Source organism: Myxocyprinus asiaticus, chromosome 8, assembly GCF_019703515.2.
Source record: "Myxocyprinus asiaticus isolate MX2 ecotype Aquarium Trade chromosome 8, UBuf_Myxa_2, whole genome shotgun sequence".
NCBI classification, from domain to species: Eukaryota; Metazoa; Chordata; class Actinopteri; order Cypriniformes; family Catostomidae; genus Myxocyprinus; species Myxocyprinus asiaticus.
The window spans coordinates 24314037-24386125 of record NC_059351.1 but is presented as its reverse complement, the minus strand read 5'-3'; positions in this window follow the sequence as shown (position 1 = coordinate 24386125).

Sequence of the window (72089 nt, the reverse complement as noted above, 5' to 3'; positions counted from 1 at the left end):
TCTGATAGTAACACTGATCTAAACAACCAGTAAAGCCCTACATTGGTCTACCTGACCTTGGCTTGGTATCAAGAAATCCCTGAATTTTCCACTTCTTAATAAGTTATTGAACAGTACTGACTGGCATTTTCACGGCTTTGGATATCTTTTTATACCCTTTTCCATCTATACAAAGTTCCATTACCTTGTTACGCAGGTCTATTGACAGTTCTTTTCTGCTCCCCATGGCTCAGTATCTAGCCTGCTCAGTGCATCCACACGAGAGCTAACAAACTCATTGACTATTTATACACAGACACTAATTGCAATTTTAAAAGCCACAGGTGTGGGAAATTAACCTTTAATTGCCATTTAAACCTGTGTGTGTCACCTTGTGTGTCTGCAACAAGGCCAAACATTCAAGGGTATGCAAACTTTTTATCAGGGTCATTTGGGTGATTTCTGTTATCATTATGATTTAAAAAGGAGCCAAACAACTATGTGATGATAAATGGCTTCATGTGATCACTACCCTTAAATAAAGACAGTTTTTTTGCATGATCAGTCATATTTTCAAAATCAATGCCAAAAGTTCACAATTTCTGCCAGGGTATGCAATCTTAAAATATATATGTGTGTGTGTGTGTGTGTGTGTGTGTGTGTGTGTGTGTGAGTGATAGACAGACAGACAGACAGACATAGTAAATAGATAGATAGATAGATAGATAGATAGATGATATAGTATATAACATTTTGTTGTGCACTTAGCTCTAAAGCCAAGCAAAATGATGCAATAATCAAATGTCTTGTCTTAAATTGTGAAGTCAAATGAAATGTTTCCAGAATAGACACACTGACTGATTTGAATCAGTATTTTTTGAAGCAGTATTTATTTATTTTTTTAACAGCATGAGTTTGCATTTACAAACATTCTGTTAGCTCATTTAAACATTCAGTATAAGTTTATGGTATTTTTTGTGATTTTTGATTCCCTATCTGTCACTCACTCAAAGTTGTGTCGATGTAGTGACACTAGGGGTCACTCTTGGGAGCCCCAAACACCTCTGATCTTTGAGAAAAGGCCAATGGGAATTGGCGAGTGGAATTTGCATGCCACTCCCCCGGAGAGACGGGTATAAAAGGAGCTGGCTCGCAGCCACTCATTCAGATTTTCTCTTCGGAGCCGAGCGATTGTATTTCAGTGAGCTGAATTCCTCCACTGATCCATTCACCTCTACAAAAGCTATTGGATTTACAGCGCATTACAGCGGCTTCTCTCCCTCTTGCACCGGTGGAGTGCAGAGAACGCCCCTGGGTGCTTCAGCAGACTAAAAGAGTATATTCTTCCTCTAAAAGAGTATATTTCCCTTCTAAATGAGTGGCACTCATGGAGAGCATCTTATTAAAGATGACTTTCTGTTTGTGTATAATTCCTGGTTGCAGTCATTACCTCTCCGCTTCTGACGGCCACGATCACTGTCTTACGTGCTTGGGCACTGCCCATGCGGAGACAGCGTTCGTGGACGGGTCATGTCCTCACTGCGAGAACATGACCATGGCAACGATGCGGTCGCGGCTTTCTTTCGTCTGTGGGAAAGCCTCCCCAGCGGCTCCCCACCTCGGTCCTTCTACCTACGAGAATGAGGCCGTGTCGGTTAGCACTGGGGGCGATTTGGGGACCCCAATGGGAGCCGCTCCGTGGGGGGTTACCTCCCATTCCTCAGTATGCTCGTTCACCCCAGTCGAGTTCTGGGATAGGACCTCCGGCTCGTCTCAGGGTGAGTTCGTGGTCTCATTCAGGGCTCGTGAAGAGGATGAGCTGTCAATTGCAGCATTGGAGAGCGGGCTCGTCCAGTCTGATGCTGAGGACTTGGCTGGGCTCCCACCTCCGGGTGTGGTCGCCCAGTCGCAGGCCGACGCGGAGTGGAACCCTCCACTCCCCCGAACCCTCGCGGCTTGATGATTGGTTCCTGGGCCCAGAGCGCCGCTCACAGCCGCGCCCTGCCCTGGTCCCTTTCTTCCCGGAGGTGCATGAGGAACTTACGAGGTCATGGCAGGCAACTCTCGCTGCCTGGACCCGGTCTCTCAGCTCCTCCACTCTCACTACCCTCGATGGTGGGGCTGCCATGGGGTACTCGGTGATTACCCAGGTGGATAAGGCAGTTGCAGTGCACCTGCACAGAATGATGACACCTGGCGGAACCGCCCGAGACTCCCGTCCAGGGCCTGTAGGTTTACGTAATCTCTGGCGGCTAAGGCCTATGGTGCCATTGGACAGGCGGCCTCCACCCTGCACGCCATAGCTCTCCTGCAACTGCACCAAGCCAAGGCACTAAAAGAACTGCACGAGGGTAGTTCTGACCCGGGATTGATGCAGGAGCTGTATTCGGGGACCAATCTCGCTCTCTGGGTGACGAAGGTCACGGCGCGGGCTCTCAGGCAGGCAATGTCCACCTTCGTGGTCCAGGAACGCCACCTTTGCCTCAGCCTGGTCGAGGTGAGTGAGGCTGACAAGGCACGGTTCTTTGACGTCCCCGTCTCCCAGCTTGGCCTATTCGGCGACACTGTCAAGGACTTTGCCCAGCAGTTCTCGGTGGTTAAGAAGCAGATGGAGGCTATTCAGCACATCATGCCCTGGCACAGATCAAGAGCCCACACCCTGTCTGCTCGTTGCCAAGGGCGTCCCCCTGCGGCAACAACACCGGCTCCGCCACAGCCCGCCCCGGCCCCGGCGTGGAGCCACCCATAGGAAGCAGATGCCCCCCATCTCACGACCCACCACCAAGAACCCGAGGAAGTCTTCGAAGCGCCCCTGAGATGAGTGATCCATGGACGTGGAGACCCGCTGCATTGGAGGTGGTAAACAGACCACTCCATCTCCTGGTGGAGGGCCGGGAGGAGAAATTTTTGTTTCCTTTTCTGTTGATTTTGCCACATGCCCAGAGGGCTGCAGTACCCACATTGTCAATAAAAGAGCGGTTACCTCATTCCCTGGGTCACACACCCGGTGCTCATGGCCATCGTTATCATGACCGCCGGACACTGCACATTTACGGCAGGCATGGTGCCCTGAAGGCGGGCCCCCTGCCCCGGTGCGCGCAGCTGTGGCACAAACACAGCTACACCAGGATGGTTCTGATGAACTACGGGGATGATTTCCTTCCTCCCCCCTCCCTGATCGGTCCTATGGTGGGTATCCAGAGCCAGGTAAGTACTTCACTTGTTCAGCCCTTGGACAGAGCTGGCATTTCTACAGGCAGGGGTTCCCCTAGAGCAGATTTCCAGTCGAGTCTTCATCATGACAGACACCTCCAAGTCAGGGTGGGGCGATGTGTGCAATGGGCACGCAGCCACCGGCTCCTGGACAGGGCCGCGACTGCGTTGGCACATCAACTGCCTTGAGTTGCTGGCAGTGTTGCTCACCCAGCGGAGGCTTCGGCCGATGATCCAGGGCAAGTACGTGTTGGTCTGGATGGATTGCATGGCGACGGTAGCATATATCAACTACCAAGGCGGCTTGTGCTCCAGTCGCAACTCACCAACCGTCTCCTCCTCTGGAGTCAGCAGTGACTCAAGTCGTTGCGAGCCACTCACATCCCGGGCGACCTCAACAGCACGGCGGATGCACTGTCATGGCAGGTCATGCTCAGGGGAGAGTGGAGACTCCACCCCCAGGTGGTCCAGCTGATTTGGAGTCGATTCGGTCAAGCGCAAGTAGACCTGTTCTCTTCCCGAGAATCCTCCCACTGCCCGCTCTGGTATGCCCTGACCGAGGCTCCTTTCGGCACAGATGTGCTGGCACACAGCTGGCCCCGGGGGCTATGCAAGTATGCATTCCCCCCAGTGAGCCTACTTGCACAGACCCTGTGCAAGGTCAGGGAGGACGAGGAGCAGGTTGTCCTAGTAGCACCCTACTGGCCCACCCAGACTTGGTTCTTGGACCTTGCACTCCTTGTGACAGCCCCCCTCCCACCCCACGGTGAATTCCCCTGAGGAAGGACCTTCTTTCTCAGGGACGGGGCACCATCTGGCACCAGCAACCTACCTCTGGAACCTCCACATCTGGCCCTTGGACGGGTCGTGGAAGACCTAAGTCACCTACCTGTATGCCTTGAAGTGGTGTATGTTCGCTAAGTGGTGTACTTCCCGATGCGAAGACCCCCAGAGATGCACAGTCGGGTCGGTGCTTTCCTTCCTGCAGGAGAGGCTGGAGGGGCAGCTGTCCCCCTCCACCTTGAAGGTGTACATGTGCACCATGACGCAGTTGACGGTAAGTCTCTCAGGAAGCATGACCTGACCATCAGGTTCCCTAGAGGCGTGAGAAGGCTGAACCCTCCCAGACCACGCCTCATTCCCTTATGGGATCTCTTCATGGTCCTATGTGGCCTGTGGGGAGCCCCGTTTGAGCCCCTGGAGTCGGTTGAGCTATACTGTCTCTTTGAAGACAGTGCCTTTAGCTCATATATTGGAGAGAGCTGGTATTTCTACAGGCAGGGGTTCCCCTAGAGCAGGTCTCCAGGTGAGTCTTCATCACAACAGACACCACCAAGTCAGGCTGGGGCGACGTGCGCAATGGGCACGCAGCCATCGGCTCCTGGACGGGGCCGCCCTTTGTGCATCTATTTGCACTCTCATCCATCAAGAGGGTAGGGGACCTGCAGGCATTCTCTGTCAGCGACACGTGCCTGGAGTTCAGTCCAGGATACTCTCAATTTGTCCTGAGACCCTGACCGGGTGATGTGCCCAAGGTTCCCACAACCCCTTTTCGCGATCAGGTGATGAACCTGCAAGTGCTGCCCCAGGAGGAGGCAGACCCGACCTTGTCATTGCTGTGTCCAGTGCTCGTTTTGTGCATCTATTTGGACCACAAACAGAGCTTTAGATGCTCTGAGCAGCTCTTTGTCTGCTTTGGAGGACAGCAGAAAGGGAGTGTTGTCTCCAAACAGAGGATCACCCACTGGGTCAATGACTCCATTGCCTTGGTATATCACACCCAGGTTGTTCCGCCCCCCCTTGGGGCCACGAGCACACTCTTCCAGGAGTGTGGCAGCCTCCTGGGCCCTTACCAATCTCAGAGGTTCTACAATCTCTGGGTTGAGCCAGTTTCGTCCCGTGTATTGTCAGGTACAAACAGGTAAGTGTACGGGACAACTGGCCGGGTGTACCGCTTGCGAATAGCGCCTTCCCCCTCCTGGAGGTCGTTGTCCCTGGATGTACTTTCTCCTTATCCCTGTGGCAGGCGAGTTGGCGGAGAAACTCAATGCCGGCCCAGCACATGTGCTAATAGGCCCTGTGCTGGGGTAGGTGCTCCACATGCACTGGTTGCCTGTATGTAACCCCGTGTGATGTATCTTCCACAAGACGGTTTCCCCGTTGGTAAACCCGCGTCTTCCTTGGGCAGAGTTCCCTCTGCCACCGGTCACCGTGTTGTAGAGCTCATCCCCTCTGGGTCGGACCTACTACAGGGACTTCTCCACATGCCACACTGCCGACGTCTTGGTAAGACCATGTGACATATTTCCACACAATTACCTCCCCTTTGGGTAGGGTGTTGTCTCCACGGTGTCTTCCCCTTGGGAAGGGACACCTCCCCGACGCGGACACTTAATGGCCCCCAGCTGAACAAGATTTCCATTCTTTTTTGGGGAGAAAAAGAAAAGAGGCCATGGCTGGGGTAGCCTGTCCCCATTCTTTGGCAATTGACTTGTCCCCGAGGTGCAGGGGTACACCTCGGTACACTCGTAGGAGCGTTGAGGGAGGTTATGTGATGGCCAGGTGCGCTGGCTACGAGGCACGCAATGGCCTGCCCATCTTGTACTGCCAGTCCACGTAACACAGTTCAGCTAGTTGTGCCGTTTTGTATAGGGACATCTAGTGTCACTACATCGACACAACGTCGAGTGTGTGACAGATAGGGAACGTCTTGGTTACTTTCGTAACCTCCGTTCCCTGATGGAGGGAACGAGACGTTGCTGAAATGGCCGGGACCTTGCCAAATAACTGAATACTCTTCAGCTGGCGCGGCCTGCTCCCATACTGGATATGTCTCTGGATACGTCTCTTATCCAAGTCATAGTAACCTGTGTCAACAGTCTGAAGATCTGTACCAAATTTGGTGGATGTATCTTAAAAGCTCTGGGTGGAGTTGCGGTCAGAAATGTTGGTCTTGGTTTAGGGATTTTGAAAAAAACCTAAACCTAGTCTGTAGAATGACAGTATGCTGGCTTTGTCAAACCAACCAGGGTAAGAAATTAAGGGGGGCTTGAGGAAAAAATGCCCTCGTAATGGATTCTTCTGGTTTTTATTTTTTTATTTTATTATTATTATTTTATGTTATATCTGATATACAGTAGTTCATAATATTCAAATACGGTCTTAACTATGCATATCATGGCATAAATTGATGTTGCTTTAAATCTTAACATTCTCAAACTTCAGTATTTGCATTAAATTAACTTCTTTCACGTAAATGGATGAAAGGAAAAAAAAAGCCCTAATTAAGGTAAAAATGCCACTAAAAATCTAATCAAGGCACAAATATTGCTCCTTAATGTAAAATTTAAATGCGGACAATGAAGCCAACATAATAACTACATTATACTGTATGAGCCTATGTACAGTATAACCCCCGAATATGTTTTTTGTTAGCTTATTTTTATCAGTGACTTGCAGTGTAGCTTACTAATCTTGAAGTGATTAGAAACAACTAATAGTAAAACCTGGTAATTAAACACACAAGCGCTGACCTAAGTAAAATCATTCACAAGATTGTTCTTGAGTTTTTTTTTACAAACCAAAGGGTAATTAGGGTCAATATTTCACAGTACAGTTCATTTCTGTGTTTATACAGATGACTAAAATTACTTCAGAGTCCGTGTGAAGAGTCCGTGTTGACTTGACCCAATGGCTTTCCATTTATTTAAGCCCATGAATCACAGGATGTGATGTCCCATGCATTTAAATATACAGAACGCGTTCTTTTTGCAGGGCTTCTCAATAGGTCTTACAGTGAAACAAGCAATCAAGGTCCCAGCAGATATAATACAGTGCAAACTCATATTGACCTTTTTAGATTAGCATTTAATGACATAATTAACCCATTAATCTCCAAGATCTTTATTTCAATGCTCAATTATACTCCAATATTAATTTCCATTTTGGGTTACATATGTTGGCTAATTACAGAATAAAGAAATCTTTAGACTGATTTCATTCAAATTAAAAAACATTTGGCGGAATGGATATATGTATTGTGGAGACCAGAAGTATGAGACAAAATAAAAATGCTTCTATTTTTATATATGAGTGTGTATATACATATACATATACATATATATATATATATATATATATATATATATATATATATATATATATATATATATATATATATATATATATATATATATATATATATATATATATATATATATATATATATATATATATATATATATATATATATATATATATATTGGGGATACAGCAGACTTTTGCAATCTGGCATAAATTATACTGTACATGTTTGCACAGAAAATGACAATTTAATTCTCCATCATGCAGTGCTATTCCAGCAAAAATAGCATCAAGTTAAACTGGCTTGGGTTTGGTAAGTGAATAAGATATTTGCGCAAGTTTTTACAGCAAAATAATGTATGCAAATATGGTGCAGCTGTTTCATAAATTCATCTCACTGTTTCTCATATCTATATATCCTTTTATGGTTTTAGTTGCATACTATCTGTATTCTGTACTGTGTATTTCAAACATGTACAATTTTATATCAAGAATTGAGATTTTTTTTTCAGGGTTTACAGTGTTATGCAACAAAATTGTAAAATTGAATATAACTTTACACAGAAAAGGTTAGTAAGTGATTTGTTCACACTAAATTCATGTTAACACACATATTGTTTATGGCTATACTTTTGAAACAGTGAGTATTTTAACGTTTATGTATTGGTCCCATTCACTTCCATTGTAAGTGCCTCACTGTTACCCAGATTTTTGTTTCAAGTTGAAATAAGTTTTTGTTGTAATCAGTATTATGCCACATATGTCATCGATTGAGATTAACTTGTTCTGAGCCTGGAATTTTCCTTTAACATAATAAATAAATAAATAAATTTGCCTTTAAAATGGCTTCCATTTGATTGGTGACTTTTCTTTTTTCAAAACCCTAAAGCTTTCTGTTGATTATAATCCCAGAGTTTCAATATGATCACACAATTATGGAACCCACTGTGTATAAGTTAATAATACTTTTTTTAAAAAGCATCAGCAAAGTGTTCATTGAACTTCAAATGATTCTTGATTATCTTTCGGAAACCACACATGGAAACTACATTAGAATCGGCTTGCGTTCAAAAGAAACTTTGTTTACTGAAAAAAAGCCTCTGCAGCTCCATGATATCAAGCAAACTCTGTTTGCCTCTTTACACTTTACGCTAAGCCTATTTGCACATGTTTCCTTCCATTACATGGCACAATGATGATAGAATTTGTGTTACAGATGCATCGCATAGATTTCACCAACAAAGCAGTTGTCGAGTTAAGAGAGAGTGAGTTGTGACGGATGAACCCCACTTACCCTATAAAACCTCTCTTAATTCCTGAGAATAAAAAAGGGATTTACAAATCACTGTTTAGACAAAGGATGCTTGAGTGCAGTATTGAAAAGAAAGACAAATTAGCCGGTTAGTTCCACACATTTTGCTTCATGTATTCTGGAACCCCTGTCAAGACCCCCTGCTGGATTTTCCATTACAAATTCAAAACTGGTTTGTGCATTGTTGACTTCCTTTGCACGCTGTAAGCTGTGCATGCAAATCCAAATTTGAGGGTTTTCTGATCAAATGTCATGTTGACCCATTTGAAGGCCCTAAGACTCAAATTAAATGTTTTGTGTGTGTGTGTGTGTGTGTGTGTGTGTGTGTGCGTGTGGAGGTTTTCAATTGTCTTTGCTGTAACTGGAATACAGTGGCAGTAGTGGTGGGTGATGACTCAAAATAGTCTCATGACAACAGCAAAATATCAAATTTAAAATCAATATAATACAGGCATTATCTTTTATCTTGCCTCCTATCTAACACTTTATTTTAAGAAAGGAAGCTTCAGAGAACAGATTGTTAGGTTTACGTATGGGGTTTGGGTTAGGGTTCAAAATTAGAACAAAATATCACAAATGCGCATTAGAAACGTGGATGTTTATCTTTCTGCCTCAACATACATTTAGTTTAAAATACAAGAAAAATAAACATCAGGTTTTACAAAGACACGTAGGAATCGTATGTGACTGCTGGTGAAAGTTGTACATTTTCGTATTAACAAAGTCGAATTATTTCTTACAGATTTGCTATTTCGTACTATTCTTATGAATTCTCATGATATCGGGTTGGACTTTCAGATTTTTTATCATCTGCTGTGCGAAAAACTTGATTCCAATCAGTAAGAAAATATGTAGCAATGATCGGTCGCATAGTACAATACTTGCCTGATAAATAATGTTCCTTATAAAGAAAAGAATAAACCTTTAAATATTGTATTTAATTCAAAAATCTTATTTCTGTGTCAGGATGATAACTTTTAGTTTAAAAAACAATGAATGCATGTGTGTGGGGGCCTGGGTAGCTCAGTGAGTAAAGACGCTGACTACCACCCTTGGAGTCATGAGTTCAAATCCAGGGTGGGCTAAGTGACTCCAGCCAGGTCTCCTAAGCAACCAAATTGGCCCGGTTGCTAGGGAGGGTGCAAGACTGCATGTGCTTAATCCTTAAGAAGCCTGAGCTGACCTTGATAATATGGGAATTTTACAGAATTGTTATACAGAGAATAATACAAGAGTAAAATATTTATAAACATTTGGCTTCATGCTCGGACAACCTATACAGTTCGCTCTTGAATTTTAGCTAATGGGTTTTTCAGCGACTGAATTGCACCAGCTGATACATTGTGTGCACTGTCTGTTGTTTTAGTGCAAAATTCACAGAGGAAGTATGTAAATCATGTCTTTTTTTGTTTTGTTTTTTGCCAATGTGGTAAGAAAATAAACGTGATTTCCCTTTGTATAATTTTTTTTTTTAAGCATTAACTTTACTAAATTTTGTTAGATTTCTAAACAAAATATATTGTAATTTTTCTTCTCATGTAAATGTACACTATCTTGTTTTAATAATGTTTAGATATTTTTACTGTGAACCACACAAAATGACAGTCTCAATCAAGGGCATAGATTTGGCTTGAACATTGGGGGGGTTGCAGCGTGAAGCATTTACATGTTTCCATTGATCATGGTAGAAATATTGGGGGGTTGTACTTAATTGTTTGATTATGTGTGTGTGTATAAATAAATAAATAGAACAGCGGCACCTATAAAAGGTTTTTTTTTTTTTTTTTTTTTTTGTATGTCTGAAACAATTTTTATATATTAAATAATTTTATTATTAGAATATTTTCTTTGAGTAACCTTGGGGTCCTTAAAATTATTATTTTTGTTAAGGAACCTACTTTTGTCAAGATTTTTCTCGTCGTCATGATTTAATATTTCAGTATTGAAAAGCCAATAAGGGATGTTGCGGCTCAATAACCATGGTTACAGACTGACATGGCATGATTAAAGTATTGATTCATAGAAAATTAATGCAGCTTTCTGTAATGCATGCCTAAGGTTGCACCCAGAGGTTGTAGAACCTTGCACAGGTGTTGGGTGTTGCCCAGCCCGCTGCGCTGCAAATGTCTGTTAGAGAGGCACCCCTGGCCAGGACCCAGGGAGCCACTACACCCCTGGTAGAATGGGCTTGTAGCCCTACCGGGGGTGGCATGTCCTGGGCGACATATGCCGTAGTTATGGCATCAATGAGCCAGTGGGTGATCCTCTACTTTGAGACAGCGCTTCCTTTCCGCTGTGCACCAAAGCAGACAAAGAGCTGCTCAGAGATTCTAAAGCTCTGTGTGCGATCCAAATAGATGCATAAAGCACGCACCGGACACAGCGATAACAGGGCTGGGTCTGCCTACTCCTGGGGCAGCGCTTGCAGGTTCACCACCTGCTCCCTAAAGGGGTGGTGGGAACCTTGGGCACATAGCCCAGTCAGGGTCTCAGGATCACGTGAGAGTAACCCGGACCGAACTCCAGGCACGTTTCGCTGACAGAGAACACTTGCAGGTCACCTACCCTCTTGATGGAAGTGAGCGCAGTCAGGAGGGCAGTCTTCAAGAAGAGTGCCTTAAGCTCGGCTGACTGCAAAGGCTCAAAGGGCGCTCTCTGTAGACCCTGAAGAACTACAGAGAGGTCCGATGAGGGAATAAGGTGCGGTCTGGAGGGATTCAGCCTCCTGGTGCCTCTTAGGAACCTGATGTTCAGGTCGTGCTTTCCTAAGGACTTACCTCGTGACCCGTGGAGACTGTCACATCGGGGGCGGATTTGTGCCACAGCTGGGCGCTCAGGGGCGGGAGACCGCTGCTGGAGTGCCAAATAGTATAGTGGACGGTGGTTGTGATGACGGCTGTGCACACCGTGACCCAGGGAACAAGGAAACCGCTCTTGCTGAGCTCTTGAGTACTGCAGCCACTTGGGCATGCAGCGCAATTAAATGCAAAAGGTAACAAAAAGATGGAGAGATCTGCTTACCAGCTCAAGAGCAGCGGGTTTGGTTGTCCCTGGGTCGCCCGTCTCAAGGGCGCTTTAAGCTTTTCACGGGTTCTGGGCGGCCACGAGACGGGTGGTGTCTGCTGCGGCGGAGCCGGTGTAGTCACCGCAGGGGGATGCCCTTGGCGATGAGTAACCGCGAGCGCCATTATCCACTGGGAGATTGCCGAATAGCCCTTGGCCGCCCCACCATCGAGGGAAGTGAGGGCAGGGAAGCTGAAAAGATCGGGACCGGGCAGTAAAAATTGCCTCCCGCAACCTTGTCAGCTCTTCATGCACTTCTGGGAAGAAAGGAATGGGGGTGGGGCGTGGCTTTGAGTGGCGCTGCGAGCTCAGGAACCAATCACCGAGCCGCGAGGGTTCAGGGAAGAGCAGAGGGTTCCACTCTAGCCGACACTCGCGGCTGCCCGGGAAAGCATGTTGTCATCTCCGCGTCAGCCTGTGACTGGGCAATCGTCCCCGAAGGGAGAAGTCCAGCTGAGGCTTCTGACTGGATGAGCCCGCTCTCCGATGCTGCGCTCAAGAGCTCATCACTTTCGCGGGCTCCGAATAAGAGGTCGAACTCGCCGTGAGACGAGCCGGCGGACTCATCCGGAAGCCCAATCGGGTCAGACGAGCGTGCTGGGGAATGGGAGGTCTGTGGGGGGATACCCGGCGGAGGCGGTCCCATTGGGGTCCCCAAATCGCCCCCAGTGCTAGCCGCGCTGGCCTCATACCCATGGGTAAAAGGACCGAGAAGGGGAGCCTCTGGGGTGGCTTGCTTTCTTACATAGGCGAGCCACGTCCGCAACGTTGCCATGGACATGTCCTAGCAATGAGAACATGACCATCCATGAACGGTGTCTCCACGTGAGCAGTGCCCAGACACAAAAGACAGTGATCGTGACCGTCAGAAGGTGAGAGATAACGAGCGCAACCAGGAATAACGCACAATCAGAAAAGCATCTTTAGAAAGACACGTCTCTAAAAAGACGTTACGTGTGTGCCGCTCTTTTAGAGAAATATACTCTTTTAGAGAAATATACTTTTTTTATTTCTGCCGAAGCGCCCAGGGGCATTCTCTGCAGTGCACCAGTGCAGAGGGGGGAGAAGCCGCTGAAATGAGCTGTCAGATCCAGCAGAGGTGAATGAACAGTCATGGGAATTCAGCTCAGTGAGCATGACCGTTCGGCTCCGAAGAGAAAATGGTTGCATACCAGCTCCTTTTATACCCGTATGTCCGGGGGAGTGGCATGCAAATACCACTTGCCAATTTTCAAAGACCAGAGGTGTCTCGGGCTCCCAAGAGTGACCCCTAGTATCACTACATCGACACAACGTCGAGTGAGTGACAGATAGGGAACATTGTTTAAACCCTTTACAATAAAGATCTGTAAAGTTATTAGGATTTTTTAAAAATTACCTTTAAAATGCAGTGTCCTGAAAAAGGGATGTTTCTTTTTTTGCTGAGTTTATATTGCTTTTTTGGCAACTAAACAGACATTTGGCCCTTAAATTTTTCAGTCTAGAAGCTAATGTCTACATAGTAATTATTATTATTATTATTATTTTAATCCAGAGCCCTGTTGTTGTTTCTGCATTTTAAACTTGAAGAGGAGAAAGTATTTTAACATCAAACAAATTACACACTTCACCTTTCACAAAAGCCATGAGTTACTCTACTATATACTGTATATAAACTATAATCCATCTAATTGCAAATGCAAATATTACATATATTTCAGCCCAACGGTTATAAATTTAGACCTGATATTTTAAATGTTTTGTGTCAAAGACATGAGAGATGAGAAAATCGGTCCTTGTTAAGCCCAAGGCTGTCATATTTGAATTTTAATGATAATGATTCTCTCAGTGACAGTCAGGGACAAAAAATAGGTGCCGAACTGTGAAGACATGTGGTTTAGTGACAAGATAAGTGTGACAGCAATAAGTACTTCGTATTTTGATTTTGATGGTTATAAAATACTGTGACCACTTTCTGAGTTTGTAGTGCCGAGGCATATTCGGTTACACATTTAGACAAAGGAACATAATTCATAATGCATGTTTGTGGTATTATATTATCTATATTACTATAAATGTGTGTTTACTTTTATGATTCATCACTATTTTACAACTTTAACTCTTATGATTGCTGATTCATCCAGGGATATTTGTAGAAGAAGCTCAGTATGCCAAAGCAAAAGTGGAAATAACATTCTCCCAAGCTATGACTCATGCTTATAAATAAAATAGAAATGTTGTTACAGTTTATAACTTTTAGTCCATCTTTAGAGATGTGAGATGCGGTGAGATGTACTATCATCACTTGGATGGGATTGGTTTCATCGTAATATTTCGACCAACAATATTTTATATTTTTTATCAAATTTACCAATGGAAACCCTGGTTGGCACCTACTTGATCGTTGACTGGATTGATTGAGCTCTCTCAAGGGACATTTGAGTATTGGCATAAAATCTGATTCACCTTGCAGGTTACTGTGGCCAAGAGGTGTCATGAATTAAAAAGAGGCTGGCTGACCGACATATTAAGGGATCAAGCACAGTTTTTGTTTTATGCAATACTTAGGTGCAGATAAATTTGACAACACAATAATAAAGTATTTAGGTTGCATAGTTTTGTTTATGTATTGTACATTCCAGGTACACAAGGGTAAATAATGCTAGTCTACCTACTTTTACACAAATTTAAGAAAACTTGTCATACCTTCTGGATATTAGCCTCAAAATTAAAATACTATAATGCCCATGAGAATTTGTTCTGAATTATCTTAAAAAATAAATAAATACATAAATAAAAGTGATGCTATATTTTCCCCTTGTTGCTTAATACTCCTAATTTCTGCTGAGTTTTCTGTATGTTTCCCCAATGGGCTGTTTATAACCTAAAATACCCTGCTGTATAGAGCTATTAAAGTACAGTCAAGAGCCTAGATGCTTTTCATATACTTTCATATACTTAATATAACTTTAAAAGGAAAAGAAAGAAAAAATGAGACAGGGAAAATCTCTAAGCTTCATCATGATCTTCATTCACGTCAACTTACAGGCAGACAATGAGGCTAGATTACACAATTCTATGAGCAAGCGAAATATGGAAGGCTCTCATTCCTGCCCTGCATAATGTTTCTATTAATCTTTAAAAAGAGCTCTTTTATGTTATTATCTGGCCAAGATCCAGACCTCTACTGCATTTTTAAAAAATACCAAACCCATTTTGTACTGCCCTGGCATAACCTATGGGGAGTTACAGTACGAGGTCTATTCTTAAGTGGTTATTTTAAACATGTATGACATTTTTTATTGTTCGTTATCTATCCATATTTGTCACAAAACAGAAGTGTAGCAACTGTTTTTTAAACAGCAGTGATGGTTGTTGACCTTGTTCCTCTATAGAGCTTTGGAACAGATTTCCTCACTACATCCAATGCAATGTTATTAGTGTTTGTGGGTATTCGTACGCATTAAGAGCAGATGTAGCACAAGTAAATTTAGTACATTTGGATAGTCTCTGAAACCTGCAATATCAACATATTGACAGCTTCAACAATGTAAACTCTTTTAAGTATGAATAACTTTAAAGACTATGCCGATAATTATTTATTTTTTTATTCCTCCATGTGGCCGTCACTGGATGATTCTTCAGTTAGAACAACTTGGTTCTACAGTTTAACAGTGAAATAAAAACAATCACTGACTAAAAATACTCATCTATATTTTTATCCTCACTTCAATGCAAATTTGGTTATCTTGATTAGATAATTGAAGTGTTCTAAATAAAGTGGGCATGAAAATAAAAATACAACCATATTGAAACGTGTCTCATTAGCACATACATTGTTTCTCCAACTTGATAACTTGTGAATAATAATAAAAAACTCATTTGGGAAAATATACATACAGTATTAATGTTTAATTTGCTAAAGCTTAATTTGGTAAATACTTATATATAGCATTGTAACAGAGCCATGTCTCCATTTCAAAATAAGAGTGCTGAAGTACTGTAAGTAATTGTATTTTGGGCTTGTTCAATCTTTTTTTTTTAATTATTATTATTTATTTATTTTTTATTGGGTTTTTGATTGTGCAATAAACTGCATATTTATTAATTTTGGACTTTTGAGGCCTCCATGTCTGTGCCCATCATAGTAAAGAAAGGTAAGAACGTTTTGTAAAATTCATTGAAAACTATTGGCCGAATAATCGGTTATTGGCCTTTTCCACCACCTTAGTTATCATATCGGCAAAATCCACTATTGGTCGATTTCTAGTATTGACAGCATCTAAAACATAAATGTTTTTACATATATTCAGCTTTAGAAATTTAAAAATATTTAAAAATCCTTTATTAACATATTTGTATAATTATATGTTTACTATATGATAGACATTTTAGATCCCCTAACCCCACCTTACCCCTAAAGCTAACCATTTTCAACAATATAAAAAATGAAGCAAAATAATACAGTATAATACATCATTACAGTATATAAATAATTATATATTTTTGAGCCACTAATCTCAACCCCCTACCCCTAACCATTTTGTAACAATGTAAAAATCTTCATAACTCATTTAAAAAGAAACATCAAAATGTTAACATTATATCTGCGTCTATGTAAACATAAGCAAATGTGTGTGCTAGAATCACACTTTAAATAGGAATACCGATGAATACTCATGAGATCACATTGGTACAAGGGTTAATGCTTTAGATGCTTTCAATACATTAATATTGTACGTTTTAGTGTCTACTCAAATGTGCACAAATTTATGTGTACACTTAAATTACGAATACAAATAAGATCGCCCTGACACATCACACACTTGTTAGTGAGGCACATTAGCAAACAACGTGAGACTCGCTGATTTATCGCAAATGGGGGGTGGGGTGAGAAAAGAGCACATTATTATGGCATTTGAAAGGAAGTGTGAATTGGAAATGAGGTGATAAAGGTGTGAGGATTTACAGCATTTAAATGTTGGCTCTGAGAGTGCTCCAACAAATCACTGGAAGCTTTTTGAGAGTGAACTGTAACACAGTTTGAATCTCTCTCATGCGGCCTCTTTTTGACATCTCTGGGTTTAAGTTGTTTTAGAGTGAATCTATTGAGGTTCATTTCACATATACTGTGTGCATTCGCCCTCAGCTTGTGTGTGTGTATGTAATGTTGGATTACAAATGCATTACTGCTGACCTTGCTTTACACTACCAGTCAAAAGTTTGGACACACCTACTCATTCTTTATTATCATTTGCAGTAATTTAGAATAACAGCTAAATCATCAAAACTATGAAACAACACAAATGGAAGTTTGGGGATTACGTAGAGACCAAAAATTTTAAACAAATCAAAACTTTATTTAATTATTGTAAAGATCATAATTACAATTTTAGTTTGTAAAACCATTCACATGAAACATAATTGGGTCATTGACAAATATGGTTGTCCGATGTGATACAATTTAGGAATCTTTTAAAAATATAGTTTGTATCAAGTTCGTAGAAATGTAATATGTGTAAAATTTGTTGTTTTCATAATAATAATAATAATAATAATAATAATAATAAAAATAATAATTATAATAATAAACCTTTACATTATTTTCTACAGAAAAATGTATTTAATGACTTAAAAAATGTCATATGGTGTAACCATCAAGTAAAAAGGTATTAAAATACTTTCCTCGCATCATAAATACATGAGTACAGAAATTATTTGCAAGCAAACAAACACAAATATTTTTCAAGTTAATGAATGAATGCATGAATGAATGAATGAATTTAAAAAATATAAATGTTTTTCAGTCAAGACTTTCAAGAAGTTTTCTCTGTTTTCCTGAACAAAATGTGTATTTTCATAAATAAAAAATAATAATATCTGTTTGGTTGTTGTTGTTGTTTGGGTTCCCTATCTGTCACTCACTCGACGTTGTGTCGATGTAGTGACACTTGGGGTCACTCTTGGGAGCCCGAGACACCTCTGGTCTTTGATAAAAGGCCAATGAAAATTGGTGAGTGGTATTTGCATGCCACTCCCCCGGACATACGGGTATAAAAGGAGCTGGTATGCAACCACTCATGCAACCACAACCACAACCACAACCATGCTCACTGAGCTGAATTCTACTGTTCATTCACCTCTGCTGGATCTGACGGCGCATTTCAGCGGCTTCTCCCACCTCTGCACTGGTGCACTGCAGAGAATGCCCCTGGGCGCTTCGGCAGAAATAAAAGAGTATATTTCTCTAAAAGAGTATATTTCTCTAAAAAAACGGCACACACGACACGTCTTTTGAAAGATGCTTTTCCAATTGTGTGTTATTCCTGGTTGCGCTCGTTATCTCTCGCCTTCTGACGGTCACGATCACTGTCTTTCGTGTCTGGGCACTGCTCACGCGGAGACAGCGTTCGTGGATGGTCATGTTCTCATTGCGAGAATATGTCCATGGCAACGTTGCGGTCACGGCTCGCCTTTGTAAGAAAGTAAGCCGCCCCAGAGGCTCCCCGCCTCGGTTCTTTTACCCACGGGTATGAGGCCAGCGCAGCTAGCACTGGGGGCGATTTGGGGACCCCAATGGGACCGCCTCCGCCGGGTATCACCCCCGCGGACCTCCCATTCCCCAGCACGCTCGTCTGACCCGATCGGGCTTCCGGATGAGTCCGCCGGCTCGTCTCATGGCGAGTTCGACCTCTTATTTGGAGCCCACGAAAGTGATGAGCTCTCAAGCGCAGCATCGGAGAGCGGGCTTGTCCAGTTGGAAGCCTCAGCTGGGCTCCTCCCTTCGGGGTCGATTGCCCAGTCACAGGCTGATGCGGAGATGATGACATGCTTTCCCAGGCAGCCGCGAGCATCGGCTAGAGTGGAACTCACTGCTCTTCCCTGAACTCTCGCGGCTCGGTGATTGGTTCCTGGGCTCGCGGCATCGCTCAAAGCACCGCTCAAAGCCACGCCCCGCCCCCGTTCCTTTCTTTCTGGAAGTGCATGAAGAGCTGACAAGGTCGTGGGAGGCAATTGTTACTGCCCGGTCCCGATCTTTTCAGCTTCCCTGCCCTCACTACCCTCGATGGTGGGGCGGCCAAGGGCTATTCGGCAATCACCCGGTGAATAAAGGCGCTCGCGGTGCACCTATGCCCGCAGAGCGCCGCCACCTGGTGCGGGTGCCCAAAGCACCCGTCCAAGGCCTGTAGGTTTACGTCGTCTCTGACGGCCAAGGCCTACGGTGCCACTGGAAAAGCCGCCTCCACACCTGCACGCTATGACTCTCCTGCAAGTCCGCCAAGTCGATAAAGGAACTGCACGAGGGTAGTTCAACCCCGGGATTGATGCAGGAACTGCGCTTGGCGACCGACCTCGCTCTCCGAGCGACAGAGGTCACAGCGTTGTCTCTCGGGTGGACGATGGCCACACTAGTGGTCCAGGAGCGCCACATTTGGTTCAACCTGGTCGAGATGGGTGAGGCCGACAAGACACGATTCCTTGCTGCACCCATTTCCCAGGCGGGCCTATTCGGCGACACAGTCGAGGACTTTGCACAGCAGTTTTCGATGGTAGAGCAGTAGATGGATGCTAGCCAGCATATCCTGCCCCGGCACAGCTCAAGATCCCACACCCCATCTACTCATCGCCAAGGGCGTCCCCCTGTGGTGACTGCACCGGCTCCTCCGCAGCCCGCCCCTTTGGCCCGGCCCCGGCGTGGAGCCCACCGCAGGAAGCAGACACCACCCGTCTCACGGCCGGCCAGAACCCGTGAAAGGCTTCAAAGCGCCCTTGAGACGGGTGACCCAGGGACAACGAAACCCACTGCTCTGGAGCTGGTAAGCAGATCTCCATCTTTTTGTTACCTTTTGCATTTAATCGCGCTGCATGCCCAAGTGGCTGCAGTACTCAAGAGCTCAGCAAGAGCGGTTTCCTTGTTCCCTGGGTCATGTATCCGGTGTGCACGGCCGTCATCACGACCACCGTCCACCACAATATTTGGCAGGTTTGGCGCTCCAGCAGTGGTCTCCCACCCCTGAGCGCCCAGCTGTGGCACAAATCCACCCCCGATGTGACAGTCTCCATGGGTCACGAGGACAGGCCTCTTCCTCCCCCGTCCCAGGCTGTTCCGGGGGAGGTCACAAGGAGCCAGGTAAGTGCTTCAATGTCCTTAGACTCAGCACAGCCACGACATGGTGTGGCACCTCGAGCTCCGCCCTGCTGCGAGGCCCCACCTGCCGGTACATTCGATGACGTTGTCCCTTTGGTCCCCCTTGCACCGAGCTTGGATGCATGCCTTGCGCTTTCCAGTCCGACTCGGCTGCGCGATTCACTTTGCCGGGCGTCCGCCCAGGTTCAGCGGTGTCCACTTCACCTTGGTGAAGGACGAAAACGCTGCTACCTTGCGTGGAGATCGCTACCCTCCTACGGAAGGGCGCTATAGAACCTGTCCCTCCAGCCGAGATGAAGAAGGGGTTTTTCAACCCCTACTTCGTCGTACCGAAAAAAGGCGGTGGATTTTGGCCAATCTTGGACCTGTGAGTTCTGAACCAGGCTTTACACAGACTCCCGTTCAAGATGCTGATGCAAAAACACATTCTGGTGAGCGTCTGGCATCAAGATTGGTTCGCGGTGGTAGACCTGAAGGATGTGTACTTCCATGTCTCGATCTTTCCTTGACACAGACCCTTTCTGCGGTTTGTGTCCGAGAGTCGTGCATATCAGTACAAAGTCCTCCCTTTCGGCCTGTCCCTGTCTCCTCGCATCTTTAAGAAGGTCGCAGAGGCTGACCTTGCCCCATTAAGGGAGGTGGGCATTCGCGTTCTCAATTATCTTGACGACTGGCTAATCCTAGCTCATTCTTGAGACATGTTGTGCGCACACAGGGACCTGGTGCTCTCACACCTCAGCCGACTAGGGCTTCGGGTCAACTAGGAAAAGAACAAGCTCCTCCCGGTTCAGAGCATCTCTTTTCTCGGTTTGGAGTTGGACTCAGTCTCCTTGACGGCGCACCTTACGGACTAGCATGCCCAGTCAGTGCTGGCCTGTTTGAAGGCATTCAAACAGAAAACAGCGTTCCCACTGAAACTTTTTCAGAGGCTCCTGGGGCATATGGCATCCTCAGCGGTGGCCACCCCGCTCGGGTTGATGCACATGAGGCCACTTCAGCACTGGCTCCAGATTCGAGTCCCAAGATGGGCATGGCGCCACGGGACACGTCACGTGGTCATCACGCCAGTCTGTCACCGTCTTTTCAGCCCTTGGACTGACCTCTCATTACTACGGGCAGGTGTTCCTCTAGAACTCGTCTCCAGGCACGTCGTGGTCACGACAGACGCCTCCAAAACGGGCTGGGATGCTGTTTGCAATGGACACGCAGCCGCCAGCCTCTGGACGGGTCCGCGACTGCATTGGCACATCAACTGCCTTGAGTTGTTGGCAATTCTGCTTGCCCTGCGGAGGTTTTCGGCCGTTGATCCAGGGCCAGCATGTGTTAGTTCAGACAGACAACATGACAACGGTAGCATATGTCAACCACCAAGGTGGTTTGCGCTCTCGTTGTATGTCACAACTCGCCCGCCATCTCCTCCTCTGGAGTCAGCAGCATTTCAAGTCGCTGCAGGCCACTCACATACCGGGCAACCTCAACACTACAGTGGACGTGCTGTCACAACAGGTTATCCTCAGGGGAGAGTGGAGACTCCACCCTCAGGTGGTCCAGCTGATTTGGAGTCGATTCGACAGGCAGAGGTGCACCTGTTCGCCTCCCAAGAATCCTCCCCACTGCCTGCTCTGGTACGCCCTGACCAAGGCCCCCCTCAGCAGAGATGCACTGGCACACAGGCATGCGCAAATATACGTTTCCCCCAGTGAGCCTGCTTGCACAGACCCTGTGCAAGATCAGGGAGGACGAGGAGCAGGTCATCCTGGTAGCACCCTACTGGCCCGCCCAGACGTGGTGCTCGGACCTCACGCTCCTCGCGACAGCTCCCCCCTGGCGAATTCCCCTGAGGAAGGACCTTCTTTCTCAGGGACGGGGCACCATCTGGCACCTGCAACCAGACTTCTGGAATCTCCATGTCTGGCCCCTGGACGGCACCTGTGGTGGTAGACATGATCACTCAGGCTAGGGCCCCCTCTACGAGGCGCCTGTATGCCTTTAAATGGCGTCTGTTCGCTAAGTGGTGATCTTCCTGTCGGGAAGACCCCCAGAGATGTGCAGTCGGATCAATGCTTTCTTTCGTGCAAGAGAGGTTGGAAGGGAGGCTGTCCCCTTCCACCTTGAAGGTGTACGTTGCTGCCATAGCAGCACACCACGACGCAGTCGACGGTAAGTCCTTAGGGAAGCACGACCTGATCATCAGGTTCCTAAGAGGTGCCAGGAGGCTGAATCCCTCCAGACCATGCCTCGTTCCCTCATCGGACCTCTGTAGTTCTTCAGGGTATACAGAGAGCCCCCTTTGAGCCTTTGCAGTCAGCCGAGCTTTAGGCACTCTCCTCGAAGACTGCCCTCCTGACTGCGCTCACTTCCATCAAGAGGGTAGGTGACCTGCAAGCATTCTCTGTCAGCAAAACGTGCCTGGAGTTCGGTCCAGGTTACTCTCACGTGATCCTGAGACCCTGACCGGGCTGTGTGCTCAAGGTTCCCACCACCCCTTTAGGGACCAGGTGGTGAACCTGCAAGCGCTGCCCCAGGAGGAGGCAGACCCAGCCCTGTCCTCGCTGTGTTTGGTGTGCACTTTACGCATCTATTTGGATCGCACGCAGAGCTTTAGAATCTCTGAGCAGCTCTTTGTCTGCTTTGGTGCACAGCGGAAAGGAAGCGCTGTCTCCAAGCAGAGGATCACCCACTGGCTCACTGATGCCATAACTATGGCATATGTTGCCTAGGACATGCCGCCCCTGGTAGGGCTACCAGCCCATTCTACCAGGGGTGTAGCAGCTCCCTGGGCCCTGGCCAGGGGTGCCTCTCTAACAGACATTTGCAGAGCAGTGGGCTGGGCAATACCCAACACCTGTGCAAGGTTCTACAACCTCCGGGTGGAACCGGTTTCGTCCCAGGTAGTGGCACGCAACACAAACGGATAAGTCCGGGATAGCTGGCCGTGTGTATCGCATGCACATAGCGCCTTCCACCTCCCTTTGAGCTGAAGACGTTCGCCATTAATTCCCAATAGTGTTCACAAACTTTGTTCCCTGGTTGACTTCCTCCGAGCCCTGTGGCAGCCGAGTTTTCGGAGAGACTTGCTGCTGGCCCAGTACACGTGCTAACTAAGAGCCCTGTTCTAGGGTAGGTGCTCCACATGTGGCGGTTCCCTGTAAGGCTAACCCCATGTGATATATATCTTCTGTTAGTTCGTTTCCCTGCTGGTAAACTGCGTCTTCCTTGGGCAGAACCCCTCTGCCCCAGTCTCCATGTTTGTAGTAACTCCTCCCCAATTGGGCAGGATCTACCTTGAAGGCTCTCCACATGGTTGGAAAGACCATGTGATGTATTCTTCCACCTAAATATCCCCCTCTCTTTTTGGGTGAGGTGTGGTCTCCGTGGTGTCTTCACCTTGGGAGGGACACCCCCCGACTAGACCTGGCGGCCCAGTCAGATAATCCCTCTTCTTTTTTAGGGAGTGGAAAAAGAGAAGGGGAAAAGAGGCCACGACTGGGTTAAGCCTGTCTCTATCTCTTGGGTAGTCGACTTGTCCCCAAAAAGGGCCGTTCGACACTCATAACTATGTTGGGGGAGGTTACGTGTCGACCTGGTGTGCTGGCTATGAGGCACACAGCAGTCTGCCCACCACACACCGCCAGTTCACGTAACACAGTTCAGCCAGTTGTGGCGTTTCATATAGGGACCCCTAGTGTCACTACATCGACACAACATCGAGTGAGTGACAGATAGGGAACGTCATGGTTACTGGTGTAACCTCCGTTCCCTGATGGAGGGAACGAGACGTTGTGTCCCTCCTGCCACAACGCTGAACTACCCGCTGAAATGGCCGGACCTTATATCGGCTCCTCAGCATAAAACCTGAATGAGTGGTTGCATACCAGCTCCTTTTATACCCGTATGTCCTGGGGAGTGGCAAGCAAATACCACTCGCCAAATTTCATTAGCCTTTTATCAAAGACCAGAGGTGTCTCGGGCTCCCAAGAGTGACCCCTAGTGTCACTACATCGACACAACATCTCATTCCCTCCATCAGGGAACAAAGGTTACACCAGTAACCATGAAGTTTTTTCACACACAGTCAACTCTGTTTATTTAAAAAAAAAAATTTTTTTTTTCGTCACATGACAACCAAATGACAACCTACCTGCTGGTTAAACCAATTACTTTGATATGATGGACAAACGTTTTATTTTTTATTTATATATTTATTTTTTTCCCGTGCCACGTCCTTTTAGTTATATACCTGAATTATCATCACTGACACTATGCTGTGACTCTTTGTAAAGCAGATGCAATCACATTTGCAATACACAATAGACTGCAACAACAAAATTAATATCTCCCTGACCTCGAATTTACAAATGTAATATTCAACAACTGTGAAGATACAAACTTACAAAATCCTCAATAAAACCCAACCTCCATAAATCTGATAACATTTAGAGTGATGCTATTTGATATGTGATTTGAGTACTCATTGTTATCGATCGTTTCAGTGGTTCACATTGCTTTGAACACTGTGTCCTGTACAGAACGCCCTTTCCAAAAATAACAGAGTTACCATTCCAATCTTCCTCACCGACATGTCCCCATTGAGCCAACTGTTACCCTTAAAGACTTATAAAAGTCGTCAAAGGACACATGTTGAAATAAGACATCCAATCTATAGTGAGCTGCCCCTTCAATCAATTCCTGTGATTTAAATAGACTCATACCACAGTCTTACGTTCTCCTGTAAATGTGCCCTGGGACTTTTCTCTCTTTTTTTGAAAGCCACAAGAAAATTTGTTTTGCATTACGCATGACCAGGGCATTGGACTACGACGGTGTGGATTAAGTTTGAGGGATGCTTAGAGTGAATGCCCCTTTATAACTGAAAAGTTGCAATGAGAAGTGGAATAATAACCTGGCATACCTGTGTGCAATGTTGAGTTTAGCAACAGGAACTGCTGTACAGTGAAGGAGTGACCCATTCTCTTAGCACTTTGTGCAAGTAAGTGAACATTGTCCATTCTTGCATCCAAGGACAATGCACTTTGTGTATTATCCATTAAGGCAAACATTAAAGAGATAGTTCAACCCAAAAATGTAAATGCTGTTGTCATTTACTCACCCTCATGTCATTTCAAATGCTAATGATTTGTTTTTCTTCCGTGGAACATGTAAGGATAAATTATGCTTTTTAAAGAAAAAAAGAAGGCATGTCTAGATATATGCCCGATTTTAACGCTCTTCCCCATCATTTGATCATCATTTAATGGATTACTGCTGCCATGCTCACTAGAAAATGTACATAAATATCTCTTTAAAACCAATTTCCGTTCACTGCCTACGTTCCAGATTGGTCGCACTGTAAATTCAGTGACAGTAGGTCGAAAGTTCCTCAGCTGAAATTGGTCTATGCTTAATGAAATCCAAAGGTTGCTCGTGCAATAAGCTATCATTAGCGCTAAAGGGAAATGTGTGCATGCTTGAATTGATGCAAAAGAGACACAAATTTGTCTGACGGGATGTCTCCTGACTGTAAAAGGGTCATATGAACATTCCAAAGCAACATGTCAAATTCAGTGTTAATTGCGGCAGGCAAATAGTGCAGACTTTTGTGAACACAGCACAATTAAGCATAGTTTGCACTGAAAAGAATGACAATGACTTAATTTAAATCATAAAACATGGTGCAATGCTATACCACCACACTTAGTGAATTTGCATTCGAAAGTGCAAGTCGTAATAAAGTACTTAAAAAGTGCTCTTGTACTTTATCCTTAATATCCAGGAGCTATAATCTTTGAAATGGGGTTTAAAATTACAAATGATGGCCCAAGTGAAATGCATTCCTCTTCCGAAAAGTGATTTCCATTCTCTTTAGCAATTTTCCATTTTTAAGCCCTCTTGCTCCTCAATGTTAGATATAATTTACTATGGTATTGATGCTTAGTTTTTTTCTTTCCCCCATATTGCTCTTCCTTGTTAAAGAAAAATTAAGAAAATGGCACACTGAAATGAGAATACTTACCGTCTGAATTGTCTTTTCACTCTGCTATATACTATAGTAAATTAGGGCCTTCAGAAAATCTTTGTATTTAATTATGAGTCTCTTTAACCAAAGTCTCACACTTTATCGGCTCTTCCTTACAAATTAAACACTGTCAAACTGCATTTTAGAGTCAAAGAGGGTGAATCTGTTTCCTATTGACCTCAGGAAACATATGTCTGCAGAGGAGGCTAGAGAAGAATCTACTTTTATTGACACTGATGTGAAGACTCAAAGTGATTCATTGAATTAAAGAGTAATACAATTGCAAATCCAAACTTGTGTCTCACTGATCAAATAATTGAGGACGTAACATGCCATATATTTAAAACCAAGGGGAAATAAATTGTTGCACAGGACCATTTGTCTAATTAAGTTGTTATTTTGTCTTGTGGAATATATGTTAGTATCTGGTATGTCACATAGCTTCATAGTGCAGTACAAAAAAAAAAAAAAAAAAAAAAATATATATATATATATATATATATATATATATATATATATATATATATATATATATATATATATATTTATTCTGCAAGGAATACAAACTTATTCAATCTCTCACTTGAAGTTCATGCAAGTAGTTATATGACTTTTATTGCACTGGCTACATCTAAAAAATGTCTTATAGGTAGAAATTAACATTAACACCCTCTTATTATCTCAGATTACTGGGGTATTTTCAACCTAGTCTCATAGAATGAATGCTACTATAAATGTAAGCGCAGCGTAGTTCTAGTGGGAAGACTAGCAGCTGTACATCATCGCACCATTAGCTAGGTAACTCCAAGCCAATCACATGTAAGCCATTGCTTTATAAGTCTGCTCACAATCTGCCACATTGCTGTTTCAGTGTGCTAACACGGCAACCTCCACCACCCCACCGCCACCAGTTAAGTCCTGTCCTGCATGGGGGTAGGCTCCTCGCCCCTGCCTTCTATCTCCGGCAATATCTGATGGTTCCAAGTACAGCTTCTTCGGACGATCGAGGTTCGAGACCAGTCAAGTACTCAAGCTGACACGTGAGATGAGAATGTCATAGAAGCAACATGAAATACGTGGTTGCATTAGAAAATGTGCTTTTTATTTTGTAATTGCTTGTAGGGCACTATCGGTTAGGTTTAAGTCTTGGTTTAGGGTGTGGATGTTCACCTCTCATTTGCTTTAACATTTTACTCATTAAAACACCCATCTAATATTCACCTTAAAAACCTTGTCTGAGTTCGACACCACTTCACTCGCTTTTGGCGCTGCCCGCTGGACATTTCACTGGGAAACTGCAGCAAAAAGTGTTATGAAGCATGTAATTTTGTCACGGTCATGTAATGTTCATAAGATCAGGCTGGATTTTTTTTTTAAATATTTATTGATAACTTGTTATCAAATGTGTCTTGTCTCTAAGTGAAATGTATAATTTCTCCAGTTCTTTGAACCTCCACTAAGAAGTATTTTTCTGTGTGCCAAACAATTCTTAAATAACTCTGTGTAGAAAAATGACACTGAGACAATCTTATTTTCTCCTCCACCTCAAACTTGTCAATTAGACTAATGGTTTCTGCCTGAAATAATCCTTTTGTAGTTGACTGTACTTTTAGAAGGAAATACTTAGGAAAACAGAAGAACTCTAAATATACTGAATACTTGGTTTATGTTTAACTCTAACCCAGTTTGTAAAAACATTCAGTCATACAGTTTTAATGTCCACATTCCATGTCTTATCTGGGGTAAAGTTCAAGAGTTCTGGTGTCTGGCTGAGCTACAACTATACATGTGCATGATTTATTTACTGCACTTTCTAAATTTAACAGCTATATTGATTACTAGTGACTTTGCGTGTGATTTTATTTTATTTTCTAACAAATCTTTTTAGTGTTCGTATGTTAATGTAATCTTGTGTTGAAGCAGTAAACTTATTTGGCTTGCTGTTCGTATACTGGAGGGCTCGGAGCTCGAGACTCGACTCGAGTCCTGATTAGATAATCAATAATCATTAACATCGATGAAACATTAATTAAAATTAACAATGGCTTATTGATCCTTCAAATTCAACAATCATCAAAGATAATTATCAATTATCAAAAATCAATAGAATATTAATAAGGATTAATATTGCTGGGGCACCACCCTGGAATCAGTGACTAATAACCAGATAGTATAACAGTCTCAATATTAGATTGTTTTCTTAGGAAAATCAACATCCGAAGAATATCGATTTTCGGGAAAAAAAAACAATGAATGAAGGCTTGAATCCGAGCACTGACATCCCGTCAGCATGTGACACAGGTGTATGCAAAACAAACCAAAATACTTCTCTTTGAAATATTACAAAGTTTATTTATGCAGTAATATCAATTAATAATTAATACAATGCAGTCAATAAACTTCCGACTTACAACTACAAACTAAACAGTATTATGATTAGATATGGAAATAAAAATAATCCTATAACACATGAGGGTGTGTGTGTGTGTGTGTATGTGTGTAAGGAGGGACGCGCACAAAATGGTGGACTTGACTCTCGTGGAGAGTATGTCACGGGAGACTTCTGGCCAGAGAATATGGCCACGAATGTGGGTGGAGAGAAACCAGTCAATGGCGTCTACCAGTTACCGCGTGTATCCGCTTGTACGATAGCTTAGGGACAAAGCTGAGCTTTATCACAAAGCTATCTACTAGCCAAAAATGTGTATGAGAATGTTTGTGAGGGGTTTCATGTGTGTTTGTGTGGTTAGTAAGAGAGAGAGAGAGAATTAAGTGACGGCCCCAAAGCCGGTTTCGTGATCGTGGGAGAGAAAGCAGCTGTTAGTTTATCACTCAGAGACGCGGTGGACGGCTCGTAAACCATCCCTCAGTCTTTGATTCTTTAATGAATAAACTCAGCTTGCCGGTCTCACCCGCGATGGCGGAAATGCACAACAGTCCAATGTGGTTGGACTACAATACAGCAAATCAAATTCGTGATAATTATTACCCTGATTATTAGCAATGAGCGGACATGGCGGTAGTGCTGTCTTAGGCGTCTCACAGTACGGACATTGCAATTTATTGCCCTGGCCACATCTGCAGTCCTCATGCCTCCATGCAGCATGCATAAGGCACATTCACGCAGATGAGCAGGGACCCTTGTCATCTTTCTTTTGGTGTTTATCAGAGTCTGTAACATCTTACAGATGGTAGGCAATTAAGGTCAGTGTCTTAACGACCATTCCACAGGTGCATGTTCATTAATTGTTTATGGTTCATTGAACAAGCATGGAAAATATTGTTTAAACCCTTTACAATAAAGATAAGAAAAATACAGTAAAGTTATTTGGATTTTTACAAAATTATCTTTAAAATACAGTGTCCTGAAAAAGGGACATTTCTTTTTTTGCTGAGTTTATATATATATATATATATATATATATATATACACACACACACTGGTGGCCAAAAGTTTGGAATAATGCACAGATTTTGCTCTTATGGAAAGAAATTGGTACTTTTATTCATCAAAGTGGCATTCAACTGATCACATAGTATATTCAGGACATCAATAACATGAAAAATTACTATTACAATTTGAAAAAAAAAATATTATGAACTTCTTAAACTACTTCAAAGAGTTCTCGTCAAAAAATCCTCCATGTGCAGCAATAATAGCTTTGCAGATCCTTGGCATTCTAGCTATCAATTTGTCCAGTTACTCAGGTGACATTTTACCCCACACTTCCTGTAGCACTTGCCATAGATGTGGTTGTCTTGTCGGGCATTTCTCATGCACCTTACAGTCTAGTTGATCCCACAAAAGCTCAATGGGGTTAAGATCCATAACACTCTTTTCCAATTATCTGTTGTCCAATGTCTGTGTTTCTTTGCCCACTCTAACCTTTTGTTTTTGTTTTTCTGTTTCAAAAATGGCTTTTTATTTGCAATTCTTCCCATAAGGTCTGTACCCCTGACTCTTCTCTTTACTGTTGTACATGAAACTGGTGTTGAGTGGGTAGAATTCAATGAAGCTATCAGCTGAGGACACGTGAGGTATCTATTTCTCAAACTAGAGAATCTGATGTACTTATCCTCTTGTTTAGTTGTACATCTGGCCTGCCACATCTCTTTCTATCCTTGTTAGAGCCAGTTGTCCTTTGTCTTTGAAGACTGTAGTGTACACCTTTGTATGAAATCTTCAGTTCTTTGGCAATTTCTAGCATTGTATAGCCTTCATTCCTCAAAACAATGATTGACTGATGAGTTTTTAGAGAAAGCTGTTTCTTTTTTGCCATTTTTGACCTAATATTGACCTTTAGACATGCAAGTCTATTGCATAATGTGGCAACTCAAAAAGAAACACAAAGACAATGTTAATCTTCATTTAACGAACCAAATAGCTTTCAACTTTGATAATGGCAAGTGATTTTTTTTTTAGTACCAAATTAGCAATTTAACATGATTACTCAAGGATAAGGTGTTGGAGTGATGGCTGCTGGAAATGGGGCATGTCTAGATTTGACAAAAAAATGATTTTTTTTTTTCAAATAGTGATGGTGCTGTTTACAAAAGCAATGTCCTGACTATATTTTGTGATTAGTTGAATGCCACTTTGGTGAATTAAGTACCAATTTTCTTTCAAAAAAGCAAAATATGAACATTATTCTAATATATATATATATATATATATGAACATTTATTACAAACAGTAAGGGTAAATTGTTTAACAGTTAAAGGAAGAGTTCACCCAAAATGTAAGTCTTTTTTTTTTTGTTTTATGTTTACTATAAATCTTCACCTTTGAAAGTTTGTCACTTCCATACCAGAATGTGGAAGTGAAAGGGAAAGTGTAGATTTACAGTAAAAATTGACTAATGGAATATTCCAGGTCAATACAAGTTAAGCTCAATCAACAGCATTTGTGGCATAATGCTGATTACCACAAAAATGTATTTTGACTCGTTCATCCTTTTCTTTAAAAAAAGCAAAAATCTGGGTTACAGTGAGGCACTTACAATGAAAGTGAATGGGGACAATGAAAGTGAATGTGGACAATTTTTGAAGGGTTTAAACAAAGAAATTAAGCTTAGAATTTACTAAAAGCACTTGCAATAGTTATTCTGCTAAAACTTGTATATTATTTGAGGTGTAAAGTTATTTAAATTGCCATTTTTAAAGTCATTTTAGGAATTTAGGGTTTGTTGACATTACATCGTCATGGTAACGAAGTTAAAAAAATTTGGCTATAACTTTACACAGAAACTTTACAGTTTTATGCTGCCTTTATGTGATGGTTTCTGAGTTCTTGTAACCATTCACTTGTATTGAGAGGACCTACAGAACTGAGATATTCTTTTAAAAATCTTAAGTTGTGGTCTGCAGAAGAAATGGCATGCCCTGGGATGGCATGAGGGTGAGTAAATGATGAGAGAGTTTTCATTTTAGGGTGAACTATCCCTTTAAGACATTTGACTATTTAAAACTAATGAGGTCTATTTATTTTGATGATATATTTGCTGGTATAATCAGATTGATGATAAAAAGATAACTATCTCTTAATTAATGTAGTATATTTAATATAACATGAATACCATAGAACATTTATTTATTTATTTATTTATTATGATGGAACAGCACAAAAACAGCTGAAAATTATTAAGAATAGTTTATCTGGAAAGGCTCCATTATGTTAATATAGAGAAAGTTTGCTATGTAATGCATTGTTGCATTTTTGCTATGCTTAGAAAATTGTCTCAGATTTATGAAAGTTTATATTTTTGGGGAATGTAATCTGTTTTTCAATCAGTAAAAATGTTGTGAATTAATGCTAAAACTGCAGCAATTGTGTCATCTAGCTGTTACCTTTTTTTCTGTGTCTTTAGCAATGAAGTTATGCATTTTTTTCCTGCCAAAACTGTTGTCGTGATGTATTTCAGGGGTGTCTGCTATTGTTATGTGTAATTTTTACACATATTTAATGAAAAATATATATATTTTTTTTATTTTTTTTTTATTATTATTATTGCTTTAAACAAATGTCACAATTTTGCTACTTTGGGTCTCTGAGGGTTAAAGGTGAATTGTAATTCTTTTTTTATGTTTCATGTCAAGGATGATCTACACTGACACTTTTGTCGACTTGGTATACTTTAATGTTACTATTTATAAAAATAAATAAACAAATAAATAAATTAAAAAGTTACTGGCTTTCTCACTTGTAACCATATACGAATAAGGCAAGTTATACCACGGGTCTGTTAAATGCTTGATTCTGATTGGTTCACGGACGTTCTAAGGTGTGCAATTATTTTTCAAGTAAACGCACGGCTCTGTAGTAGTTCCAGGTCATGACCGCATAACGGTTCCATCTCACTTCCCCAAATTATTTCAGTTATTTCAAAGAGCCCTACAGGCTACCACAACAAAATAACCAAATAAAACAAAGACATTGGTTAAAGTAAATCAGTTAAGAACGTCAAACAATGTAAAAAAATATCCTACATATATTTCAATTTTGGTTAAAAAGAGCCCTTGAGCTCCCTCGTCTCACCCACACTTACACACGCTCACACAAATACATACACACGTGCATGCACACACACACACTTAGGCACTGAAGTTTCCCACCATTAGCTTTGTGTGGCAAGACGGGTTGCTATGGAAACTGAACTGACATGAAACTGGTAATAACAGTGCATAAGGGAAAGAGTGGGCGAGACAGAGAAGTTGTCACTTTTTACTCTGCTATAGGTCAGCAGCCAATAGGATTTTCAACAAATAATAATAATGTTTATACAGTGGTACTGTGTGACATACACTGGATGGGAAATCTTGATTGAGGTGAAAATGGGTTCAGGGAAACCAACAGATCGAGTCACTCCAATACACTCGAAATCTCCCCTAGAAATTTGTTGCTGACTTTAATCTGACTTACTTAAACTTAAAATGAATATACAGTAGGTAAAAAATAAATAAATAAATAGAAATGTGCTGGCTTGTTCACAATTACCTGGTCCAGTCCTGATGTCAGTTCAGGAATAGTTCACACAAAAAAGAAAATTCTCTTATAATTTACTCACCCTCATGCCATCCTAGATGTGTGTGACTTTATTTCTTATGCAGAGCACAAATGAAGATTTTTAGAAGATTATCTCAGCTCTGTAGATCCATATAGTGCAAGTGAATGGTGACAACAACTCAGAAGGTCCAAAAAGGACATAAAGGCAGCATTAAAGTAATCCATAAGACTCCAGGGGTTTAAACCATGTCTTCTGAAGAGAAATGATAGGTGTGGGTGAGAAACAGATCAATATTTAAGTTCTTTTTTACTGTAAATCTACACTTTTACTTCCACATTCTGGTGTGGAAGTGACTTTCACTTTCACATTCAGCCATTATTGGTTGGGGCTGGTAAAATATGAAGATTGTTCGTAAAAAAAAAAAAAAAAAAAAAAAAAAAAAACTTGGAAGTGGATTGAAGAAAACAATGCACACTGTTTCAAAAGTGTAGTAACATTATAGTCACATTATGCATGTTAACACGATTTTACTTTGATAAAGGTGTCATGAAATGCTATTTTTTTAAATAATTTTGTTATCTTCCTTGAGGTCCACTGATAATGTCAATAAAGTTTTTTTAGTTTTTTATTTTTTTATTTTTTACCGTTTATTAATAAATAATAATTTTACACACTGTTTCTGGCCCTCTGTCTGAAATGCACGGTTTTGGCACCAGTGTCTCCTTTAACCCTTTTTTCCAGGACATATATACCAGGCGGTGCCTGAAAAAAGCTTGGAGGATCATCAGAGACTCCAGCCACCCGAGCCATGAGCTGCTCTCACTGCTACCATCAGGCAGGCGGTATCGCAGCATCAGGACATAAGTTTTGCTGTGTAATTCGTGTGTAATTCTAATGTTAAATAAAGTGTGTGTTTTATTGAACACATAAAATGTATCTTTTTAGTGTTTGTGTCCTTCAATTTCAGATGCAATCTCAATTTATTATTGCAGGTGCTCAAAAGGAGTATTTGAGGAGTCATGTGAAATGTATCTTAACATTCTAAATGTTTGTTTTATTCTGTTTTCCCACTAATCACTAGAATGGTCATAACTTTTAAACAATAGATTATATTTCTAATCTGTCTGCTATTCTCCATTGCCCACAAAATTATGTATATTTCATACATTCTAAGTTTCCCTCTAGCTTGTAATTAAAATGGCTGAAAATGCAGTTGTCTGATGAAGTATGGTGGCCGGAGAAGATTTTTGTAAACATTGCTGTGTGAAATCTTATTGATAATTGATGATTAGCCTTAAATAATCATACATATATTTATATCATTTGAAAGCCCTAGTTCTTCTCTACAATATGTTATATACAGTTCAGGTGTGTGATGTTATATGAATATGAATGTAATATGAAAATGGATATGAATATCATATTCTGGCACAGAATGGAATTTTCAGAATTTTGGGCTCAGGCTTTAAAGGGTTAAACTTCAATGTAAACGTTCATTGTTCTGATTGGCTAACATTGTGCAGCCCCTTAAATTCAGCCATATTTGAAACTCAGTCAGAAGAGAATAAGCTTTCCACAACATTATAAATCTAAATTTCAGGGTTTACACATAACACACATCCAACACATTGCATCCAAATATACAGTTGCAATTGAAATTATTACAGTAAGGATTTACAAAGGTAAGCTTTTCTGATGATCCAGAATTTTGTAACTTTACATCTATATCAGTTGAGTGACACATTCAAAGTCATAGTGTGAATATATAACCTAATATTTGTAAATAGCAGGATTTTTTTTTTTTTAATACAGCCATGTCATAATTATTCAACCCCTATTGCATGTAGCTGTTTCTTAAATATGTAAGGCTACACAAGTAATTGTTTTAAAACAAAATTAAGTCATCAATCTGCAATGGCACTTATTTAAGTTTTAAAATGTAAGTTTAGCGTTGTAAGCAAAAATGTATTTCTATGCAAAAAATGCAATTAAAAATAAGCTGTCTCAAAAGATAATAGAGGAGATTATTTCATTACACAAGAAAGGTCATGGCTAAAAGTAAATTTCCAAGGCACTTCAATTTGCAATAGACAAAGTTGGCAGCACCATTCATACATTTTTTAAATATGGTACAACAGCAACCTTCTTGGGGTGTGGAAGAAAGCAAAACTTCACCAAGGGAAATGCTGAATTGAATATTCAAGAAGTAATAGGAAAGTAGTAGGAAAGACCTGTGGAGTCCTGGAAGAAGGTTTTATAGACGTATGACACCAAACTGAAAATGATTTTTAGATTTTTTTCAGCAGTACGTCTGGAGTAAGATGACAAGATGATGATAAGAACGACACCATCCCCACAGTCAAGCATGGAGGTGGGTCAGTCCTGTTATGGGGGTATTTTGCGGCTGCAGGAAACGGCTATCGTGACTATGTGACTGACACCATGGATTCTTTCAGGTATCAGGCCATTTTGGCATGAAAAATGTGATGCCTTCAGTGTGTAAATTGAAGCTCGGTGATCACTGGACTTTCCAGCAAGACAATAACACCAAGGATACATCCAAGTTGTCCAAAATCTGGTTCAGGGATAGGTTGTAGAATGTCCTTAAATGGCCCTTTCAGTCCATCATTAAAATCCCATTGCAAACCTTTGTTGGGGTTTCAAGGAAGCAGTGGCAGCACATAAACCAAAGAATATCAATGAGCTGGAAGATTTTGCTCATGAGAAATGTGTAAAAATTCTAATAGAGAGGTGTCCGAAGCCTGAGAACACTTACCTGAAACATTTATTTGCTGTTATTAAGGATAAAGGATGCTCCACAAATGATTGACTTTGGGGGTTGAATATTTTTGACATGACATTTGTGGAGAGAATTAGTTATTTTTTATTTAAAAATTTGGGTAAACTGAACTCTTTGTTCTCAAAATCACTCAAATGTGTATTAAAAACTTTGTTTACTGAGGTTTTAGTTGTTGTGTTTTAATTCACATCACCAGAATGTATTGCTGGTCAGGGGGGTTGAATAATTTTGATTGCAATTGTATTAAACCATTCACTCAAGCACATCAGCACCATAACTATCAAACAGTCATGACTAGGGATGTCCGGATACCATTTTTATTATTTTTTTGAGAATGAGTTAGAGTACCGATACTTCATTTTTGATACTTGCCGATACCAATTTTATCATCAAAATGGTGTTTAAAAAATTAATTAGTTATAACTTTAATCAAATGAAAATATAACAATTAATTTTCAACATAATATTGTATTAATTTTTTTAATCAAATTAAGTGCTTATATACAGAACCTCACAGTACAATCCAAAATACAACATTGGAGTTATATTTTGTCAAATAAATTTAGCTTTTATTTGATGGACAATCTGCAATTCGATAAAGAAATAATACATAAAACATGTGAAAACTACACAAAGTACAACAAACGTGTCGGCGAGAACACTTAACACGGGAAATAATGTTAATAGCCTACTATTTACGCCATTTCATAAAATGGCTATTGAGCCATTTTACTCTGTCTATCATGTACAATTAGCGAGACTGCATGGCAAAATTAATAAATAAAAAATGATGTGCCTACCTTATAGCACACCGAAGGTGGACTTGCGCTCCAGAGTAGAGCAAATGAATTACTTTATTATGGTCTGAATATCTATGTTGTCCAAAATGTCTCTATGAACATGTATTAATGCCAAATGTGTAAGTTTTCTCTGAGATACGGTATTTTGAATCCACATTTTGAGACGCCGAAGTGCTGAAAATTATCTTTCCGAAGATGCAGTAGACACAGGTAGACATAAGCACAATGGGATGACCTTTTCCACCTCCTTGAAGAGTCTCCTCGTTTGCAGATGCAAGTTTGACAAATAATGTCTAATTTCTTGAACAGTGTGAAGCTTTCCGAGTTTAGTCAAGTCACCCAGCATCCTCAGTTGCAGGTACAGGGCCACTATGTCAATGTTGTTAGGCAGCTCCAAGGAGTCCAGGTCAGTCTCTGTGATCATTGTCCCCTTCACAGCATCAATAAGTATCTCTTCCCTCCAGGCAGCAGTTGACATCCCACTCTGATCAAATCTACATTCAATTACTGACCTCACAAGGTCCAATGCTTTATAAAATGTACAGATTATTCTCAATATTGCTTTAGTCCTGACACACCAACTTGTTGAACACTGCCCCCCGAAGAACGACTCAAAATGGCTGAAAATGTTCTTCTCCAACAGCGTTAGTTGGTCCTGGATCTGTGATCTGAACGTTAACTCTTGCTGAAGGACAGTCCGGAGATGTGCTAACAATTAGCGGTTCTATCCCTGTGCTTGTGCAAAAAAAAAAAAAAAAAAAAAAATTGTTGCATTTACATCAGCACCTTAAGCACCCCCACTTCCCGCGTCCTTGCAAACAGAGCATGCGATGCTCATAATGGTGTTTTCCCTGTATGAGCCATGGAGGAGCTTGAAAAAGTATGAGCAGCCGGCGTCAGTACAACACTGTCTCCACACATTTGAATTACATGCGAACTATATATTTATCTCATTAAATCACAGCTTTTGTGGTTAAAATCTCAGTAGGACATAACGTGATTTTAAGATGTGGGCTGAATGTTTACGTAATGACATTCATACACCAGGTGGTATCTTTTTTCAGTATCGAAGCATTTTTACGAGTACAAGCACCAGTACATGAACGTGGTATTAGAGCCAATACCACAGTGTTGAGGAAGCTACTTTGAAACTGTAGTTTGACAAGCTACAAGCTACTCATAATTTTTAGTTAAGCTACAGTCAAGCTACTCTTTTGAAAAAGTAGTTAGCTACACTACAAGTTACTATCAAAAAGTAGCTAGCTACATTGAAGATACTTAATGGGGCATTTTTTTTATTTTTTTATGTTACTATCAAACCAATAATATTAATAACAAAATTTACACTAATGACATTTATTAATGTATTAATTAAATACATTTAATGTGTTTAATTAAATATATTAAATGTATTTAATACATTTAATGAATAGTAACATTAATACAGTTAATAATGGCCATAAAATAAAATACAACAGTATAAAATAAAAACAAAAAAGATCAGACGCCATTAAAAAATCTTTTTTATACTATACTTAACACTTTTCAATCCTGCTGTGGCCAGGTGTAGCCTACTTCCTTAAAGATAACATTTTTGACAAACTCTCCTTGGGCTGACATTTTTTGTTCTTGTCACATCATATTTAGTGTGGATAATACAGTTGTGCTCAAAAGTTTTCATACCCTGGCAGAAATTGTGAAATGTTGGCATTGATTTTGAAAATATGACTCATCATGCAAAAAAAAAATCATGTATTTTATTTAAGGATAGTGATCATATGAAGCCATTTATCATCACATAGTTGTTTGGCTAATTTTTAAATCATAATGATAACAGAAATCACCCAAATGGCCCTGATCAAAAGTTTACATACCTTTGAATGTTTGGCCTTGTTACAGACACACAAGGTGACACACACAGGTTTAAATGGCAAATAAAGGTTAATTTCCCACACCTGTGGCTTTTTAAATTGCAATTAGTGTCTGTGTATAAATAGTCAATGAGTTTTTTAGCTCTCACGTGGATGCACTGAGCAGGCTAGATACTGAGCCATGGGGAGCAGAAAAGAACTGTCAAAAGACCTGCGTAACAAGGTAATTGAACTTTATAAAGATGGAAAAGGATATAAAAAGACATCCAAAGCCTTGAAAATGCCAGTAAGTACTGTTCACTCACTTTTTAAGAAGTGGAAAATTTGGGGATCTCTTGATACCAAGCCAAGGTCAGGGAGACCAAGAAAGATTTCAGCCACAACTGCCAGAAGAATTGTTCAGGATACAAAGAAAAACACACAGGTAACCTCAGGAGAAGTACAGGCTGCTCTGGAAAAAGACGGTGTGGTTGTTTCAAGGAGCACAATACAACGATACTTGAACAAAAATGTGCGTCAAGGTCGAGTTGCCAGAAAGAAGCCTTACTGTGCCAATGCCACAAAAAAGCCTGGTTACAATATGCCTGACAACATCTTGGCACGCCTCACAGTTTCTGGCACACTGTAATTTGGATTGACGAGACCAAAATAGAGCTTTATGGTCACAACCATAAGCGCTATGTTTGGAGAGGGGTCAACAAGGCCTATAGTGAAAAGAATACCATCCCCACTATGAAGCATGTTGGTGGCTCACTGATGTTTTGGGGGTGTGTAAGCTCTAAAGGCATGGGGAATGTTGTGAAAATTGATGGCAAGATGAATGCAGCACGTTATCAGAAAATACTGGCTGACAATTTGCATTCTTCTGCACGAAAGCTGCGCATGGTGTCACATATTCCCTGTTGTTTGTATTGACTTTTATGTTGAAATTCTGGTTTAGTTCCCTGTTCCTGTTAGTTTTATAGTCCTTTGTAGTTTCTTTTCATGATTGGTTTTCCTCTGATTGTTTCCCCAGGTGTTCCTCGTTCCCTTGTTTTGCCTTGTGTATTTAAGCCCTTGTTTTCCCCTGGTTTTTTGTCAGTCATCATCTGTATTATGCTGTGCTTTGTTCCCTGTGTTTTGTTTCATTATGTTCTGAGTTACCTGGTTTACCTTTATTTTATTAAAAAGGCTGCATTTAGATCCTCATTCCTCTCTTGTCTCGTCACACATGGGACGCTCTTGGACTTTCCAGCACGACAATGACCCTAAGCACAAGGCAAAGTTGACCCTCCAGTGGTTACAGCAGAAAAATGTGAAGGTTCTGGAGTGGTCATCACAGTCTCCTGACCTTAATATCATCGAGCCACTCTGGGGAGAGTGTCATCAAACGTGCGGTTCATGAAAGATGACAAAAGACTTTGCATGACCTGGAGGCATTTTGCCACAACGAATGGGCAGCTATACCACCTGCAAGAATTTGGGGCCTCATAGATAATTATAACAAAAGACTGCATGCCATCATTGATGCTAAAGGGGAAAATACACAATATTAAGAACTAAGGGTATGCAGACTTTTGAACAGGGTTAATTGTTTTCAGTGTTGCCATGTTTTGTTTTATGATTGTGCCATTCTGCTATAACCTACAGTTGAATATGAATCCCATAAGAAATAAAAGAAATGTGTTTTGCCTGCTCACTCATGTTTTCTTTAAAAATGGTACATATATTACCAGTTCTTCAAGGGTATGCAAACTTTTCAGCACAACTGTATATATATATATATATATATATATATATATATATATATATATATATATATATATATATATATATATATATATACACACACACAGTTGTGGCAGCGGGGGCATACCGCTTTCCCTCTCTCTGGACGGACGCACGACCACGCCCCCGCTGCCACAACAGTATATATATATTTTCATGGAATATATACAAAAGTATAATTTTTTGAAGAATCTTCACACTGCTCTTTTGATTTGCCTTGAAATTGTATCATTACATGAGAACAAAGTGACAGCGGAGATCCAGAAACAGTTTAATTCCACATCTGGTTTGCGTTTGAGTTCTGTAAGGTGTTTGAAATGCAAAAATTACAGTGTGAATGCTCATCATCCAGCTTATTACACGACTGCTTACCAAATAAATAAATACATGGAAATTGATTTGAGCTAAAATTATTTTATGAAAGATGACTTGCAATCCCCAGATGAACAGTAAAATGTCACTTTATACCAGGATGTGTGGCCATTGTTCTGAAATATCAGACTGCTGGACTACGCAGTTGACCATCAGAATTGATTATTCCAGAAAACCATGAAATAAATGTGAATAACTCTGTTTCAGAGTCTGGAACAACCTGAGGGTGAGTAAATGCTGACATAATTATAATTTTTGTATGACCTATTCCTATTATCGCTGCATAAAACTTAAGTTTCTCCCCACTGGAGCCTGTAACTTTATAGCAACTTCATGAAATGCTTGAAGTTTCATCATCTTGCTGCTAGCGTATTCAGCACTGCCAAAGGTAGCAGGTAATCTCTCCACTCATACAGCGAGTGTGTTCTCATGGTTTTCATAGCAGCAGGGCATTGTTGGCCTCCGGATGGCATAAACATCCATTGATCTTTCACGGTTAGAATAGCATAAATTCCCAATTCATTACATTCAAACACTAAAAACACGAGTTGCAGCATTTTAAGTGCTTTTACCTATTCTTAGCTTGAGCAGCACTCAACATCCTTTATATGGCAAGACGAGCAGTTCTCAGAAATGTACTTGTCATTTTTAAATGGTATTAAAGGCGTTTATTTTAATCATGCTCCTTGGGGCTGCTGTGACCCATTTCTAAAATCCCACATGGTTTTAATTGTCAATTGTAATCCATAAGGAATATTTCAGAGGAAATTATAATGTTTGCTGAGATGGCTAACATTCTATCTCCATTATGTTTTAGTTAAATGCTAGAAATTTGTGCATGCTGTAGTTGCAAATATATATATATATATATATATATATATATATATATATATATATATATATATATATATAGTGCTTTAATGTCTCCATCACAAATCGTGCAGAACAACTCACAAATTATGTAAAAAAAAAAAAAATAATTTATAAAGTGATATACAGTACTTCAAGGTAAGTACATTATAAGCAATAGTGTTGCATGCTTGCCTTATATTGCTTTAGCAAACACCACAAATAATTACATTGCAAATTTATGGAGGGCCAAATTACTTATAATTATATATTTCAATAAATCATTAAATTCGTAATACAGACATTAAAATATTTTTTTCCTATTAAGTGATTTAATGATTCATTTAATGATTTGAAATGATTGATTGGTTTCGTAGTTTTTATTACTATTTAATTATGTAATTAATCATTTACTTAAATATTATTATTATATTATGAAATTATGAAATACAAAGTTCAGAATTGTGTAATTAAGAGAATAGAATGCATTTTGCATGGCCTGACATTTACATCAATAAAAATTTAATATCATTCTGATTACATGTTTTTCTCAGTTACATTATGTAATATTTGTGTTTTTATAGCCTTTGAGTTGAAACAATAAATGATGATGCACAGTACCTGTGTAAATCTATAATATATCATTAATATATAATCAGTAAAACAACAAACATTTGTTAGGTGATTTTAAGTGATCATAAATAAATAGATAAAAATAAACTGAAGTTTTAAACATTATAAATATTAATTAATTTAAAAATTAAATATTAGTTTATAAACTAAATAAATAAACAGATGTCATTGGATTGCTGTCGGAAAGACCTGTTCACACTGGTTGTGGAGAAATTCAATTTCAGGGTTCACTAACCTTTTAAGAAATGCTCATCTGAGAGGCGGGCAGTGTAATATGTGTGCTCGTAAACCTGTCAGTTGAATCAATTTCCCCATTTCAATTACTGACCAAAAAAAATAAATAAAAATAAAAACTTGATATCAGTTCCACAAAGTCATATGTAATCCATGTTAGCATTCAAGCATGACTGTGATAATCTCTAAAATAGTTTTATTTTCACTTTGCTACAACATAGGGAAAACAACAAAACAGCACTATTGAAATGTCAAAGGATTATTACTAAACACGGGAACACTTGTAGCTGTGGAAATACTACATTTGTTCACATCCGATTTACAACGTAACACATTTAACTGTACATCAAACACAGATTTATGACTGCCTCAATGTGCAAAGATTTGAGATGAACAATTATGACGATGTGTTTACCTTCATCCTCCACATTTGCATAGAAAAGGGTTTATAAATGTCAGAGTTAGCATTTATTTCCAAAAGTTCATAAAGTTTACTTTGGGAAAAAAAGCAATCACATGTATTGCAGGTATAGATCACAAAGTAATGTTGCATTGAAAGTATTCTGTATACATTTTTGGACTCAAGATGGCGCCGAGTATGGCTGCTGCGTTGCGAGCTCCGACACAACATAGTAATGTTTTGTTTGTTTTGTTCACAATTCTTACGTTTTTTGTCTTGGATGTTGTCTGCCTTATTGTCTACGACAGACAAACACTTTTGGACACTGGTTCAGCAATTTCACACCGTAAACCGGACTTCACATTCCTCAATACCGACCCGCTGTTTACAAACACGCAAGCGGAGCCCTTTGTCTGGGCAGCACGGCCGCAGAAACGCAAAAGGAAAAGGGGAAACAGAGCCGGCGTTCTCATCAGAGTAAGACGCCGCGCAAAACTTGGATGTCTGCGGAGATTCCAGACTCAGCCATTGAACCCACGGGGTTCTCCGTGCACCGAGCGGACAGAGCGAAAGACCTCTCAGGTAAAACTAGAGGTGGTGGTGTATGTTTTATGTTCAACAAATCCTGGTGTGATCAGAGGAACGTTCATTCTATCAAGTCTTTCTGCTCTCCTGATCTGGAATTTCTCATGCTTCTGTGTCGACCATTCTGGCTACCGAGGGAATTCACAGCGGTCATTATCACTGCTGTGTACATTCCCCCACAAGCCAACACAGACCGGGCACTCAAGGAACTGTATGGGATTATAAGTGAGCAGGAAACCGCGCACCCTGAGGCCACGTTCATTGTGACCGGGGACTTTAATAAAGCCAGTTTAAAATCAGTCGCACCAAAATATCACCAGCACATTAGTTTCAACACATGAGGGGACCGGGTTTTGGACCATTGCTACTCTCCCTTCCGGGATGGCTACAAATCCCTCCCCCGCCCACCATTTGGCAAATCGGACCACTCTTCCATTCTGCTTCTGCCCGCTTACAGGCAGAAATTGAAACAGGAAGCACCCACCCTCAGAACGATCCAGTGCTGGTCGGACCAATCAGACTCTATGCTACAGGACTGTTTTGATCACATGGACTGGGAGATGTTCCGGTCCGCCTCTGATGACGACATCGAGCTTTACGCTGATAGCGTAATGTGCTTCATCAGAACGTGCGTAGAGGACGTGGTTCCGACCAGAACAGTACGGATCTATCCGAATCAGAAACCTTGGATTAATAGCAATGTTCGCACGGCACTTAACGTGCGGACCTCCACTTTTAATTCCGGGAACGCGGAGGAGCATAAACAAGCCAGTTATGCCCTCCAAAAACTATCAGAACCGCAAAACGCCAGGACAGGAGCAAGATTGAAGGACAGTTTAACACCACCAACTCTAGAAGCATGTGGCAGGGAATTAAAATCATCACGGACTTTAAAGGGAATAAAAACTCCGCCATGAACACCGCTGCCTCTCTCCCAGATGAGCTAAATACTTTTTATGCTCGTTTCGAGGGAAATAACACCGCCCTCGCGGAGAGAGCTCTCGCAGCTGAAGCTACAGAGGTTAGTTCACTCTCCGTCTCGGTAGCGGATGTAACCCGATCCTTCCGATGGGTGAATATCCGCGAAGCCGCGGGTCCAGACGGCATTCCGGGCCGCGTCATCAGAGCGTGCGCGAACCAGCTGGCTGGTGTTTTTACGGACATTTTCAACCTTTCTCTCTCTTTGTCTGTAGTCCCCACATGCTTTAAAACATCCACCATAGTGCCTGTTCCAAAACAATCACAAATAACTTGTTTAAATGACTGGCGTCCTGTTGCTCTGACCCCTATCATCAGCAAATGCTTTGAGAGACTAATCAGAGACTATATCTGGTCTGTGCTGCCTCCATCACTGGACCCATTGCAGTTTGATTACCGCAACAACCGCTCCACTGATGATGCCATTGCATCTACAATACACACTGCTCTCTCCCACCTGGAAAAAAAGAACACTTATGTGAGAATGCTGTTTGTAGACTACAGCTCAGCATTCAACACCATAGTGCCCTCCAAGCTAGATGAGAAACTCCGGGCTCTGGGCTTAAACAGCTCGCTGAGCAGCTGGATCCTGGACTTCCTGTCAAGCAGACGCCAGGTGGTTAGAATAGGCAGCAACATCTCCTCATCACTGACCCTCAACAATGGAGCCCCACAGGGCTGTGTTCTCAGCCCACTACTGTATTCCTTGTACACACATGACTGTGTGGCAACACATAGCTCCAATGCCATCATTAAGTTAGCTGATGACACGACGGTGGTAGGTCTGATCACTGACAATGATGAAACAGCCTACAGAGAGGAGGTGCACACTCTGACACACTGGTGTCAGGAGCACAACCTCTCCCTCAACGTCAGTAAGACAAAGGAGCTTGTGGTGGACTTCAGGAGAAAAGACAGAGAACACAGTCCCATCACCATCAATGGAGCACCAGTGGAGAGAGTCAGCAGCTTCAAGTTCCTGGGTGTCCACATCACTGAGGAACTCACATGGTCCATCCACACTGAAGTCGTTGTGAAGAAGGCTCATCAGCGCCTCTTCTTCCTGAGACGGCTGAGGAAGTTTGGAATGAACCGCCACATCCTCACACGGTTCTACACCTGCACTATAGAGAGCATCCTGACTGGATGCATCTCCGCCTGGTACGGCAATAGCACCGCTCACAACCGCAAAGCACTGCAAAGGGTGGTGCGAACTGCCAGACACATCATCGGAGGTGAGCTTCCCTCCCTCCAGGAAATATATACAAGGCGGTGTGTGAAAAAAGCTCGGAGGATCATCAGAGACTCCAGCCACCCGAGCCATGGGCTGTTCTCACTGCTACCATCAGGTAGGCGGTATCACAGCATCAGGACACGCACCAGCCAACTTCATGAGAGCTTCTTCCCCCAAGCAATCAGACTTCTGAACTCTTGATCTCCCATGATCAAATACATCAGCACTGCACTTTATTACCCTTACTCTTATATCTCACACCGGACTGTCATAAATTATATTATTATTATATTATATTCTCTCTTAATAACTGACTATCAACCAACAGCTGAATGTCAATACAGTACAATACTGTACATTCTATATATACTATATATACTTTTTTTATATTTTATTTTTATTGAATAATGTGTATCTATATAGTTCGTATTGTATACTGTACAGTGTATGTTATTATTTGTATATTGTTGAGTGTAATTATGTGTATATCAGATGTTTAAATTGTGTCGTGTTAATTTGGTGTTATTCTAAATTGGTACTGTCTCATCACTGTTACGACTGCTATGTTGATCGGAACTGCACCCAAGAATTTCACACACCATTGCACTTGTGTATATGGTTGTGTGACAATAAAGTGATTTGATTTGATTTGATTTTGATTTGATAAAAGGTGTGGCTTTAAGGAGTCGTTTCTAATTGACATAACCTATAAAGGAATGGTGCATCCATTAATTAACAGTCTGTCATTATGCATCATTATCCAAACCTGTATGCCTTTCTGTCTTCCGTAAAACACAAACGGTGAATTTTGCAGGGTTTATTTGCCATATCATGAAAGGGAATAGTGATTTTTATCTGTCAAGCTTGAAAAAGAACTCAAAACACCATAAAACCAAAGCAGAAGTAGTCAATACGACTTTTGCACTGTGTTCCAAGTGTTCTGAAGTCATATGATCACTTTGTGTGATGCACATAATGAACTTAAGTGTTTGTTTACAATCAAATTAAAGCATTAATTATGCACTGAAATCAAATAAGGCAGTTACATCTATTACATCAAACCTCTTGGGATCTTGCAACATTACGGTCACGAGACGCAATTTAGAAGCATGTGAATAATGACATACATTTCATTTTGTTGGAGAGATATTAGAATGAGTAAATAATGACAGAATTTTAATTTCAGGTAAACTATTCATTTGAAAGTAACTTTCATTGGTGGGCAGTTGACATGTTTTTTTTTTTTTTTTTTTTTTTTTACTGTCTTCGAAAGGAAAAGGGCATTCATTTTTTTCTCTCATATATTTTCTTATATATATTTTAAAATACTGATTTTGTCCCTAAACATAAAATTTACTTTTCTGTTTATTTAATTCTGTTAATTAACTCAATTGTAAGCAATTTAAAGTAAAACTGGGTAATTACACCACATGATAATTTATTATAATTGTCTTAAAAAAAATAAACTAATAAATAAATAAAACACAGTTTAAAAAATTATAATAATAATATTATGATAATTGTATGTTTATGGACAATACCTGTGTTCTTTGCTATAATGTGACTGCACACACCATGAATTGTAAAATACAGATTCTGTACGTATCAAAATTAACAATACTATTTAAATGTCTTGGCATTATGTCATTGGAGTCTATATCCCCCCCCCCCCCCCCCCCCAAAAAAAAAAAAAACTGGTATAGATGTCAGATTCCCTCTCACATTTTTCTTGCATTCACATTTCTGTCAAGGTGTGTTATGAAAGTGGAGGCTCAGATGTCTTTAAATGATGAGTAAGGTGAGACAAAGCCATGTAATATATCAGACAGAGGAAATTATTTAAATGTTTTCACTTTAAAACATGCAGAACGATTGAAAGAACCTGTAAATACTAAATTCTCATTCATAGAGTTCTTTTAAAAAGGAATCGTTCCAAAAGTGAAAACACAGTTGTGGGCTCTTCTGTAAATTGCCTGTTATTGCTTGATTTTGTGTGCATTCTGGACTACTCACTCGTGGATTTACTCGATCTATCCCTCATGTGTCCATTTCAGAGTTAATTGAGTGCTACTGTATTTCTGCCTACTGGACAAGAGTCAGATACTGTATGTCTATGAGTCATTCATCCGCATGAGTTTGATCACAAAAGATTCATCATGACACATAGAGAGAGGAACTGATTTGGAGGACAATCAGAGCCATAATGGTGAACAACTTGTGGACACAATTCCTTAATGTAATAAGATCTATTATATACAGGATGGCCCCCCAAAAAATGGGGCCACATGGCAAAAGAGAATCACCGAAGTTTACTGCCATTGAAAACGTAGCTTAACTATTTACTTATTTATTTGTAGCAAGTTGTTGCTCACAATGACGTCACAGTGACGTAATTTTGTTGTTTACATTTCGTTAAAACAGTACATTATCTGACTTTTAGAAGATTTTGGTTATTATTAGGCTTAAGTTATGGGTAAAATATCAAAAGATGACCGCATGCTCATTAAAGGCCTCCAGCAAGAGGAGCACTGGAGCTCTCAATGTCTGTAACAAGAATTTCCACTGAAGATGGGAGCAGAACCAGTCTTGACAGGCTGCTGGAAAAAATCAACGAAAGCGGTGGAACATAATGCAAAAAAAAAAAAAAAAAATTAAATAAAATTTTAGTTTTATAATTAAATAAATTAATATGGTGGCACAAGTATATTTTTGTCTACAAAACTAATTTCAAACACTTAAGCATACACCTTCAGATCAAAAGATTTTTAGGATCATGAGAAACATTTCAGTTTCAAAACTTTTGACCGGTAGTGTATGTGTTTGGGACAAAAAGTCATAGAAGTATGCCAAAAATTGTACAAATGCATTTTTCTACACGCTTTCACGGTGAAATCATAAGGATTCATACGACTTTTCTAAATTAGATGAATTCCTGTGATATCGTACGACTGCACTCCTATGAATTCGTACAAATTTCACTACAGCCAATGACGTCGCTGGACATTGTTTCCATTTAATATGTGACAGTTACCTGCGTCTATCACACACAACAGCTTCCTATCATGTTTGCACACTCTACTGATCGGTTAGGTTTAGATAAGGGGTTTGGGTAAGGGCATAATATGTAAGTGCTCGTTGTACATATTGCAGCTGTTTCCTGGTGAAATAAACACAAGAGGCACTACAACAATGACTTTTATTCACTTCCACACACATCATGAGTAAAAGAGCAGATTATAAGTTCATAAACACTTACTTTTTACCCCGTTCCTCACACAATGCTATCTTATGACATATTAACACTTTTACTACAGGTGCATCTCAATAAATTAGAATGTCATGGAAAAGTTCATTTATTTCAGTAATTCAACTCAAATTGTGAAACTCGTGTATTAAATAAATTCAATGCACACAGACTGAAGTAGTTTAAGTCTTTGGTTCTTTTAATTGTGATGATTTTGGCTCACATTTAACAAAAACCCACCAATTCACTATCTCAAAAAATTAGAATATTGTGACATGCCAATCAGCTAATCAACTCAAAACACCTGTAAAGGTTTCCTGAGCTTTCAAAATGGTCTCTCAGTTTGGTTCACTAGGCTACACAATCATGGGGAAGACTGCTGATCTGACAGTTGTCCAGAAGACAATCATTGACACCCTTCACAAGGAGGGTAAGCCACAAACATTCATTGCCAAAGAAGCTGGCTGTTCACAGAGTGCTGTATCCAAGCATGTTAACAGAAAGTTGAGTTGAAGGAAAAAGTGTGGAAGAAAAAGATGCACAACCAACCGAGAGAACCGCAGCCTTATGATTGTCAAGCAAAATCGATTCAAGAATTTGGGTGAACTTCACAAGGAATGGACTGAGGCTGGGGTCAAGGCATCAAGAGCCACCACACACAGACGTGTCAAGGAATTTGGCTACAGTTGTCGTATTCCTCTTGTTAAGCCACTCCTGAACCACAGACAACGTCAGAGGCGTCTTACCTGGGCTAAGGAGAAGAAGAACTGGAGTGTTGCCCAGTGGTCCAAAGTCCTCTTTTCAGATGAGAGCAAGTTTTGTATTTCATTTGGAAACCAAGGTCCTAGAGTCTGGAGGAAGGGTGGAGAAGCTCATAGCCCAAGTTGCTTGAAGTCCAGTGTTAAGTTTCCACAGTCTGTGATGATTTGGGGTGCAATGTCATCTGCTGGTGTTGGTCCATTGTGTTTTTTGAAAACCAAAGTCACTGCACCCGTTTACCAAGACATTTTGGAGCACTTCATGCTTCCTTCTGCTGACCAGCTTTTTAAAGATGCTGATTTCGTTTTCCAGCAGGATTTGGCACCTGCCCACACTGCCAAAAGCACCAAACGTTGGTTAAATGACCATGGTGTTGGTGTGCTTGACTGGCCAGCAAACTCACCAGACCTGAACCCCATAGAGAATCTATGGGGTATTGTCAAGAGGAAAATGAGAAACAAGAGACCAAAAAATGCAGATGAGCTGACAAAGAAACCTGGGCTTCCATACCACCTCAGCAGTGCCACAAACTGATCACCTCCATGCCACGCTGAATTGAGGCAGTAATTAAAGCAAAAAGGAGCCCCTACCAAGTATTGAGTACATATACAGTAAATGAACATACTTTCCAGAAGGCCAACAATTCACTAAAAATGTTTTTTTTTTATTGGTCTTATGATGTATTCTAATTTGTTGAGATAGTGAATTGGTGGGTTTTTGTTAAATGTGAGCCAAAATCATCACAATTAAAAGAACCAAAGACTTAAACTACTTCAGTCTGTGTGCATTGAATTTATTTAATACACGAGTTTCACAATTTGAGTTGAATTACTGAAATAAATGAACTTTTCCACGACATTCTAATTTATTGAGATGCACCTGTGTATATATATATATATATATATATATATATACACATTTTTTCTTTGGCTTCTGTCCCATTTGTAATTAAATTTATTGTTCATTCCACAATTCTCTAATTCTCAAAACTGCATTGGAAACGGTGACACGGAGGCATGCTTTGATTTAGCTTCAAAGAGCCGGCTTTGTAAATAACAATGCACCTGTTCTAGACACAGGACATCAGATTGATCCAGGATGAACGCCAACTCAGTCTGATCTATTCAAGTCATTTGTGCCTCCATGCTAAGTTGATTGCTTTATGTACTGTATTTAGAGTGAGGCTAGATTTTCTTGCCAATCATGATGTTTTGAAATATGCCTCATCTTTTTTTTTTATTTGCAAACATAAAAGGAGATCAGAAAAGTGAATCACGAAGCTGCACCCACATGAGCATGGGGGTTATGTTGTATTACAGTAACCATGGGATATCATGAGTAGAAGTAGTATTTAAAACTTGTAGCCCTCCATGTCATGGCAGCATCCTCTAGGACAGCGATCTTTATTCCTACATGTGACCCTCAGTGGAAATAAAGTCAAGGTGAGTAAATGATGACTGATTGCAAAATATAACCCCTTTTAAGTCCTCTCTGGCATTACATCTTTGATATCTGCTATATCAAAATGATCACGCGGGAAATTGGCATGTTGCTACCGAATGTTCCGGCATCCTGAAATCGACCCCATTCTGCCAAACTATTGAGAAATGTCATCCCTCATCAGACATTTTTGCACCGATTTAAATGTGTTTATCTTTTCATGTGGTGCCACTGATCCTAAGTTGAGCAAGCAGTCTCAGACCATAATTCGAAGGTTGCATTTTGCCTCTAAAATTACATTTTGATTCCATTGACGATTAGGGTTAGGGTTCAGGTTTGGGTCAGGGTGGTGAGTTAATAAAACATGCATTCCTGTTGACTGTATTACATTATTTACAACTAAAAATGCAACTCGCTTTTGGGGCCACCCTTTGGACCTTTCTGAAAACTGGGGCTCACACGTGCCCATACTTTCAACAACACTTCCAGCTTTTCCAGCTGTGATTCGAATTTTGGTAAGCACAGGCTGAGTTTTAGTAGCTAAACTTTCGAACTACAGTTGCTGAATTAATGCGTGTAATAATCCAGGAGAAGAAAGCTTAGCTCACAACAGTTGATCTGATCCAACAGCCTATTTAACCATGCTCCGTATGCTGTTTTAGCAAGCAGCCAACAAGCACGAGGATATACCCAAGACAGCACTTGATTAGATTTGCTGTCGACAGAAGCATACATCTTCCACCACGACTACTTGTGCAAGGACCACTTTTCTAAAGGCATGAGGAAATTGAATCAGTTGAGGAGCACATATCATCCTGTGTGGTTATTGACAGTAGAATGTTCTCTGAAATGGAGGCATAGCATTTGCTCAAGAGGTACATAATGAATATGTGCAGTCAAGAATACAGGGGTGGAGAAGAGAAAATATGGCAATTTGATTGGCCTAAAAGCATAACTGGTGTACAGGTCTCTTATTTGATGAAAAGCAGCACTCTTTCAGAAAACCATTTGGGAAAGCTTCAGTATAATATTTATTAGCACTTTATAAGACAGCCAGATATTCTATCTTGAAGTATGTAAATGGATGGTTCACCCCCAGAAAAAAAAAAAGGATAATTCTGTCAGCTCTGCTTTGTCCCTAAGCTATCGTACAAGCGTATACACGCGGTAACAGGTAGACGCCATTGACTGGTTTCTCTCCGCCCACATTCGCGGCCATATTCCCTGGCCGGAAGTCTCACGTGACATACTCTCCATGAGTGTCACTTCCACCATTTTGTGCATGTCCCTCCTTACACACACACACACAAACACACACACACACACACACAAACACACACACACACACACACACACACACCCTCATGTGTTATAGGATTATTTTGGTTTCCATATCTAATCATATCACTGTTTAGTTTGTAGTTGTAAGTCGGAAGTTTATTGACTGCATTGTATTAATTATTAATTGATATTACTGCATAAATAAACTTTGTTTATATTACAAAGAGAAGTGTTTTGGTTTGTTTTCCTAAGAAAACAATCTAATATTGAGACTGTTATACTATCTGGTTATTAGTCCCTGATTCCAGGGCGGTGCCCGTCAATGTTAATCCTTATTAATATTCTGTTGATTTTTGATAATTGATAATTATCTTTGATGATTGTTGAATTTGAATGATCAATAAGCTAGTGTTAATCTTAATTAATGTTTCATCGATGTTAACAATTAACGATTATCTTTGATAATTGTTGATTTAAAGGATTAAAAAAGCTAACATTGATTCTCATCAATGTTCTATTGATTTTAATAATTAATAATTATCTTTGATAATTATTAATTATTGCTAATAACCAAACCCGCTCCTAAACGTAGCGCACTACATTTACTGGAGCCCCGTGTGAGGATTTAATGAGTTAGATTCAATTAATTAATTTAAATATTAATAACTAAAGAAACAAGTATTAATTATTTCTTATAGTAACACTGATCTAAACAAATTGCCCTAATAGTCAATAAAGATTGATCTACTTATGTAGACTTCTGTATTGTGAATTAGAAGCTCATAGTTCATTTATTCAAATATTCTTGTAAAGGTATGCATATGTTTTTATTTATTTATTTGTCACTTAAAAATGGTTTCCCCCTATAAAAAGTACTTTTGACAAATATGTCATATTTGTGGCCTATAAAAGCTATATACTATATAAGAATGGTCTTCCTTTATGGTGGCCACCAGGTTGAGATCACATGAGCAGCTGAATACTAATAATTTTACATTGGTAACCTCCCTATTGACAGACAATTTTGCTTTTGGAATAAATGAATCCAATGTAATAAAAAAAAAAAAAAAATAATTCTTAATCAGTATTTTTGTTTTTACAGTAAACTAAATAAAAAAAAAAAATATTTATTTTTTTATGTCAGATATTAAATCTTGTTTTATAGAAATCAAACGTAAACCTCACAACATTTAATGTAAAACTATTTGCCAATGGGGTATGAAAAATAAATTTAATTCAAGGGAAAACACGTTTATTTTTCCTACTATATTAGCCAATAGTTTTTCCTGTTTTAGCCAATTAGTTTTTGCCAAGGTTTTTAATTATTATTATTATTATTATTATTATTATTATTAATTTATTATTGATTGTTTCATAAACATCACTCAATTTTGTTAGGTTTATTTGAAAACAAGCCTTAATATATTATGTCACTTTGCTGAAAGTAATACAATTATTTTAAAAAAATTGCATTTCATGACTAATGGCTTTTAACCATCTTTTCAAACAAGATATAAAACAGTGGTCTTGACTTTATACTGCCACCTATGGCATGGATGAAGATTATTTAATTACAGATGCAATTATAGAAATGTCCCAATTGCAGGCATTTTGGCAACCATAAACTTTATTTAATATATATATATATATATATATATATATATATATATATATATATATATATATATATATATATATATATATATATATATATATATATATATATATATATATATATATATATATATATATATATATATATATATATATATATAAATAAAAAAATAAAAAAATCCCTTTCCCTTTAACATTAGAGTCTATGAAGTTACATTGATTGTCTAACATATTAATTTCTAGATTCACAAAATCTTAATAAAGCTATGAATATTTAGCAAATTTGTTAAAGCGAGCTGCAAAGATAACGTGAAAAATGTCAGATCTAATTAATTATTTTTTTTAAAGTTTTTAAATTAAAAGTCAAATATTGAAAGTGCATGGTAGAACTTATGTTTCCTTAAGGCAAATTTGTTCCTTGTGAGAAGACAGACTGTCATGAGGAATTTTATTTCTCTGCCTCAAATATGGTAGCGGGGCTATATATGTTGCATATATACAGTAAGTGCTACTTTAGTTGCCAGCAATCCACACAGGACTCCTAATAAATAACCCAAGCCATGCATGGGTACTAGCTGAGAGCTGTTACATACAGACATTCATGCAATGAAGACCATATATAAATAGAACATCTAAGCCAGTGGGGCTACCGCTCAAGCTATGATGAAGTAACTGTCAGTGTTTCAAACTCAAAAGAAAGAGCAGACCAATAGAAATTTGCTCCACGATGCCCCTGAGCACTACAAAAGCCCAGTATGCATTATATAAATTATCTCTGCTGCAATACAGATGTTATAATGCTACTCAGAATATTAGTATAGACTACATCATACCTCTCTGTCATTGTTTACATTCAATGCTTTAATTTAGATAAAGAAATTTAGATGTATATAATGAATACGGTGTAAAAATGCATATTAAGAAATACAGTAAATACAACAATCTTCTAGTGCCACCATCAGTTCAAAGTTTGACTTTTCTTTTGCCAATAACAATGACAGTTTTTTTTTTTTTTTTCGCTATTCCTTCCTCAAATCTTTTCCAATTGTCTCCAAATGTGTCTCAGATGATGATCTTCTGACCAAGCCAAACAAAAGTTAGTAGATGGATTTTTTATTTTCACTTAACTGTTATCGAATTGCATCTTAACAAATTTGGCAAAGTCAACAAAAATCTCAGCAACACAATGTCCTATCAAAAAGAATCTTGGTTTGCATCATTACAACTTTTATAAATTACATTACACTGTGTCACATCCCTTCATGGTCACGGACTCTTAGTTTGACACTTTTATGGACTTTAATGTTGTAGTTTGTCCCCACACTACTATTCCCAGCAGGCACCGTCATCATCACATTCACCTGTTTCCTATCAGTGTTCCCAGCTGTTCCTTGTGTTGTCATTTCCCATGTATGTATATATTCCCTTGTGTTTCATCATTCATTATTTAGTCTGGTCTATATTAGCATGAACAGTTGTCTCATTGTTGTGTTAATCCTTGTACCTATCATCTTCCTAGTTATATTTCAGTTTGTATATATATATATATATATATATATCAGAAATTGCCTTTTTTTGGATTTTTCCCCTTATTATAAGTCTCCCTGGTCGCGTAGTGATTCGCCTCAGTCTGGGTGGCGGAGGACGAATCCCAGTTGCCTCCACATCTGAGACCATCAACCTGCGCATCTTATCACGTGGCTTGTTGAGCATTGCCATGGAGACATAGCGCGTGTGGAGGCTTCACGCCATCCACCGCGGCAACCATGCCCAACTCAACACGCGCCCCACCGAGAACGAACCACATTATAGCGACCACAAGGAGTTTACCCCATGTGACTCCACCCTCACCTAGCAACCGGGCCAATTTGTTTGCTTAGGAGACCTGGCTGGAGTCACTCAGCATGCCCTGGGATTCGAACTAGCGAACTCCAGGGGTGGTAGCCAGTGTTTTTTTTTTTACCACTGAGCTACCCAGGCCCCCCCAAAAATGGCCATTTTTATATATGTAACATATTTTCAGATGTATGACACATATTCTTTGAATAACTACATATCAGTTGTATGGATACATACTGTATAGTACATTATACTAATTTTAAAAAAAAGCATGTTCTTCACTTCATGTTTGCTCACGTCACAAACAAATAATGGCATAGAAAATATGCCCAAATATGAACTATACATTTTATTTCGGTTCATATATGGCAATATATCAGATTTCTGTACGGGATCCAACAGTTTGTCTTACTGTATAATGATGACAGCTTGAATTACAGTATTTCATTATATTCAGACTGCAAAAGTAGAAAATTACATGACATATTAACATATTTTACTTAATGGGGGACATCCTTTCTGGTTTGATAGCACTCGCACGTATGCTCTAAGGTGCTGCCTTCTTCTCTAGACCTCATTTTGGATTCAAAGCACGCACACACCTACAGAGTCCACAACTACCACAATAGAGACAATTGAGAAGGCCGATGTTGCAGCTCCACAGACTAAATGGAAACTACAAGCTTTGTCATATCTAAAGATAACAACAAATATGATGTCAGCTGAAGACAACGGCCACTCATTAATCTTAGTAACAGGAGTTGTAGACAATATGTTCGAGCCTGGGCATCCTAAATCATGTAGTATAAGACTTGTGCGGGTTTCGGAATGTTGATTTATCCTGGCAAGCACTTCATTGTTCGTAGAGAGGCCTGTTTGTCTGTGCAGGAAGTTTCTGTAGAGGACTAAATTAGGAAGTATAGCCAGTGGTTGATTTGTAAGTTTTCTCAGGGTTATACCACATGACTTGAGCGAAATGTGCCTTTTCATAAAAATGTCAAAATGAATAATGTCAAATGTTTTTTAAAACTTCACGCTCAGTCTTGAGGGTCTAAAAGGTGTCCACTCTGTTTAATGGTTTTAATGATCAACATAAACAAAAGGACAAAAGCGTTTTTAAATATGAATTATATTTTAGAACACAACTGTTTCACTGTTTAATTTTTTAAGATATAACAATAAAAGATTATTCTGCACTAGTCATGCTAACTTTTCTTCCTTCAGGTCATAGCTTTTGCAATTTTTTTCTGTAATTCTGTTATAAGCTCCATTTTGTTTATTTTTTTTATTTTTTATTTCCTTCCTTATGTTCATCCTTCCTTCCTTCCGTCCATCCTTCCTTCTCTCTTCTTCTTTTTGTTTTATTTCTTCCTTCATCATTTAAATTTCAGCTTACAACACAGAATGCATTTGGAATCCAACCGAATAACAAGCCAATGAGTTACCAGAAGAAGACATCAGATAGATGCCATTAATTATATACTGTATACACTGTAAATACTAATAGTTATCTCAAATGGTAAAACAAAAAAAAAAAAAAAAATACTCAACTTAAGTATACTGTAAGATTTTACTATTCTTACTAGTTTTAATTTAATTAATTTAATTAAGTTACCATTACTCTCTTAACCCTAAAGCTGTCATTAATAAAACTATTTAAGTGGTCCTGATTAAACAGTACTTGCAATGTTATATTTTGGAATCATAACTCAAATATATACGTTCTTTAAACTTTGGTTTCTAATATTGCGAACTCAAAATTATGGCTGTGTGGAATACCCATAAGCACTTGCGGTTGAATAAATTATGAACGTTTGATCAAAACAAGGGAACTTAAGTAGAAAAATAATTATTATTATTTGAAAATGTATTTAGTTTTTATTCTTATGACTATTTTGTTTTTTTAGCTGGTTGATAGTTGAGATTTTTGTAAAGTCACCATGAGGGTGATTGGTGTTACCTCTAGTGAACTTGGAGCCTGTTAAGTTTGAACCACTATTCTTTACTCAATTGTACTTTACAGAAATTCAGATTTATGTGCACAAATAAGTACTAAGTATATCCATTGTGACATGGTTAACTAAGAGTCCAATCATAATTTCCCTTATACTGTATAAGACGTGACACCTCCTTTTAAATATTGAAATATAAACAACGATACTTTAATCACAGATGAGTTAAGATTACTAGTAACTAGTTAACTTTAATAATAAAAAAAGCCAAATAAATACATTTACTTAGAAAAAGCATGCAAACTGATTGCCTTGAAATATCAACTAATTCGATTTTACAATATATATATATATATATATATAAATTGGAAGGAAATTGGTACTTTAATTCACCAAAGTGGCATTCAACCGATCACAAAGTATAGTCAGGACATTATATATATAAAAAAAAACAAAAAAAAAAAAAACAGCACCATCACTATTTGAAAAAAGTCATTTTTGATCAAATCTAGACAGGCCCCATTTCCAGCAGCCATCACTCCAACACCTTGTCCTTGAGTAATCATGCTAAATTGCTAGTTTGGTACTAGAAAATCACTTGCCAGTATATCAAACACAGCTGAAAGCTATTTGGTTCGTTAAATGAAGCTTAACATTGTCTTTGTGTTTGTTTTTGAGTTGCCATAGTATGCAATAGACTGGCTTGTCTTAAGGTCAATATTAGGTCAAAAATGACAAAAAAAGAAATCGCTTTCTCTAGAAACTCGTCAGTCAATCATTGTTTTGAGGAATAGGTGATACAATGCTTGAAATTGCCAAAAACTGAAGATTTCATACAAAGGTGTACACTACAGTCTTCAAAGACAAAGGACACCTGGCTCTAACAAGGACAGAAAGAGATGTGGAAGACCCAGATGTACAACTAAACAAGAGGATAAGTACATCAGAATCTCTAGTTTGAGAAATAGACACCTCACATGTCCTCAGCTGATAGCTTCATTGAATTCTACCCGCTCAACATCAGTTTCATGTACAACAATAAAGAGAAGACTCAGGGATTCAGGCCTTATGGGAAGAATTGCAAAGAAAAGGCCACTTTTGTAACAGAAAAACAAAAAGGAAAGGTTAGAGTGGGCAAAGAAACACAGACATTGGACAACAGATAATTGGAAAAGAGTGTTATGGATCTTAACCCCATTGAGCATTTGTGGGATCAGCTAAACTGTAAGGTGCGTGAGAAGTGCCCGACAAGACAGCCACATCTATGGCAAGTGCTACAGGAAGCATGGGGTCAAAGCTTACCTGAGTATCCGGGCAAACTGACAGATAGAATGCCAAGGATAGACAAAGCTGTCGTTGCTGCATGTGGAGGATTTTTTGATGAGAACTCTTTGAAGTAGTTTAAGAAGTTCTGAAATTTTATTTCAAAATGTAATAGTACATTTTCACATTATTAATGTCCTGACTATACATTGTGATCAGTTGAATGTTACTTTTGTGAATAAAAGTACCAATTTCTTTCCACAGGAGCAAAATCTGTACATTATTCCAAACTTCTGGCCACCAGAGTATGTGTGTATATATATATAGTATCTTAAAAAAAAAATCAATGCCATTCATTTAAACCAATGCTCAAGCATCTAAAAATAACACATTTCAGTTTTGTCATTATAATTAACAATGCATGTATGTTACTGGAGACATGATCCTGTTGTCTGGTTTTTTGATGTTTTAATGAGAAATTCTCTGAAATCTGAACATGAACATATATCATCCCCATATCTCCACAACTGAGGCCTACATGACACAGATACCAAATAAGTTAGTTTACCCTCCTTCTTGCATGAAATCTTGTCACATGAAATCATCAATCCTTAATTTTGTCAGACGGCAAGAATTTCCTCTAACACAAGATCAGCCTAGTCACTCTCTCTTTTAATTCATTATTTTTGATATTGCTATTCTTTATTCTCCTCTAACTTACCCTCTAATACAGGGGTTCTCAATGGGGGCGGTACCACCCCCCAGGGGTCATTCAAAGGATGCCAGGGGGTGCTGAGAGCAAATTAGTAGAGAGGGGAGTGTTAGGTTACAAATGGGGGGCGCTTATCACTCATAATAATCAAATCATTTGTCAAGTTCCTCTTTGCAGTAAAACGTTTATCTAGCCTTGGAGTATATCAGTTGGTTCTCAGTTATATGGGTTGGTTTGCATTTGTACCACGAATAATCTGATTTTGAATTCTAGCGCCGAATCTGAAGTATCTGGTTTAGCAGCGTCAAATACACAGTCAGAGGCACAGCCTCGTCTAATGCACCTGTATGGCTCTGTAGATGGATACGGCTCAATGGACAGAGCAGTGTGAGGCAATGAGGTGTGTTTTTACTTGCAGACCGGTCTCGAGCTCTTAAACACGCAGCTCTGTGAGAATCAGTGAGAATCAAGGCGTGAGAAGCGCAAACCATTTGAATTTGGCACAGAATTCTACATCACCACCCTTGAAATTACTACAGTAACTGTACTTTAGGGAAAAACAGATTGATAATGAATATGATTGTAATGTTTCGAAGGGAAACACAAGAGCAGGATCTAGGTGTGGCTTAAGAAGTTTAATTAAGAAACAAAGTCTGGTATAAATTAACACAGAAAACTCAGGAACACGGCAGAACAAAAACTGGGGAATAAAACAAACAAAACATCCATGATGGGAACTAGGTAAATGAATAAGAGAGAAACACATAACTGACAAAGACAGACCAGACATCAGGGGATTATATACAAAAGGATAAATGAGGTAATGGAAGACAGTTGAAAACAACTGGGAACAGCTGGTAGTGATGAGGGCAGTGAATTATGGGAAATGTAGTCCGAGGAAATGGATGACAGGTGCAAAACACAAGGCAAACAATAGTGAATCATGTCAATTATCATATCACTACTTCAGCTCTATTAAATTTGTCATAGGCTACATTAGGGGAGTGAGGGAATATAATACATTTTTGTTACAACTTAGAAATATATACATTTTGTATTTATCGTTTTTACATGTGTTTAGAGTAGGTCTACTGTTTATAATTTCAAAAATGCCACAGTTTGTTTTATAGAAATCATGTTACATCTAACCATGGTAGTGAAGAAGATCCATGCTTCCATGTGCTTGCTTACTATGGTCTTGTTACAAATACCATTGTTAAAACTATAAAAAAATAAATAATTAATGATTAAATCAAAATTTTCAAAAGGGCAATTGCAAAATACAATTTCTTTGAAAAACATTTAAGGTGAAATAGAAATGTGTAAATCCTAAAAAATAGGCTAAAATATTTTTGAGTGTAAGAAAAAATAACTGGTTTAATTTGTATATATTATAGATAACCTTACTGTTGTTGATATGAGTAAATTTACATCTGCATCCAACTCAAAATCAATGCAGTAATTTAGAATGAGCATTTCAGTGGGACAAAATATGCAATATTAGTGGTCATTTCACTTATTTTTGAAATATATGAACAATATCACTTTTATTATTAGTTTCTGTCTTCACATTTTCATTTTATAGGCCCCAGCTATAGCCCTCCATCTGTTTGAATTCAAGAAATGCAAGGTTTGGTCTCACATTCATGATGCGTAAGCCTGCTGAATTTATTAACAAAACTTTAAAATTATGCAATGCATCGAAGTTGCATCGAGAAAATTATGCATATAACACAAATACTGAGCTGGTAGGGGGGCATTCATCAAATGGTTGATATATATATATATATATATATATTCTACTTGAGTTTTGCATAATTCAGAGTATATTGTTGTACTGTAATTTTTGTTGTCCAGTAAAATAAATAAATAAATAATTTAGAAAATAAAGGTAATTTTTATTGAAGTCAACATAAATGAAAGACATTTCAACAATACTACCATGATGTATTAACACTTTGTCATTTTTATTAATTTCACATTACAATAATGCGTTTTACTGCAAAGAAAATTGTGGGGTTGGGGATGTTGTCTTGTCCTGAGACTAAGCTTTTTATATAATTTTTATTATTTCTTTATTTTGATTTTGGGGTAAAATATTAACCAGACTTCTTCTTGTCAGTTTATGTGAAATCTTCTCCTATACAATGTTAAATAAATGACGTCACATATAATTTTTTTCTGTGTAATTAAAACTGTGATTACACAGATGTATTATACGTTGTTTAGATTATCAGCTTGGAACCTGTTTTCGGAGTCCGGTGAGAATAAAAGAGCAGTTAATCTGCCTCTGTACACACACGGAGGAAACTTCCCAAAGGAGCAACAGCCTATTAGATGACTGCTTTTGTGAAGTTCTGTAAAAGACAGATATACCTCTGAGTATTAAACCAGATGATTCCAGAGAGTTGTGTGTGTGTGTCTAAGTCCTGTCCCAGATTATACGGCTACATCTCTATCTTTAGATGTAAATTGACATCTGAAGTCTCCTGAACTAAATCAAACCATCTTTTCTCAATTCCCTTTTTCTGCAATGACAAAACTAAAACTTAATTTTATGGTCCTAGGTTTAACAAAGTTTAATTTCCTGGTTTTACAACCCCAATTCCGATTGGGACAGTATGAAAAATGTTAATAATAAAAAAAAAGGGGTGATTTGTAAATTATATTTACCCTTTGCTACATTGAAAGCACTACAACTACACATTATATTATGTCTTACCTTGTGAATTTCATTTATTTATTTTTGTTTTTAAGATGTACAGTAATTCCAAATCAGATGATTGCAACATGCTCCAAAAAAGTTGAGACGGGCAATTTAAGACTAATAACAATTTGTCGAGTTGAAATAACAAGGCGATGTGAAACAGGAGATATTAAACAGGTGAGGCAATTGTGTCATAATACTGTATACTGTATAAGGAGCCTCCAAAAACAGCATAGTCCTTCAAGAGCAAGGATCATTCAAGACTTGTCAATTTGCCAACAGATGGTTACGCAAATAATGTTCCCCAAAGACAAATTGGAAGGATTTTGGGCATTTCACCTTCTACGGTGGACAATATAGTTGTGAAAACAAAGCCGTCGTGTTATCTGGGCCAAAGAGGAAAAGGGCCATCCAAACTGTTATTAGCGGCAGGTCCAAAAGCCAGCGTCTATATGGGCCTGGGGTGTGGGTAACTCGCACATCTGTGAGAACACCATGAATGCAGACAGATATGTACAAATTTTGTAGCAACATATACTGCCATCCAGCACCATCTTTTCCAGTGACGTCCCTGCATTTTCCAGCAGGACAACTTCAAACCACATACTGGCCAGATTTCAAGTGCATGGCTGTGTAAGCAGAGAGTGTGGGTGCTAGATTGGCCTGCCTGCAGTCCTTACCTGTCTCCAGTTGAGAATGTGTGGTGCATTATGAAGCACACCATACAGCAACGAAGATACCATACAATTGTGCAGCTAAAGACCTACATAATGGATGAATGGGGAAAATTCCATTTTCTTAACTGAAAAAACTCATGTCTTCAGTGCCCAAATGCTTAAGTGTTATTAACAGAAATGTTGATGTTTCACAGTGGTAAACACTTGACTGTCCCAACTTTTTTGGAGCGTGTTACAATCATCTGATTTGAAATTACTGAACATTAAAAAAAAATAAATAAACATTGAAATTCACAGGGTAAAACATCATATAATATGTAGTTGTAGTGCTTTCAATATAGCAAAGGGTGAATATAATTTACAAATCCCTCATTTTTGTTTTTATTAGCATTTTTAATACTGTCCAAACTTTTTTGGAATTGGGGTTGTAGATGTAGAAGACATTGTCACGAAGAGTTTAATACTGAACACTTAAAATGTAGATTTTATTTTTCTTTCCCCACAGATAGTTCCATTATTTACCCAACATCAGTACAGAGTCCCCACAAATACTTGACCACAAGATACTCACAAATATTTTAGGGGATTAATCCCATTTATTCATATTTCCATGTGTGTAACATGACATGACAATGTTTCTTTTCAATTCTCATTACACATACTCCCACTGGAATCAAGCTGACATTACCTAAACATTCACTGTTCTGTGCTGGGTAGCTGCCAAATAGACATGTGAGAAAAGTAGAAGACTGGACTTTTATTTTATTAGCATACTAATAAGTTGAACTAAAATAAAGCAAAACAGTCTTAAAGGGATAGTTCACCCAAAAATAAAAAATATAATCTCATTTACTCACCCTTATGACACAAATGATATATATATATATATATATATATATATATATATATATATATATATATATATATATATATATAATATTATTATTATTATTATTATTATTATTATTATTATTATCTTCAATGAAGTGCAAAAAACAATTTAATATTTCTAAAAATTCACTCGCCTTATCCTTTAAATCTTGCGTATAGCGCCTTTCCCCTCCAAAGAGGTGAAGATGTGCGCTTCTTTTCCCATGCAAGTTCACGAACCCATGAACCCTGGATGTCCTTCCTCCCTAGCCCTGTGGCTCGCGAATTCAGTGGAGGAATTCACAGCCGGAACCAGTACGTGTGGTAATATGCCCTTACTGAGGTAGGTGCTCCGGTAACCCCCTGTGATGTATTTTCCGCAGTACGGTCTCCCTGTCAGCAGACTTGAGTCTCCCTTCGACAGAGCCCTCTCTGTCCCTGTCGCCGTGTTTGTAGAGCTCCTCCCCTTTCAGGCAGGACCTACCACCGCGCCTCTTCCATGTGCGGCTCTGAGCCCACATGATGTGCTTGCCACACGTTACCTCCCCTCTGGGCAGGATGTGGTCTCCGCGGGGTCTTTTCCCCCTTAAAGAATAGGATAGGAAAAGAACACCTTCCCCAGCGCATATATTGAGTGTTAAAATGGCCCCAGCCGAATAACTGAATACTTTGTGGAGAGAAAACATAGAGAGAAAAGGCCACGACTGGAGCGGCCTGCTTCCATACTAGATACGTCTCTTCCCCCCCTAGGTATGTGGGGAACTATACAATGTTTTTTGGGGCATTGGGGGAGGCTACATGCAGACCGGTGCACCTGCTACTACGCACGCAGCAGCTTGCTTGCACCGGCACGGCACCGGCTGTCCATGTAACACGGTTCCGCTAGTTGTGGCGTTTCGTATAGGGACCCCTAGTGTCACTACATTGACACAACGTCGAGTGAGTGACAGAACGGGAACGTCTCGGTTACTATCGTAACCTCCGTTCCCTTATGGAGGGAATGATACATTGTGTCCCCCCTGCCACAACACTGTACTACCCGCTGAAATGGCCGTGACCCTGTCTCGGCTCCCCAGTACAAAACCTGAATAAGTGGTTGCGAGCCAGCTCCTTTTATACCCGTATGTGGCATGCAAATTCCACTCACCAATTCTCATTCGCCTTTTCTCAAATATCTGAGGTGTTCAGGGCTCTCAAGAGCGACCCCTAGTGTCACTACATCGACACAACGTCTCGTTCTCTCCATCAGGAATGGAGGTTACGACAGTAACCGAGACGTTTTCATCTACTGACACATAAATCATGGCTAGTATTAACAGTGATTTTATCGGCACGCACTTCACTTCTACCGGTCGATTTTGATTTAAAAAAAATTTATTCATGTATTCAAACAATAAAAAAATAAACCAAAAATATGTATAAATTCAAATGAAATGAAACGTAAATATAATCAAAATAACGAAGTGGTATAAATCCAAATATTTTAGTCTCTCCTTCTTCACTGGCCCCTTTTGCAGTGACTTTAAAATCTCAACAACAGGTGGAAAATTACTAGCAGACTACAAATTAAATCATAAATACAACTGTAAATATACAATAATAATTATAATACATTTAAACATAACAATAAATATAATAATAACAATAATTGAACAGGAACATTATTTGATGTATTGTACTTTGAGAATATGGACATGAACTTTATTACCACCTGTTGGTGGAATTTCCAAACTGCAAATGTAGGATCTGAATTTGAACTTAGCACTGAGTTAAGAGGTGGTATTGGAAGTCATAACGCAATGACCTATTTCTCAGGAAAATAGCAAATTGCGCTTTGCGCCAGTTCATTTACATACAATACCCACAGATTGTGCACATACACCCACAGTAGCGCAAACACTTCCTCCCACAACCAAATTGCACTTAGAATTAGTGCTCTCATGAAAATTAGATAAGAAATGGGTCAGAGGTAAGTCTTCTCTTTAGATAAACTGCTGTCCAGTTCCTCTGACTTAGTCACACAATTCTCAAAACTACAAACAGTCCCTGCAATGACATCATTTGACAGAACAAAACATTTTTTCTCAAGGTTGAGAACCTCACTGGGACACAGGCCCATTGTCATGTTTGTTCCAGTTATCCAGCTGGAACAAACATGACAACAGAACAATAAGTCCAAACGCAACAAAGTAAAGTTAGGCAGAAATATACTTTAAGTTATGAATGCTAAGAATGTATTTGTGTCAGTAATTAATGACCGAAAACTTAAACACAATACAACTTAAACTGAATAATTGCACTTGATTAAAAACACTGATTACCTTTTGATTATAACAATTGTTAGTGAATGTATTCAACTCATTATCAATAGGCCAGAGAGACAGGGGTAAACCAGCCCCTTCACAAGGTTTTTCCTGCATTTAAAATTCTATGGATGTCTGGTTACTCAGAGCCACTGGCGAAGCAAATTTAATGGTATGCTGCTGCTCATACCTTACACACACATCTGTGTTTATGCAAACCAGTGTTTTCAATCGGTTAGGTTGAAACTGCAAGTGTTTTCAATTTATTCCAATGGGAGCCGAGCGCCATGCTCGCGATGTGGATTTTCATCAGAATTAATTGAAAACAGTGGACACACACGCCATTGGACATGTATGTTTAGCATGCTCCAGAGTGAAACTTGCATGATCAGGGTGGCCGGCAGAGACCATAAATCTTATGTGAATTCTACAGAGAACATTCTAGTAAGGCTCTATATCGAGGAAATCATACCTCTCAAACTGCTAGACATCCCCTTCATTATAAACAGCACTGATGAGGTAAAGAGGAAACAAATAATAGTTTTTTAAAAAGTTGTAGTTAAAAGTTTCTATTTTTTCTATTTTCTATCATTTTATTTATTTATTTATAATTTATTTTATTTTTTATAATACATACTAGAGTTTATATTTTAGAAAATAATTTCTACATTAGCCTAACCTCAGTAACGAGGAGCCATCCACGGTCTTACCTGTGGTTATAGCCTTATCTTTACAAATTCACAAGGTAGACAATAACATGGGTAGACCAATGGTAAACTTTCATATAGGCAAGTACAATTTAGAATGAAGGGATTCAAACTTCCACGAATTATGGACAAATTACTGCCAGATTTTCCTCCTGTTCTAACTGTCCATGACATAGATATTCAAAGGGTGACTTAAATCAATAGGCCTGTGTCATGCTTAAATAATATCATTCTTGTCCAAATAATGTCCAAACAAAGGCAAGCAGTTACAGCCTCCAGTTACCTTTATCACTTTTTGAGGGACGGGGGATTTTGGCTAGTGACCTTGGAAAACTACTAGCCACAGTGAGGGCCAAAAACTATTATTATTTTTTTATTTATTTATTTTTTTTTTTGTGAGCCAAAAAGTTAATTTCAAACCCTAAAGACAATACATAATAAATAGCACACTCTTATGCTCTTAAACACTTGTTTATCCCAATCAGTGCCGGTCCTTCTTATATGTGCGCAATATACACAAATTGTGTAGGGCCCCGATCCACCAGAGGGCACCCATGCTGTCAAAGATGTTAAAAGCAGCCGAGTACTGGTATGTTTTTTTGCAAAGAGCAGAGCTTCATGATGCAAACATAACCATAACGGTAAAAATATATATAACATGCAAATATAAATGTAATGTCAACTGTAGAGGAGGGGGGTGGGGGGGGTATTGTAATGATCATAATTAATATTTTGTTTCCATTTCCAATTAGAACGCTAGATGGCGCTAGAGGAAGCTGTCAGTCAAAATTGTATTTAATATTTTTTATTGTTCATTTGTTTTACTCCCATTTTAATATTTTTTTCTCTGTCTTTCAGTCTTCATTTACACTTGTTAATTGTTTTATTGTTTCATTGTTTGTAAAAACTTTGCCATTACTAGTCTGTAAACTTAGCTGATACCATTACTTTGCACAAATGTGTTAAATGAAGTATCTTTTTTTTTTCACCTTATGGGACAAATCTCAAGTTCATCAGTAAGTCCAGCATCACCAGTGCAAACCCTGGTAATGTAGAGCCAGCAAGTGTCCTGCCAACTGACGCTGCTGACTGGCCTTATGTTCCTTTTACTTTTATTTATTGAAATTTGTCACCTTATACCATTGGCTTATTGTCACTATAAAAAGTAATAAATACTAACGTTCCTTAAAATTAACTGTTTAACATTAATTGTTTACGAAACTGCTCTGTGAGACAGGCTTAATGGGCGGGGGGATCGCTTTGGGGTTTACGGTCACACTGATGGGGGGCCCCCACACAAAGTATTGCTTAGGGCCCCCAGAAGGCTAGGACCGGCACTAACCCCAATCATGTTGTACTCTCACTTTTTGTACACCTACTGAAAATAGACATTATAAATAAGATCAGTCTGGATAATTTCTGTTCAACCTAAAACAAGAAAGCATATACAGGTGCATCTCAATAAATTAGAATGTCGTGGAAAAGTTCATTTATTTCAGTAATTCAACTCAAACTGTGAAACTTGTGTATTAAATAAATTCAATGCACACAGACTGAAGTAGTTTAAGTCTTTGGTTCTTTTAATTGTGATGATTTTGGCTCACATTTAACAAAAACCCACCAATTCACTATCTCAAAAAATTGGAATATGGTGACATGCCAATCAGCTAATCAACTCAAAACACCTGCAAAGGTTTCCTGAGCCTTCAAAATGGTCTCTCAGTTTGGTTCACTAGGCTACACAATCATGGGGAAGAATGCTGATCTGACAGTTGTCCAGAAGACAATCATTGACACCCTTCACAAGGAGGGTAAGCCACAAACATTCATTGCTAAAGAAGCTGGCTGTTCACAGAGTGCTGTATCCAAGCATGTTAACAGAAAGTTGAGTGGAAGGAAAAAGTGTGGAAGAAAAAGATGCACAACCAAACGAGAGAACCGCAGCCTTATGAGGATTGTCAAGCAAAATCGATTCAAGAATTTGGGTGAACTTAACAAGGAATGGACTGAGGCTGGGGTCAAGGCATCAAGAGCCACCACACACAGACGTGTCAAGGAATTTGGCTACAGTTGTCATATTCCTCTTGTTAAGCCACTCCTGAACCACAGACAACGTCAGAGGCGTCTTACCTGGGCTAAGGAGAAGAAGAACTGGAGTGTTGCCCAGTGGTCCAAAGTCCTCTTTTCAGATGAGAGCAAGTTTTGTATTTCATTTGGAAACCAAGGTCCTAGAGTCTGGAGGAAGGGTGGAGAAGCTCATAGCCCAAGTTGCTTGAAGTCCAGTGTTAAGTTTCCACAGTCTGTGATGATTCGGGGAGCAATGTCATCTGCTGGTGTTGGTCCATTGTGTTTTTTGAAAACCAAAGTCACTGCACCCGTTTAACAAGAAATTTTGGAGCACTTCATGCTTCCTTCTGCTGACCAGCTTTTTAAAGACGCTGATTTCATTTTCCAGCAGGATTTGGCACCTGCCCACACTGCCTAAAGCACCAAAAGTTGGTTAAATGACCATGGTGTTGGTGTGCTTGACTGGCCAGCAAACTCACCAGACCTGAACCCCATAGAGAATCTATGGGGTATTGTCAAGAGGAAAATGAGAAACAAGAGACCAAAAAATGCAGATGAGCTGAAGGCCACTGTCAAAGAAACCTGGGCTTCCATACCACCTCGGCAGTGCCACAAACTGATGACCTCCATGCCACGCCAAATTGAGGCAGTAATTAAAGCAAAAGGAGCCCCTACCAAGTATTGAGTACATACACAGTAAATGAACATACTTTCCAGAAGGCCAACAATTCACTAAAAATGTTTTTTTTTTTTATTGGTCTTATGATGTATTCAAATTTTTTGAGATAGTGAATTGGTGGGTTTTTGTTAAATGTGAGCCAAAATCATCACAATTAAAAGAACCAAAGACTTAAACTACTTCAGTCTGTGTGCATTGAATTTATTTAATACACGAGTTTCACAATTTGAGTTGAATTATTGAAATAAATGAACTTTTCCATGACATTCTAATTTATTGAGATGCACCTGTATTGATTTTATACTTTTGCGATTTTTTTTTTTTTTTTTTTTTTTTTTTTTTTTTTAATATAGTGCATTTGAATAAATGGCAAATGCAGCACAAGCTTTATTTTACTCAGAGCACACAAACACTATATGCATGCAGTTTATCCCCAATGCGATACTTGCGTACAACTGTTTGAAAACTTTAATATCATGCTAAATGTTAAATACATATTACAGAAATGTCATGGGACCTTTCCTTATTCAACAAGAAAGTATTATATATGCATTTAAATTTATGAAAATTTTGGGAAATTGTGATCACCAAATCACCAGAAACATCAAGCAATGCAAAAAACGATGAACTCGTTTCAAAGATTGGATATTAATGCAAAAAATACCCCTTTAATATTATTATACTGCACATGACTACTACAACTTTTGTACTACTTTCTAAAGTTTCCTTGTTTCTTTCTTTCCTTTAGATAAAGAAGCCCTTGAGGTGGTTAAAACTTCTTTCAACTTAGTTCAGGATTCTGCAGGTTTGATTGTGTGTTCTGTGTCCCATGGTTGGCCCAGGGAGAGCAGCAGAGAAACCAGCATGTATTTCATCCTAGCCCTGTAGATCCTGGGGCTGTGATGTTTTAGCTTGGATGGTCTCTGGATCCCACCTGCTGGTATTGCGATCTGACAATAGGCTGCTGTAAACAGCCTTCCCTCTATTGTTCTCTGGCCTGGATCTCCCTTGAGCTTCTTCTGCTGTGACATTCAGGTCCTTGGCATTACTGAGAAGGTGCAGAATGGCATCACATGCAACCAGTCCCTCGCTGTTTGGGTCTTAAATGCTGATGATAGGGATTCATTGCAAAGGGGAGGCTTCAAGAGGGTCACTCTCTATCTTGTGTGGCAGCTTTCCATGACAGGCAAAATGGGGCTTGAAGTCACTGTTCCTGTTCACATGGGAGGAGGTCTGTTGCTTGAATTGGCAATTAAGAAAATGTATATTGGTTTCTGTTTAAAACAAGAAAAAATATTTTGCCTATAGGGAAATAAAAATATCTATCTATCTATCTGTCTATCTGTCTGTCTGTCTGTCTGTCCGTCCATCTGTCCGTCCGTCCGTCCCTCCGTCCATGTTTCTCAAGTAAATATATCTTGTTTTAAAGATGTTTAGATATTTGTACTGGCAAAACAATACAAAAATACTGAGCAAGAAAACTTTTTTATTTAATTTATTTAATTTTATTCTGTTTTATTTATGAATGAATTCATTATTAATAAATGTGTTTATTTATTTAGGCCGTTAAATATATTCTGCTGCAAAACATTTTTTAAATTCAGTCAGGATTTGTGGGGCACATAGCCATGTACAAATACAGTATGTACATGTATGCTATACATCTTTGGCTGCTGCACTGTCTCTCGTTCCAACTTCTATTTATTAACTTAGGCTGTTATAATGTAGTCTGTTACAATAAGTACAAAAGAGGGCATAATCAAATATAATGCTTAATATTTTGTCAGTATGTGAAGACTCACTGGTCAGTTCAATGAAACAATGATCAGAATGTGCGTCTCTGTTCTTCCTTCAGGTTACCGTACTAAGCTTAGTAAGTGCGCGCCACTGTTTCTGAACTGTTTATCTGCAAACCATGGTTTCTGTGACGCCATAATCATTGCGTTTTTAAAATACAGTGTTAAGTTGAAAATAGTTTTGAAGACCCTGTGCTCTGTTACATTCAGCTGCGCTCCATCTAGATGTCTGAAAGAAAGATTTTGCCTTGTGTGTACGTGCGCTTCTCCAGAGTGTAGAGTGCCGTCTCTGCCCCAGACAGAAAGTCATGCTGCACTCTGTTGCAGTTTGTTGCTGTGATGATTCATGCTTCCTCCCATTTAAAGCTACACTATGTAACTTTTGGCCCTCTAGCAGTTAAAAAATAAAACTGCATGTGTCTTGCGGAAGAACATTGTTATGGTAATGATGTAAGTTGTGGTTCAGCTCTGCTCCTGAATGTGAATGTGGTTCGAGGCACCAGTTTACACTGGATACAGGACACACTGATGTGGGTGTGTGATTACACAACTATACATAAACCATATCAATAAAATATCTTACCTGTTGAGTAAGAAAAAAGCCATCTCTGGGTCGCTTTTAAATTCTTTCAGATCTCGGAGTTGTCGCCATCTCTGAAAAGCCAAGCCAATGTTGATTCGGATTTTATTACGGACTCTGTCGCTTTCCCTTTTTGCTTGTAGACTCTGCTCTGTTTGGGGTTTCTTTGTTTTTACAACTGGTGATTTCCCGGAGGTTTGCCGTTTTGAATAAACCATGGTCAATTTTTCTTGTTCGTTGTGACAACAAACTTTCAGCTTCAGCTGCTCCCACACACA